This window comes from Dermacentor variabilis, chromosome 7 (genome assembly GCF_050947875.1).
Source record: "Dermacentor variabilis isolate Ectoservices chromosome 7, ASM5094787v1, whole genome shotgun sequence".
NCBI lineage: Eukaryota > Metazoa > Arthropoda > Arachnida > Ixodida > Ixodidae > Dermacentor > Dermacentor variabilis.
Genome location: NC_134574.1, coordinates 66083046 through 66155134, shown reverse-complemented (window position 1 = coordinate 66155134; position 72089 = coordinate 66083046).

The following is a 72089-nucleotide window of genomic DNA, read 5'->3' as shown; positions in this document are numbered from 1 at the left end:
CGTCGGGATTGATTACGCCACCCGATACGCTATCACTCGGGCTCTCCCTACCAGTTGCGCCACTGACGTCGCGGACTTTCCGTTGCGTGACATTATCTTGCTTCATGGCGCCCCGCGACAGCTGCTTACTGACCGTGGTCGAAACTTTCTCTCGAAAGTTATCGCTGACATTGTGCGTTCCTGCTCCATTCAACACAAACTGACTACCTCATACCATCCTCAAACCAATGGCCTGACAGAGCGGTTAAACCGTACTCTTACCGATATGCTGGCCAATTACGTTTCCAAGGACCACCACGACTGGGACATTGCCCTTCCTTACGTAACATTCGCGTACAATTCTTCCCGGCACGACACCGCTGGATTTTTTCGCTTTTATCTACTGTACGGTCGCGAACCGACCTTGCCCTTAGACACGGCACTTCCTCCTGCTGCGGTCTCAACAAGCGAGTATGCGCGCGACGCCATCGCCCTCGCCGACCATGCACCCCAGCTTGCCCGTGCTCGACTGACGGCCTCACAAACCACTCAGCAGTGCCAGTACAACGCCCGCCATCGTGACGTACAGTTTTCGCCTGGTGCGCTCGTGCTCCTGTGGTCGCCCACTCGTCACGTCGGACTTTCCGAGAAGCTCCTTTCGCGATACACAGGGCCCTACCGCGTGCTGCGCCAGGTGACGCCTGTGACTTACGAAATTGCTCCTGTGGGTTCAACCTCGTCCTCTCCTCTGGCATCTAGTGATGTCGTACACGTCAGTAGGCTCAAGGCCTACTACACTGCTTCCGAGTCCGATCTTTAGTCGCTCCGGGACGGCGCTTTTGCCGCCGGGGGTAGTGCTACGGCACAATATGTGCGATCACGAAACGCGAGCAGTGTGAAGACGACGACGACGACGATTAGCAGCTAGCGCGGGCTGTTGCCTCTTGGCCAAGCGCAGCGTATTGCCTTGTAAATATACTTGTAAATAGCTTTTCGTCGGTGTCTTCCTACGTAACAATATATATATATATATATATATATATATATATATATATATATATATATATATATATATATATATATATATATATATATATATATATATATAATGTGCACGCACACACATGGGGTTCGGCAAGCTGGTCGCGCCCGTGCCCACCCGGAAAAATCAAACCTGTCCGCGCATCACTCTATCGTTTACTTCTCGGTGTGGCGTACACTCGTCGACACCGTTCCAAGATTGAAGAGGAGCGGCCGTGTGCAGTGTGTGTCACACTGTCGAAACAATGCACCGCATACTTTGCGTGTGCCCTCAATATGCGGCCGAGCTAAGGACACAAATTTTTGTTTACCGTTTCGACTCCCGGCCCTTTTCGGAGGGGGAGTTTTAAGGCGCATTGAGACAATTTGACCATGACCAAAGCGGCATAATATCCCTGCTGAGAGAGAGAGAGAGAGAGAAAACTTTATTTGGTCCATTAAAGGCTTAGCGTTTGGTCTTCGTCTTCATCGCTGCTGAACTTTCCATGTGAGACGGGTTTTGAGGCTGGGCTCTGGACGATATGTGTGGTGCAAATACTGTGCTAAATGTGTTGGCAAGAGAAGTTATTGTGTGGACACATTACCCTAACGCGTAATGCATCTGTGGTGCAAATCCGCAAATGGGACAACGTCTTTATAATAGCTCATTGTACCATATTTTAGTCCGTCAGCCGCCCCTCCCTTTCTATACATCTCCCATGACCCGTTACGTCTGTGACTCGCAGCAGGCTAAAAGCTCGCTATCCTGGACAACCTCTCCTCCTTTGCCTTTATTAAATTCAACCTCATTTGAATGCATTCCAGGCTGTTGCTTTTGTGAATCAATGATAGTGAATAATCGCGTTGTAACGCCCCTTTGAAGGTTTCAGTCGCTAGATACGCTATAAAAGGCATTGTATCTGCCGTGGAGCATGGGAGGAAATGGGTGAAGTACTGGTAGTGCAAAAGTGGAAAAGATAAATAATATATTATAGGGCAATATATATTTTTATAACGTGCAAGGCTTTGTTGTAGATCTTAATAACGGATGAGAAACGCCGAAGACGATTAAAATAAAAGACTTTGTTGGCATATGCCACTATGCCGCGTCAAAGATGTTGCTCATAATTTACATCTATATGTTGAACAATGTCGGCGTTCGTCCGTCTATTTACCCAATTAACCACCCACACACATCGCCGTTTTTTTTTCAATCCGTCCGTGCAGTCGACCAACTGCTATTGAATAACGCAGTTTACTGATTTGCATGCCTTGAATCCCCTATGGTGAAGATGCGTCAAATAACGGAGTAAATGCACTTCCCTGTACATATCGTGGTACGCACTTTCACTCGTTGCTGTCCCTAGTTAGCTGTACCACTGTTTACTCTATGGATACCCAGAGTGTTTGCACACTACAAAAACGAACGGAACTTTAAAAAAAGTTTTTTTACCAACAAATACACACTTTCGACAACCATAACCTGCACGAACCTATAGATGCGGGAGTATTCCCTAGTTTGGGCATTTAGCGGAGATGTAGGAATGGCGCAGCATGGAATATTTATTATGCTAGATGCGGTCTCGAAATAAGCAGTTATGCATACCTCTTTTCATTTTCGACAACGCAGGTATTCGTGAATTTTCCTCATCATTGCATTTGACGAGCGCGGAAGCACGCTGAAGGAAAAAGATGTGTCTGTGAAGTCCGGAGAAACCGCCATGACTACTAATTGTACTATGCTAAACCATTTTTGAAAATTTAGTTGCATAAATGTAATGCTAAATTTTATTTTAATACTGTACAGAAACATCTATTCCGATACGCGTTAGAGGCAAGCGGCAAATATATTCCGCACGGGCGTTTCGTGCTGACGAAAAACATGGGACAGAAAATGCCACTGTCACAAAATTTCTTTTCCTCCCTATGTATGAACTGTTGCGTTTTTCTTTCCCCTCTCTCACTCTTCTCATGTGTATGCATTTTTTAAAAAGATCTTTCTGTCTCCCCTTACCACTTCCCCAGTGCAGCAAACTGGTTATCTCTATTCCGGTTAACTTCTCTGCCTTTCTCGTCTCATTTATTTCTTTTATTTTTGTGTTTGGACACTACAAAAACGAACGGAACTTTAAAAAAGGTTTTTTACCAACCAATACACACTTTCGACAACCATAACCTGCATGAACCTATAGATTTGCTTGTGCAAAAGCTTCGCTTAGAATTTTGACAGCGCGCTGGAATCGCAATTGCAAATTTTTTTTTTTCTCAGGTGGCGACCAGTGGCGCTTTCTACCAGGTTCGTGTGAACCAACTGGAAGGAGACGGTGGGAGAACAGTGCTCGTTTCTGATCGCCAAACGGGACTCAGCAGGGCGCTGCACCACAAATACGTTTACGTGGATTCTAGGCAAGACCCACATCCTTGTTTGCGCACAGATTTTAGGCTGCCTACCACATCGAACGAAAGCGGAAAGAAAAATAATAGGCAGTGTTGAGAAGTTGTTCTTTAAGTTAGAACTGGATAAAGGCGATCGTCATAAAATTGAAGCGCTGTTACCTGATCCGCTTTTACTGTCTATCTGTTTAGAAACTTAGGCGATTTTCTAAAAAGAATGGAGTAAGAACGTTTCATGTATCACTGAGTAACTTGCTCTTGTTTTATTTAAAAGACTGCTTCTACTTATGTGTTAAGGTGTTTAAGTTCCCGTGTTTGTCTAGGTTCTGTTAAAAAATGACACTCATTGCACTCAATACTCGCATGATTAGCGTAATGTGTTTTTTGTTATTAGCTGTGGAAGATCCGAAAGGCCCGCTATCCCAAAATGTTAGTTCATAGTTAGAAAAATTAACGCAAATAAACCGCAAAACACCGTGCAAACAAATTCATTGCAATGGAAAGGGATTACCCGAACAAATCTATTTAAACCGGAGAAAAATATGAAAACATGAATGGGACACTACAAGAACAACACAAACGGGAACAGGTTGTGCAACATACATAACGTAAAATAAGACAACACTCCAATTATTGTTCATAAAGAATGGATGAATTCACTGCTGCAGAAAGAAATGGTTAAGTGCTTTATAGATATTTGAAATCATATTTAGCACCAGCAAACAAGGACAGAAGGGAGACGACACCACAATGCGCTAACTTCAATAACTTTATTTTCAGGAAACAAATACCTATTTAGGCTCGTACAGTGGCGCCATATCATCCAAATTTTGATCATCCAAAAAAGCTGTCCCCTTATCTAACAATTCGACCGAAGGGGCACTAACATATAAGGAGACAGCATTCTTTTTTGATGGTTAAAATCTGGATGATGTGGCGCCATTGTGCATGGGTAAATAGGTGGTTGTTTCTTCAAAATAAAGTTGTTGAAGTTAGCGCATTGGTGGCGTCATCTCCCTTCTGTTCTTGTTCAATGGCGCTAAATATTCTTTCAAAGTTACTCTAGCTTCACGCCCAACAAATGGCAATGCTGATGGTTAAGAGATAACCTGTGTTTGTTGAATCACGAGAAGGCTCAATGTAGTCTTTGCAAAGCGAAAGGAGGCTAATATAAAGTGCTGAGATTATTGCGGTGGTTGGCTCACTAGGTCGTGTTGTGAGCATTCACTCAGCAGCACAAAAGCTTCCATGGTGCTAGAGTGCGTGCATTCAGATGACCTCACTTTCCTTACATGACGCAAGAACCAAAATATGTAGGACATCTCCAAGCTTAAGTGACGTAACATCGTATCTCCTACCTGAGTCAATTAATACATAAACGGTATTAAAAGACTCTGCTCCAACATTGAAAACCTCTCTTTGAAAACGTTATTTATCAGTGCACTTCTGGTGTTAAATACTGAGAATTCGAGTGTTAGAGAATAGCAGCTCTTCATCGAGAAATAGTAAATGCTAAGGTTTCTAAGAGCGCGCCCAAGACAAGGACAACAGAAGGAATAAAACGACGACACGGCGCTGTCGTGGTTTTATTCCTTCCGTTGTCCTTGTCTTGGGTGCGCTGTTACAAACATTATCATGAACCCCAACCAACTGGCCCAACTTGCCGTTCTGAAATAGTAAATGCATGGTGCCTAATTACCGTTGCATTGCGAAACTAAAGCTGCTCTTTAGAAGTGTCGCAGGTGACGATCTCATTAGACTATGTTCACTCTGTCGTTAAGTGGTGCTGCTCCTGACTGCTGAATGTGGATGAATGGGTCCTGTGATGCACTCTGTGCTTTGCCCACCTTCTGAAATGCGCTTGTACTCACACATTACATATGAAGTTCACTTCCGGGACATCAACGATCCTCAGGTTTAGAGAAATGTGAAGAAAAGCGACAGTGTTATATAACGAAGACTACTGCGGCCGCTCCTCAAACCACGCCGCTTGACATAAACTTGTATCGCAATCATCAAAGGAGATTCTTCGAGTCTGGTACAGGGAGTGCAACTAAAATGGTAATCGTTATCTACTGACCCCATCCCATTGTGAACATCCACTGATCGCTGTAAGTTTGCATGCTGCTGCTATTTAAACCACATATGAACTTGTAAAGAGGCCTTTTAACTGCGTCAAGATTTCACGCGCATAGACCGTACACATGACAACGCGTAACTAGCAAGTCAGACTCGCACAGTCTCTAAGCGGGAAAGTTGCGTCAATATAAGACGGGTCTATATTATGCGTAGGGCACATAATTATGACGAAAAACCTTGCAAGTTTTCTCTAAAAATGAGGTGTTCTGGCCAGCGACTCAGCGACTTCGTTCCAAGAGAGAGAGAGAGAGAGAGAGCTGAAGAAATTCAGGGAAGTCAACCAGACGAGTGCCCCGTTTGCTACCCTACGTTCTGGGTAAGGAAAAGGGTGAGTAGAAAGAGACAGAGAGAGGGAGCGCTGAGTGCACGTGGGAGGATGCACAAGGGCACCATAGACGGTCTCTCAAACCAGTGCACTTCAAGCACTCTATTAGTGCACGAATCGCTCTTTGTGCCAGCGACGAATGTGGCTACGCTCCAAGTCTCAGAAAACGTTATCGAGTCCAGTCGGATAAAATTTGACCGGAGAGACAGGCTTTCCACGTTGTAGCGAGAGGAGATGCGTAATAGGTGATAGATGGTTTCCTCGAACCTACAGGAGTCATAGGTCGGGCTCTTAGCGAGACAAAATGTCAACAATATTGCGGAGGACCTTAACAAAAATTTCACAAAAGGACGTAGACTAGCTAAATAGAAACGAGAGACACGGGCTCTTTTTGCGCAGTTTTTTGTTAAGACGCAACCACACCAACTCTCCCAGATCTCACATTTAATGAACTGTGGAGAAGCACATAACAAAGTCAGACAATAAAGTTGCAGTGGCCGGCGCCTGCTAGGTGTATGCAAAGGACGGTAATATGTTTTGCGCTACCTAGGTGAATCCAGGGAGACCTCTGTGTGTTTATAAGCCTTTTATAGACCGCGAAGTTTGCACTAGATGCGCGGCAGTCTCCAAGGAATTCAAAGACGTGTTTCCATGAGCGGCTTTCACTGTTTGTGATTTGCGCTTTTCATAGGAACGTTTTTGCCTGTTTACCAAATTCAATACCGCAAATATATGCGTTTGTGTACATGTTATGTATTGTTCCGGTCTTTGCGCCACCAGACTGTCCCTGCTGACCGGTCTAGGGCTTGTCGGAGAGGAGGATGCGCATAACCTGCGCGTAGTGAGAGACCACTTGGGCGTCGAGTACTGCGGGTTCGTCTTCCAGAAGGGATGCCCCCTTCGACAGACCTTCACCGCCAGGTATGTTATGTCCAGGAACTCCCGGTATACAGGAAGCTGCATACGTTGTTATTGACAGAGAAAAAATTCGGCTAATTTGTCTTTACAACTGGCCTACTAGCAGTCCGTAGGAACAAGAAAAATTGAATTAAAAAGCCAATATTGTGCCTAGATTTACTACGGCATAAATGCCATAAGGCGTGAAGAGAGTGTCGGAGTGCCATAGCAGACTGGATGATTTGACGTTGATCGTTCAGTGATAAGATCTTGAGTGCAAACATCTTTTTGCTCTTTTTTTGATTTAGTATGACAGATCGGCTTATTTCTTACAAATAAGAGGCAGTGTGGTGATTCATAAGTTAATTTACGTACAATACCTGCAAGGTTAAAGAAAACGCCGCTACCCACACGCCCCTTACCCATTTTGAGGTAATGCCATGACAAAATAACGAAAGGAGAATTGTGCTTCTGATGCCGGTTCTGCGTGTTGTGGGACGGGTCACTGAGGCTTAACCTCCCATTACCGAAATGAGGACAACTCCGGTTGATCGACGGGCCCACAAAGCTTTATTGCGACAAAAGAATGGGAAGTACATAATTGTAAATTAATAAATAAGCTGACTTTAGCAGTAGACAACACATTGAGGCTTGTCCAGAAAGTACACAAACTTAGTAAACTCAAGTACTTGCATTTGCCTACGTTCGAATAGTTACCTTCTGGGTGGACGCACAGAATCCAGCGTTTGTGACGTGAAAGGAGCACTTGATGGAACACTTAGTTTGGATTGCTCCGCAGCTTGGGTCGTGAACTTTCCTTGACGGCATGAAGTGGACTCACAATGCTTTCATTTCAGAGCAGATTCCTGTTAAGGGAACAAAAATACGTCTGCAAGGACTAAGCCAAGTGAATACAGACGTAGAGGAACAAGTGGGGCTGATTTCTTGGCCAAAAACTTTCGATTGAGCCGTGACGTGCGGACGAATGCATTATTCGCATGAAAGATCTAGCACTGTTCCTTGGAAGCATTCGGCTTTTTTCTCTGGCTGCTTCCCGAAGACGTTACAAAACTGTTCTGTATTGACCGTCTTTCTTGTATTAAGGAATTCATGGTGAACGGCACCTTAAGATAAATGAAAACTTTGAGGAAGACCTTCATGTTCGGCCGAACTTGTCGCGCCTTCTTCGCTTGTGGTTAAAATTGTCTAGTCCACTGTGGTGACCGACACGCGGTTTTTGTATCATAACCACAAAACCATGTCTCGTCTTCAGTGATAATGTTTTTCATGAATTTTTTTGTTCAGCATAGGCCGACCCAGGAGCCCTTTGCTTAATTTAAGTAGTGCCTGTTTTTGTTCATCTGACAAGAGCCGCAGCGCAAATTTTGTTGCGAGGCCGCACATTGCTAACATTTCGGTGAGAATCTCATTGCATGAAGTTTTTAAGATGCCAACCTCTTCAGCTATTTCACGAACTGCCAGACGATAGTTCGAACAAATTATTTCGTTCACTTTCGAAGTTTTCATTCACTTTGAAGAGGATCCAGTTTGTTCAAGTTAATGGGCTTCCTGAATAGTCTTCATCATCGATAGAATTACGGCCTTCCATAAAACATACCTAGTGTCTGGGTTGTATCATTCCCTGAAGTCGAAGTACCGGAAATTGTTCGTCTTATCTCATATGTTTCCGTAAAAAGCTTTTCAAAGTTTCTCGCAGAATGTCACGTTGACCTGCAGCTCCCCTGACTTGCTTATTTCGACATTCCGGGAAAATTGCCAGAACTAGTCGACATCAGTTATTCAAAACATGCATAACAAAGCAACTACATGTATAAAAGCTGCTCTTCCCAACAGACACTCCAAATATAATATTTTAGGGCTGTGCAAGCTTTATTAAAACATAATTTCAGGCCGGACAGCAATTAATAAATTCGCGAACTCTCGGCACAGTTCTTATAAGTAGTGATAGGCTAGATACAGTGTAACTTACCGGGTACAATTCGTAAATTGTTGTATTTGTCATATAGGTAATAATTAAGAAGTTAATTAGTGAATTTTGATTGACTAGTTCAATATTGTCGCAGGTCACAAAGCACGGGTGCTTTATTGCGGCAAGTAGTAGCACCGCGTCGTACTCGAAATGGACGCGCAGGATGCAGGCCAGCACAAAAGAACGTCCTTGTTTTTTTTTATCTGGCTCGTAGTCTCGAGTCAAATAAAAAAATCGTCTTTGTCGTCGCTAGGGTGTAGTTGGTAGAAATAGTAACGCGGCATTACCCTCTCATTCGTGAGCATCGTCTCTATGCTCATCGGATGGCGCTCGTGAAATTCGATAAACAGCTTGTCGGTGTCCAAATTATTCAGAAATGTACGGCTTCATGCGCACCACGCGCACTACCTCAGGTACCTGTAGACGGCGTTTGGGAAAGCATGAACCGTCACCCACGACCTCGTAATTCACATCGCTAATATGGCGCGCAACATTGTAGGGTCCGAAGTATCGGCGTAAAAGTCCCTCAGAAAGGCCTTGGCGTCGTACCAGATACTAAACCTAGACCCGTTCCCCGGGTCTATAAGCGAAGAAGTGGTGACGAGATTGTATGGGGCGTCAGGCTCTTGATGTGTAGTTATTCTGACGCGCGCGAGCTGTCGTGCTTCCTCGGCGTGCTCAGAGAATTCTGCAGCGTCTGCGTCTGAATCATTGCAGTCATGAGGTGGCGTAGCATCAAGCATCGTAGTAACTTCAGGACTATAGATCAAACCAAACGGTTTCATTTTGGTTGTTTGCTGGAGTGCGGTACTGTATGCGAATTTGATGTACGGGAAATTTCGTCCCGATTCTTGTGCTCTACAAACACGTACATGCAAAGCATGTCTGCTGTAGTCTTGTTGAAGCCTTCTGTAAACTCATTCGTTTGTGGGTGATAGGCCGTCGTCATCGCATGCGCTGTGCCACTGAGCGTGAGCACAATGCACAAACGCTGAGCTATGAATGCGGTTCCTTTGCCGGTTATGACAATCGTCGGAGCACAGTGTCTCAGGACTATGTTCTCGAAAAAGAATCGGGCTGCTTCCGCTGCAGTGCTGCTCGGAATCGCCTTGGTTTCCGCGTATCGGGTGAGGTAGCCCGTCGCGACTGTCACCCATCCGTTGACAGTGTCAGATATTGGAAAGGGGCCAAGAAGGTGTAACCTAATTTGAGCAAACGGCGTTTCCGGTACTGCAACGGGCTGCAATAGCCCAGCGGGTTAAGTCGGTGGCACTTTGCGTCGCTGGCAGTGAAGGCAAGTTCTAACGTAATATTTCACCTCTACTGCGAGCCTTGGCCAGTAGTAACTTTCTTTGATTAGTGCCAATGTTAGCGTGTAACCAAGGTGACCCGAAGTGGCTTCGTTATGGCAGGCTTGCAAGATTTCCTGGCAGAAGTTTTCGGGAACTGCTAGCAGATGGCTCTTCCCTGTTGAAGAGAAGTTCTTCCTGTATAGACTTCCATTACGCAAACAGAATGAAGGTAGACTCCTTGAAAATAATCTCGACACACTCGTAGCTCGTCCTTCGAAGAACTATATGAATCAGTTGAGCTCCCGATCGCCTTCCTGTTACCGAGAGATGGCGGCCGCATCAACGACTCCTAAAAAACCCGCGTATTCTTCCTCGTCTGCGCTCGGCAGCACTATCGGTGATTTCGAGAGGCAGTCGGCATATAAGTGCTGCCTTCCCGATTTGTAGACCATTTCCATGTCGTATTGTTGCAGCCGAATGCTCCAGCATGCCAAACGGCCAGAAGGATCGTTCAGACTGGTCAACCAACAAAGGGAATGATGGTCGCTTACGACTTGAAAAGCGCGGCCGTATAAGTATGGGCGGAACTTCGCGACAGTCCATATTACAGCCAGACATTCCTTCTCCGTGGTTGAGTAGCTGGACTCACCACGTGACAATGTTCTGCTAACAAAGGCAACTACTCTTTCGGCACGACCTTGCCACTGAACGAGAACAGCGCAAAGGCCCCCGTTGCTTGCATCTGTGTAGATCGCTGTTGATGCATCGTCGTCAAAGTGAGCAAGCACAGGCAGAGTTTGTAGACGCTGCCGCAACTCGTTGAGTGCCGCTTCTTGCTCTGGTCCCCATACGAACGCAACGTCTTCTCTTGTGAGGCGGGTGAGCGGAGAGGCAAGGTGTGCAACATCCGCGATAAATCGCCTGTTATAGGCGCAGAGACCCCCAAAGCGTCTGACTGACTTTAATCCGTAGGCCATGGGAACATTGCGACGGCTCCAATTTATCCGTGTTAGGGCGAGCTAGCACCGCCTTGACTGACGACATCAACTAGGAACTGAAGTTCTTCAAACCCAGTGGCATTTTTTTTGGTTCCAGTCTAAGCCCCTTAGAACTACTGACTTGAAGAACTGAGAGCATCTGTTTTAAAGCTTCTTCAAAAGTGGCAGAAAAGATCAATCACGTCGTCGAGGTGCACTAGGAAAGTCTTCCACCTTAGATTGGATAGGATGATATCCATGAGTCTTTGAAACGTGGATCCTTAAATTCGTAAAACCCATCAGGCGTCACGAAAGCTGTCTTCTCTCGATCGCATTCATTCACCTCTATAAGCCAGTATCCACTTTTAAGGTTCATAGACGAGAAGTAACACGCATGGCGTTGCCTCTTCAAAAAAGTCATCGATGCGGGGTAACGGATAAACATCTTTCTTTGTAACGTGATACAACTTGTGACAATCAACGCAAAACCTCAACATACCATCTTTATTTCTTGCAAGCACTAATGCCCAAGTGCTGTTTTGTGGCTGGATTATATCATCCTGTAGCATCTTCTAGACCTGCTGCTGTATTGCCTCACGTTCATTCCGAGCCACACGATACGGGTTCTGTCGAATGGGTCTTGCTGTCTCCTCGGTTATGATGCCGTGCTTTGTCAGCGGCGTTTAACCTACTCACGACGTAAAGGAGAAGCAGTCCCTAAACTTTTCGAGCAGTGGTGACAACAAAAAGGGCGACCGGGCCTCTCGAGAGTACGAGCACGATAAAAAGAAGACACAGACGTTCTTTTGTGCTGACCTGCATCCAGCACGTCCTTTTCCAGTACGGCGAGGTACTGCGACTTGCTGCGCAATAACGACCCAGTGCTTTGTGACTAGCACATTTTTTGGGGTGCGGCGTACCATCGCCTCATGATCGGTACTCATTCGAGCAGTTCCATAAAAAGGCGTCGTTCTGTAGGCGTTAAGCCCGGACCAATGTTCATAGCGGAGGTACCTAGCGTTGTACGAGCCTTGGGTTCTTCTTGCATGGCACAACAGTCTTGAGCGGTCGATTTGATCTAGGTATGCGACAGTGGTGCCTTTACTGATGTACGGACGTTCGTTCGTGAAATTTGTCACCCGTCGACTAACCTGACGATGCCACGGGCGATGGCAACACCTTGGCGGAATAGAAGGACAGTTACATGTACCGCTACTGCGTCTTCTTTATACTGTGCGCCGCAACTGACGAAAACAAGTCTGCATGATCGCAGCGGTATCGACACGTAGTCGTCAATAAGACATACGGGTCGGCGTTGGGGCTCTGTGCCATGGGTGGTGTCTCTACACAGTGGTCGCCGGTCTACAGCGCGCTATATATTGGTCCTGCTTGAAAGGGGTCGGGAATCCGAAGGTATTGGACCGTTACCTGCACTCTTAAAAATGTTTACATCCGTTGGGGGCTTATCTTGTCCCCCACCAACAATCGCGGTGCGCGTGATACGCTTGACAGTGCTGTGTCAAGCGTATAACGCGCAAACCGTTCGTGACTAGGAAGTGTCGGGCTCGCAGCGTTAAAGAAAACGCGGGCAAGACAGAAGACGAATATGTTGTCGGACCAAATACAGCCCAAAGGGTGTAAACTCTTTTAAGAGTATGTGTTGGGCTGCTTGAAAGTTTCATTTCTGAAGTTTGGGCGGCCGTTGAAAGAACTAATCTTTGCGAGAGACCAAATTCTGGGCTGAAACCTTGCAGGCTGCGGCTCTTGCGGTGTACAGGTGTCTCGACGCGTGGGTGTCTTGTGGGGCTGGATGCAGGGCTCCTCGAAGGGGTGTCACTCATGTGGCGATGGCACCCCACATTTCCACCATTGTCGCAGTCCACACAGCACAGGGGTTTTATCGCGGCAAGTAGCAGTACTGCGTCTTACTCGAAGAGGGCGTGCAGCATGCAGGTCAGCACAACAGAACGTCTTTGTCATTTTTTTATCGTGCTCGGACGTTCGAGCGGCGCGGTCATTGTCTTTGTCGTCGCCTCGGTGCAGCTGGCAGAAATAGTGACACGGCAATATGTATTTAGATTTCTCGTGCTAGCTACCTCTGCCTCTAGGAATATTCGAGCTCAAGGACAGAATTACGCCATCTGCATCGGGTGATTTATTTAAAGTTCCTGAAAGCGTAAAAATGACCACCCCGTATATCGCAGTGAGCTTTTCCGAACACCGACAACTGGTGGAGCGGATGCGGGATATTTCGCAGGTGTTCTCCGCACATCCTCCTTCACACAAGATGGTAGACGTGGCGCTGGAAACCGAAAAGGAGCATGACTCGCCGTGGTGGCTCAGATGATTGAGCCCTCTGATGCTCTGAACCAACTCTGCGAGCTCTGCGGGTTTGAATATCGGTTGCGCGGGCTGCGTTCTGATGGGAGCAGAATTCCGGAACGCTCTTGTACCGAGCTTCAGGGCTGGAATTTTGCACGCGACCTGGATAAATATATTATCCTCGAAAGGAGGCCTGCTTACGGGATTACGCTTCAAAGGGGGCCTAGAAATTGTGGCTGCAATATTGCTTAATTTACCAAGAGACACTCGAAAATAATTTGCTCGATTGGTCGAGCTTCAAGGAAGGATTGTCTCGCTCAGTCATCCTGTCAACAGCAGCTACAACATTTTGCTGCTAAGCACGACATTATGCGCTTGACTTCTGGCCCAACGGTTGCGTTGCGATATGGCCACATGAAAAAAAAAACGCAAGTGGAAATTATTACCACTGGGTGTTGACGCACTGAGGCACGCATATGAAACTCTAAGTGATCGAAGCTCATGCCGAGATTTGTACTTTGGCTTCTTTCACGGCAGCAACTTTCACTGAAATCCTTCCGTTATTGTCAGCACCACGTAATGGGAAAATAAGCGTTGCAAACAGTGTGCCAACTATATAAGTACGCGTTTACTGGAAACATTTTCAATCGCCTCAGCCAAATAAGTGCTAAACAATCAGACGGTAGCATGCCGTGTCCTGAAACGCGGGATTGGTGCGCGCTACATTCTTGCGCGCAGGAGCCGCGCCCTGTTCGAGACGGGCCACACTCTTCGGTGGATGAGTGACGCGCTCCGGTTTACGCTGCCCCCATACCTGGACCCGGACACCTTCGCCAACTACGACGCGGACGTGTGGAAGACGCCAAGTGACCAGGGGGCGCTAAACATCATCGACTTCGTCGGGCCCGCCTGGCTGCTGGCCGTGGGATACGCGCTGGGGCTTGCCGCGCTGCTGCTGGAGCTCGCCTGGGTTCGGACAAGCCGGCTGCGAGGGCCGCGATTGCTGCGTGTCCAGCACGTTCGCTACGGCAGTGCGGTGCAACGACGCCTTAGCGAGCGAACTGCGTCCCGTCTGGCGATACCAATGGCGCGAGCCAAGCCAGAGCTTTCGATGGGAGACAGGCCATAAGCAGGCAATGAATTTCGTATATGCTAGACCTCTTAGCACCCTTGCGGCTGCATAAATGTTGCTTGGTTTCTGGCGTGACTAATAATTCTACCTTCGAGGAAGCACTACCGAACATACCTGCCAGCTCTCCCGTGTTTTACATGCGAAGCATTTCTTGGCGAACATTTCCCACTTTGACAGTATCTATATATCCAGCTGCCTACGTCTTGGTGCTGTCATGATCGTTTCGTTAACTTGGTATGCACCAAAATTGGCGTAGTATGGCAATAGTGCATGCCGAACATAAATGATTGGTCGTGAGATGAATATCGTGGTATCTGTGTCATGTAAGTCATGAAACAGCCGCCTAGGTCCTGTAGGTCTCATGGTCGTTTCACTAAGTTGGTAGGTACCAAAATTGGCATAGTTTCAAGAGTGTACGCCGAACATAAATAATAAGTCATGACATAAATGCCATTATATGCGTGTCATGTGGGTCATGAAACAGTATCCTACGTCTTGGCTCTCTCACGGTCGCTTCGTTAACGTAGTAGGTACGAAAATTGGCATAGTATGATAAGAGTGTGTGATGAACATAAATAATAAGGTCGTGACATGAATGTCATGATATGCATGTCATGTAGGTCATGAAACATCCGCCTACGTCATTATATGCACCAAAATTGACACAGTATGACAAGAGCGTAGGACGAACATAAATGATAGGTCATGACATGAATGTCATGACATGAGTGTCACGTAGGTCATGAACAACAGCAGGTCTTGGGGCTCTCATGGTTGTTTCCTTACCTTGATAGGCTCCCAGCACACTGCTTCGCATAACATCGATTCCCACAGGGCGTAGGATCTGCCGACGTTTTTCGTAATGTTTACGAAATTGATTTTGTTTTACCGTTTTGTGAACTTCCGTCAAGATACAAAAAAATTTGTTTGAAATTGGGAAAAGTTTTTAGGGATGTCGAAAGATGAGGTTGTGCGAGAGAGCACGCACACATAAAAAATAAAGGCAATGCAAGAAAAGAATTGCAGTTTCGCCCGAAAAGCGAAGCATCGATTGCGACAGCAACTTGTAGACAGCTATACGAAGTAAGGATTGTTGTTTTACCGGACACATAAACTTGTAAATATTTGCTTACTAGCTAAATCAACGTGCATGGTGTCACACGCGCACAAGAAGTTATGGACGCATCTCACTCGATAACCGCGAGCATTCGTTGTCGAAAAACGATGGAGTGAGAAAGCGCAGCAGCAGCAGCGAGTGAATTGACGTTCAGCTGCCTCTCGGCTTCAACGCGGACTAGGCGGCAAGAATGCAAGACGCACTCTGTACTCCTCGCAGATCGCTTTCAAGATAAAGCACGCGTGTCCACGCCATACGCAGAAGCCGCTGGAGTAGAGCGCTCTACCCCCCTCCACCGCCTTTCCCGGTGCTCTGCGCGCGTCGAAAGACGGCGCGCTTCCTCCCCGCTTACCACCCTTGCGCGCGCGCACGCTTTCGGTCGCACATACAGCATATGGCGCGCGGCGACGATATTGTCTGCCTTGGAATTTATACGGAAGATCATGGAGACGGCATGAATGCGCCTTTAGTGTCCACATAATAGGTACTGCAATAGAAAGGCCGCAGAAACTATCCTCGGTAATTATTTAGGTTCAATGCAAAACATTTCTACCCTGCACGTGGCGCAAAGCCCGGATAAACTGACGTCCTACCGGGGACACGCTCGCTCGAGGACCCCCAGATGCGCGGGCCGCCGCAAACTGACGACGTACGATCGGTGTTCGCTAGAAGCCTTGCCAAATTCATCTTCGACAAAATTCTTTTGAAAGTAGGAGTTTGCGTCATGCAAGTGAGATGGCAGTTCTCCAATGGGCTCTGCGTGGTCTCGGCGGCATGTTCATAGGCAGGTCGCTTGGCGCGCCGCTGTCGTACGATGGCGCGTCGCTTCTATTCTTGTTTGCGCTCCATCGCCGCTCGTATCTCGTCGTGCTATCACTTCGCATGCTGCCTCACCGCTTTGTTACTCATCGTGTACCTCTGTAGTCTCTGCAGCCTTCTTATGCTCCTATTTCTATTGATCCGTTCAAGGGTCCATAGTCGTAACTGTAAGTCATGGCTAACACGCAACATAGTGCAGCTAGCGCGACCGAGAGAGAGAGAGAGAGAGTGAACTTTAATGAGCACCAGCAGTTCAGTCGGCTGGGCCTAGGCCTAGCCATGTTTTATTTGTGGCGCGCATACCCGTGCCGGCAAGTGGAACACGAAGTCAGTTGTAGCGTGTGAATGGGCGCGTAGAAGAGCGTGCGCATGCACGCGGCGTTGGCGAAGACCGAGCCTATTGCGGCCAGGGAACGGGTTCATGGGAGTGCGCGCATCGGCGACAAACTCTGTGACCTTAGATGGCCTCACGTTTGACCCTTGGCTTCGAGTAGGCGAAGAAATGCTTCGCATTTACAAAATGTGATAGCACTGTGTCGCCCTTGTGTGGGAGCGCTAGTCGTCATGCCAGCGTTACTTGCTTCGGCCAACGATATTCAGAGATGCTCCAGAAGTAGCTGGTATTGGCAACAAGAAAGTTGCCGGAAATGTCAGCGTTATCTATGAATTCTGGCCTACCTGTCAGTCCAAAGGCAAATAATCGTTAATAAAGTGAGTTTCTAAAGCTTTAATGTTTGCTCAGGGGCAAAGCTTAATGAAATGCTCTTTTGCCCCTCCCTGCCGCCCTACGGTTTTCTTATGACTGCGGAATTTTTACGAATTTTGATGCTCACACGTTATCAAGTATGCTCATGAGAAACACTAAATCGGTTGAGACTCATAAGTTATTGTTTTTGAGCTCTATTTCTCTAAATGTTATAGTTACCCTTAGTTTTGTCTTACAATTCTGTCTACGCGAACACGTTTGGTGCATGAAATCATCATTCGGACATCACGAGCGTTGCGTCTAAGTAGAGGTTAATTGCAAGCATTAAAACATCCAAGCTGCATGTTATTAAACATTGTGCACCGAACCCTTTGCACCGGTATGCCATTGTGGCTTCAGGGACTTCATAATATTTTTTCGTAATTTGGCCATTGTTGGTCAGCAAAACATCTGGAACTTTGACAATTTTGCCACCCTTGCCAATTGTTGTCCTAAAATGCGATGCAGTCCATGTTTAACTATAGCTAACTACATTAACTGTATATGTAAGCAGACGAGGTTTAAATCACTGATGCCACGGCCGGCTGGTGCGGTAATTCTAAGCGACGTCGCCACCAGTCCTTCGAATTAGCGCCTTTTTTCTTTGGCCGGTCAACCCTCTTCTCACAATACGGTTGGCTTTCTGGGCAATGCAGAAGTGAAATTTGACAACACGTCTCAAGAATTTTTTCACTTTATTGCCCCTTTACAATATCCTCGATCGAGAGAAATGATTTTTTTTTTCTGTTTTTGGCGACGTTTTGTTAACATGATGACAAGTGACTGAATAAAATATGCACAACAAAATAAAGTTTGCTAGTTATTGCTGTGAAACTGAGATGTCACGTATTGCACTGCGCCCATGGTGGCGCGAATTAATGCAAGGTTTCCAACTGCGGCGTCGCTCATCGTGGGTGTAGCTTGAGCTCCACTGTCGTGTACAAGCGTTGGCGGTTTAAATGGATACCAAGGTTCGGCGGTGCGATCAACCTCCTCGCACAGTGTTCAAACAACACGCGGATGTAATGTAGTGCGACGTATGGCGCGGCGCAGTGGAGGAAGGAAATGGTAGGAGAGGCCCCGGCGAGCACGGACGTGTTGGAGGAAGTGTGGCGGAAGTCACTACTTGTTTTTCGCAAAGGACCACTGGGACTTGTGCGTCAAACGTCAACGTTGCCATAGCAACCGCTCTCCTGAAGTTCTTGCTGGTGCTGCTCTAGGCCTCTGAAAACTGAGCTAGGTTTCTTCGGCCCGTGTCGTTCTCGCAGCACATTATGTTCGCCATACAAGCTGACATTGTAGCGTGGTGTGTAAGCTTGACAGTTCTGTTTTGGGTCTGTGCGTGTTAGCGTCAATCGCCAACGGAGACACTCAAGCAATCACGGCGCGAGTCTACGCCGTCTTCTTCAACGTGTCACGGAAAAACACAGGAGCGTGGCTGCTTCACTATAACTGTTACAGAAGTTACCTAGGCTTTGTTCTCAGGCTCTGGCGCGCGTAGTAATGCACGCTCTTAAGAATGAAAGTTCAAAGCTCGCGCCTATCTGCTCCGTCAAGCTGATTGGAGGCTCAAAGAAAGACGGCACATCAACAGGGCCGAATTTCCGGCTTCGAAAACGTGAAGTCAGGGCCTCTCCTATTTTGTTTCTTTTCTCTATGCGCGGTACCCTCCCGTGCACCAAGAACGTTTCTGAAGCCGGAAGCGCCGCCATCTTTCGAGTTTCCCATCAGTTCGCTGAAGTAGGTGGGCGTGAGTTTCAAACTTCAGTTGCAACGAGCCAAGGACAGTGTACGTTGCTCAGGTGCGTGAGAATGAAATCAAGCTACGAAATTTTGTAAGAGTTTTATAGAAGCAAACGCGTCCCTGTGGTTTTCCGTGGTTTGTAGAAGACGACCATGGGCCGTGCCGTTATCTCGCGAGAGTCTCCATTGCTGGCTGATAATCAGTGTTAACAGGCCTAAAGAACAATTTCATGCTCCCACACCACACCCAAAACAGAGCGTGTCTCGTGAACGGAATGTTTGGAGAAAAACCAGGCCGAAACATCATGTCTCACTTTTTTGAGGTCGAGAGCACTGGGATCTGGAAAGGCACTGGTTACCATTCCCAGTGTTTTTTCTAAAAAAAAAAAGCGTGACTTCCAGCACGTTCTCTCTCCAACACAACTGCGCTTGACGGGGATTTCTCTAAACTTTCGATGCTCCATATGCTATCAGCAAAGATACATGAACGTTCGAGCTCTTTTATCTGATGTATATTTCTATGATAAAACCTAATAGTACCAGGTATTTGTGTGGCGTCCTTTCTTTTCTTTCAAACTCCGGTTTCCTTTCAATGCTTGCGGTGTTGTCGGGCTAGTGTTTCTACACGAAGTGCGCTTACTGCATCAAAACATCATTCAGACGTACCCCACAGATCTCGTTGCATTTGGTCTACTCGAGTCTAAAAGCAGCCGATACAGGCAGTGGGAGTCGTTCTGTCATTGCCGCCGGCGAGTTGAACGGCCCACTTATATTGGTGCAATTAGGCCAATAAAGAGTTCAAAGAAAGCAGGAACAACGACGACCATGAGTTCACCACCACAAGAGCCATCTACTGCTACGACAGCGAACTATAGTTCTTTAATATTGCAGCGACATCACGTACTTCGCGTGGGATTCGAAATTGCGGCGCTGTTAGTCACGCCCCTGTGCCTGTCACCTAAATTTTGGCCCCTTATACACAAAAGGTTCTTACGGTAAAATTCTTCGCAAGAGCTAATTTCAGGCAATCTTGCCGCTGGACCTATTATTACCGCGAAGAAGGCCAATGACGAAGAGCGCTTGTGAACGAAAAGCTTTGTGAATTCGCTGAAAGCTTGTGAAGCGGTGTGAAGTCGCGGAAAAATGATGAGTCCGTATTCGCAAGAAGCCCCTCACGTTAGAGTTGCTGGTAGTACAATGTTTCAGTCAATCCTGAGGCTGGACATAATAGTAGCGAACATGGCTGGCCCTTGGCAGAGAGCACTTACAAACGAAAACCTTTGTGAATTCGGCACCTGGTGTATCTGATGCCTTAGAGAGGGAGGCAGATTTATGGTTGTTATCACTTATTAAATAACAGGGCTGTTTCCCGACAAGGCGTAGCATGCAAAGCGATACCAAGATATAGCACGTCGCTTCAGCCTCTCAGAAAACGCTCCACCAATACGCGGAGGTGACACGGTGCAACGCAGCGACGTGCGTTAACTTCAGCTGCGGAGCAAGAGTTTCGCCCCGGCAGAAACCAGGCGCGTCTTAGCGCTGGCGTGACGGGGAATGCCGGCAGCCGCATTAGCGACCGCGCACGCCGATAGGGCATGCGTTGAGACCGACGAAAATGCGTCGATATTTTTCAGCGCCCACTGAAAGGCCTCGACTGATTTAGCTTGACGCTTCGGCGTCCGTTCCATTTATACCAGAGTCCACATCACGGCCTGGTATATGCATACGGCTGCTCCACAGGGACGCTGATGCCTGTGCGCAGAGCGCTCTTGCCAGGGGCGGGAACCAGAACGCTGTCTCGACTCGGGCAAATCCAAGTGAGCGCAGCGTGAGGGTGGGTCCAGGTGGCCTATTATTTTAAGCCGAAAGCCCTTCTAGCCTCATGGTGAAGTTAGTGTCAGTAGACCTGACCGCCAAAGTTTTCGCTGAAGCGTCATCACGCCATATGAAGACAGATTAAAGAATGAAAAATGATTGATAGTGACAGTGAGTGAATGATAGCGTTATAATAGAGATTGGCAGAGGTTAATAATGACTAGCAATGACTAATAATGACTACTATTCACTTGTAGTGACTACCATTTGCTCCGAAATGACCAATTTGTCTAACGTTAACGACGCCTTGTAATGACCACAATAGATTAGAAATGACTAAAAATGCTTACTAGTGAGCAGTATTGACTAGTACAGATTGAAATGACATGTAATAACCAGTAATGTCTAGTAATGACTATGAAATGACCATTATGTCTGACGACTACCTGTAACGAGTACAATTGATTAGAAATGACTAAAGAAGCTTAGTAATTGCCAGTAATGACTAATAATGACTCAACTGACTTGTAATAACTAATATAGACTATGATATCACCAAAATGTCTAACGACGGCTTGTAATGACCAAAATTGACTAGAAATGACTAAAGATGCTTAGTAGTGAGCAGTACTGACTAAAAGAAAGAAGGGAAAGAGAAGAAGCAAAGACAAAGAGGCGAATGATAAGTGGAGGAAGAGTAAGCTCTCGCCGTTCGCCTCTTAGGAGAGATCTTAAGAGACCATGTAATTTTTGGCAGCCACGCGTCATCAAAAGACCTTGTAACCGTCCAGGCCGTAATATGCCTCGATACCAGGACAATAGGATTAGCGGCGATGCCACAAGCCCTTCAAGTGGGCGTATAATTGCTATGACAATAAAGAAAACAGCGAATTCACGCATACTTCAAAGCGATTACAACGTTTAGCTTCGCACTGAAGCTCCGCTAATTTATTTCTCCTCATTCTTTAAAACCTACATGGTCTTTTTTTTTTGCTTTCATGCGTTGTATTTAATCCAATCTCTCTGTTTCTCGCGCTGCCTTACTGATGACTCCTGATTGTCTGTTTACAGTTGCAATTACGCTGTACTTGCTTGTTTGATATCTTCATCCATTCTGTGTTCACGCTTTTCACGTACGGATATTGTGAACTTTTGCTGCCCATTTATTTTCATCCACACTCCCGAGTCTTCTAAACTAATTTTACTCTGACTTCAACAGAGGTCCTACCCCTATCATTCTGCACTGCCTCATCTGTGGTTTCACCGTGGTCTCCCAAAGCCAACCGGCCTACCCATCTTTAACTTTCTACCCCGACCATATATTCAATTTTAAGCACAGAATGGCATTTGCGAATGTTAGCGCTGGCCTCATGACCTCTTTCCAGATTAACGCCCCGCATGTTACTTACTGCAGCGCAAAAGTGCCCTATGTTTCATTCTTAACACATTCGTTTCCCCTTTATTTTCAGACTATCTTGGTGGAGAAATGAGTACGTCTTTCCTTCCTCTATGTAGACGCCGAGATACTTATATTGCTTAACTATGGGTATGACATGCTGTTGAATTGATACCATACAATTACTCGTCTCCTTATTATAGATCATAATCCCGCAATTCTCTGTGCTAAACTAGAGGCCTAGGTTTGTCACTTTGTTGCCACACATGTGTGCAAGTCTCTGAATCACTTGCTAGTAGCACTATGTCGTCCTTTACGAATGGTAAATAAATCATACCATAATTAACAGTTCTTCAATCGTCTTTCTTTGCCCGAAACATAAAGCGTGAACAAAAATTTATACAGAGGACGTCCTTCCTACAGTCTTTAGTGAATTTCCACAACTGCATTGCATGTCCGGCCTTCCCGTACATATTGTCGGGTGGCCTTTGGCCGAACCTAGGTCGAGGTGAATCGACAGAAAAACCCCGCAATCCGAGTCGTCGGTAGGGGCACTCCATTCTAGTGGATAATAGCCCGCGGCAAGGGGGAGGAATTATACGCTGCGGCTCTACTAGAGATGCGTTGGAAGCTTAAATGATTGTTTAAACGACGCGACGAGCGTTATGGTTGTACTAGAGGCAGCGTTGAATGACTGGCATTAGATACTATCGTGTGAAATAGGCAGATTAGTGGAATGATTCTCCGCGATTGCAATGTAGGAAGAGAGAGCGATGATTTAGTGTTTGATGCGCTCGAATAACGGTCGTAGTTTCTGGAAATGAAACGTGCTGTACGATTTTGAACCATCTCAAAGGAATTTATTAGATAAGCCTGATGGGGGGACCAGGTAGGTGATGCGTATTCGAGCTGCGGGCGAACGAATGTTTGATAGGCGAGCTTAGGGGTTGCGGCTGGAGTTTCATGGAGATTACATTTTAGGTAGCCTATTGTGCGTGACGCTTTGGCTGTTACTTCCTGTACGTGAGTGGACCTGCACGGTTTACTCTTGAAATCAACACCAAGATATTTGTATGAGCACGCACGAGACACTAAAGAATTGTTGAGTAAGTAACTGTAAGAAGAGTTACATTTTTTCCGGCTGAATGTCATAAACTTGCATTTATCAATGTTAAGTGACGTTTTCCATGATGTGCATGAAACCCATGCGTGATCGAGGTCCCTTTGAAGTACTGCATGATCTGCAGTTGAACGTATTTTACGGTAAACAATGCAGTCGTCTGCAAACGAGTGAATGGTTCATTTAATGTTGGATGACAGGTAATTAATGTAAATGAGGAACAGCAACGGACCCAGGACGCTACCTTGAGGTACACCAGAGGTTACATCGCTAAATGGAAAGGATTGACCGTTAACAACTGTTAACTGCTCGCGAGACCACAAAAATTCCTTATGCATGATGTTGTTAACGAGTCGAGGTTAAGGAAAGTCATTTTACTTATTAAACGTGAATGCGCGACGCGATCAAATGCTTTTAGGAAGTCTAAGAATATGCAGTCTGTGTGAAATATCTCGCCCATTCCTTTCCTGCACCCATGCCGGTTAGTAAAAAAGAAATTATTATCTAGATGCTTCGCTACGCCTGATACGAATATATGTTCCAGAATCTTACATGGGACAGATGTCAATGACATTGGGCGATAATTACATGGGTTTGTTTTATCGCCTAATTAGAAGACAGGGATGATTTTTCCAATTTTTGAGTCTTCTGGAATATCTCTAGTTTTTAGCGACTCGCGAAAGATATGAAAGAGAATATTACTTGAGTGCATAACAGTGTTTTTAAGAATTTCTGAACTGACATCATCAAAGCCGGCGGAAGTTAATATCTTGTGATTGTTAATCAGTGTTTCAATACTGGTGACACTAATTTTTATGGGGCTCATGTAGTGGTAACCTGTATCAGGTAATGATGAAATAGGGGAATGGTCTTCCTTCGTGAGCACTAAAGCAAAAGAGTCGTTTAATATATGCGTGGAATCTTCTTGATTGATTGCAGGACCAGTGTAATCGAACAAGTAGATAAAAGCCGTATAGTATCAGTAGGCGATATTCCTTTCCAGAATTTTTGGGGGTCGCACGTCATATGCGATTGCACCCCATGAGAATAGTACTTAAACTTAGCTTTTCGGATGACACTGCAATATTCTTTATCGGTGGTTTTGTTTTTCTGCTATGAAGCAGGCGGGCCAACGTGTTTGGCAGCTTTGAAAAGTTACTTTTTCTTGTTTTCTAGTACACGTAACATCCGGTTAAACCATGGTTTAGACGAGTTCACGTGAACTGAGTGTAGTGGTATATGAAAGTGCAAAAATTCCTGCAAACAGTGTTTAAACAAAAGTCAGTTGTCATTGATGTAACGCTGGGAAAGCATCACAAGGCATGAGTCACAAAAAACGTTGCAAGCCGAGACTAGTCGCATTGAAGTCCGGACAGTTATAGTCAAAAATACGTTTATACGTTAGTGCACTTGTGCATGAGGACGTGGTAATCATGAAATGTAGCAGCACATGATCACTAAATCCTTCAGAAAAAGAAATAGCGCTGATACTGTCTGGGACTGACGCGCGAACGAGGTCCAGCGTGTTGTTCTCTCGGGTAGGCTTATCCACTATTTGTAACAATGAGAAATGGAGAGTTAATTGAAGAAAACTATTACCGTCACGCGTTCCCGAACTTAAGCTAGATCAATCGATTTCAGCGTAGTTGAAGTCTCCAACTTGGCATATATTTGCTTTTGGAAATTTAACTTTTAATTCATCGAGGTTATTCGGCAAATAAGAGGTGAATGATTGAGGACTGTCAGGTATTCTATAGTTTTTTCCAATAAAAGCGTTTCATGCTAAATTTTGGTCTCTCCGGCTTCTCTGTTGTTGCTGGATCTGTTTCACTATCAACTAAGCTTACTTTCGTGCAGAAGTTATCCCTAATAACGTCTGTGATGCATCGCAGCGCTTAGTCTCCTTCTTATATTTACCGTGTTCATCCCTTCTAGCCATTCCCGAAATTTAAATTGGAACTCTGACTGCTCTTATCTAGTTCCAGAAAGTTTTTGGGGCGCCTTTTGTATCTTTTGCGAACGTTATGTACACAACCTTCACTTGCGCATTTATTTTTTTTAGCATGAGCTCACGCACCACTCATTTCCTTTCTCAGTATTTGTTCCATGTAAATCGCCCTTCTTTTTTGCGTAATCCCAACTTTTAGGATTCTCGATTATTCCTATACGCCTGCTTATGCTCTGCTACAGCTTGGTTTTCGTTCCTTGTTCCACCAGTTACGTGGTTCCGCTTTCCAATCCAAGAGCTCATCTTCTACGAGTTCCTTACATCCCCGGATTGCGGTAACAAAAGCTTCCATTACGTTCTCTACGTCTTTTGCGATCTGTTATTTGCTCTTCATTCATTTTTAGAAATTCTGATCTTATCGGTTACAACGCGAAAGCATTATATGCCACATCACGCAAAAATCCGTCGTTGTCGGCGGCGTGACCGAATGATACTACCGAAAATGCCCGACGGCAAAGAGCGAAATCAGACCGAAAAATCCCCAAATAGACGTCAAATTTCTCGTGGAGGTTACTGTAAACAAAGTAAATTAACGTTTTTGAAAATAATATTAGGTAAATTTCGGTGTGGGTGGGAATGGAACCTGGGCCTCCGAAATACGAGGTGCGCACGCTTCCCCGGCGCCAGAGCGGCTCAGAGCGATAATGTCCAACTCAATGCCGCTGAGTGGTCCTACAAGTTTTGAACTGCTCGGGGATAATCGAGCGCGTTGAGACCCTTTGCGTGTTTCCTTTTATCCTTGCCGAGATGCAGTTAAAACGAAGCAGAAAGCATGCGCGGACAACGAACGCGCTGAAAAAAACTCACCAGAGTACCAAAATCTCTCCGGAAGATTTAGTAAAGTTGTTACCAACCAATACGAGTATAATGCGTTTGCGTCCCCACACGCAAGCAGCCTTAAGCGTTTCTGTCGATTTTTTTTCGTTTTAAACATGTATGATCCCTATCCAGACTATTTCATTCAAAGTTCGTGTGTAATAATTGGGCCTATTCGTTAGTCGGCAATGACAATGCTCAACCCTCTCAGAGATTATCAACAATGACACACAACAACGTCCCTAGCAAGCACGTCTTCCTGTGTGTTCCGTGGACTGCGCAGACAAATACCAGTGGTGCGCGCAAGGTAACTTTTAACATCAACTCAACACTGTCGTATTTGACTGAACGCTGGAGAAATTGCACATTCGCCGCCAACACCAAAGCTAATTGTCGTAAATCAAAGCAAACAGCCTGAGTTTCGCTTACGTCGATAGCCACAGGGCGTGGGATCCGCATATTACTCAACCTTATTTGCGCTCTCACATGTCTCAAAGTTCTACTTTGAGACATGCGAGAGAGGCCCAGCATATCAGTTGAGACAGGCCCAGCATATCAGTTGCTGGTTCTTATCGGTTGATGCTTCCGTCTACTTTAAGCACAAGCGCTTCTAGAAGGTATACGTTATCTCCGGGTCTCGCTGGGGGAGCTCTACGCATTCCATTCGGATGTGCCGAGTGGTCTCCGGATTTTTGCTGCAGCATACACATCATTTGTGATCTCGTTGAGAATATTCGCTCCGGTATGTTTTTGTGCTTAGGCAACCCGCTCGAGCCTCAAATAAACGCACCACCGTTTTTTGTAAAGATTTTCTCGTGTAATTTCTTTTTCCCATTTTGGGTAAATCGCCGTGGCCTTTTTTGTCTCCATTTGTGCATCCACTTCGCTATTTGTTTCTCTCACCTTCTTTCTCACGACTCATGGTTGTCTATTTACACTATCTGCGACCCTGTACTTGGTTGCTAACTTTCTTGACCTCTTCCTCTATTATTCTTTTTTATAACCTGTAATCTATAATGAATAAATCAATTTCAATATGTGATCGCTCGTTTCGGGTAGAGTCACTGACGCACTTTGGCCCCCCATTTATTTTGATCCATATTCCTCAGTCGTTCTTCGACACTAATTTGACTGCGCTACTCTCACGTTAAAAGGGGCTCGAACTACGTCACTTTGCACTCCCTCATTTGTGGTTTTATCGTGAACTCCCAAAGCCAACGGTTCTACTGATGTTCATTTACCTTCCATGCCCCGACAAGATATACAATTTTCCTTCGAGGCACCGCAGCGCCGTATCGTGGCTGAGTTTCAGTGGATACGTTATAATTTTCAGAAAAAGAATGCATGACTGATTTTTAACTCTGATGCAAAGGTAATCCAATGTGCCACAACACATGAAAATAAATATTTTACAGAAAAGAGAAAATAGGGTGCCCCAGTGTAAACAGGATACCTAAGTCATCCCAAGAGTAAACATGAACACTTGAACAAAGTCAATTCAAGAAACAAGGCAGCGTCATTTGCATACGTGTTTACCATTTAACCATTGTGAAAATACATTGTCTCATTATTGGGCAGTCCATTCAACTGCATCATTCGTAGAATACAGGACATACGCACTCACTTAATTCACAGGATAAGTACATTCGCTACTACGTATGACACATCTTCGATGCCACCCTTAATATGCCTACATTTGCAAAATGCCGAGGTCGTGGCTGGCAACATTCTTAAGTGCGTGAAAATTGGGACCAAATTTATTTCCAAGGAGCAGCTACATAGCTACACTGATACGTCAAGTCTGAACATATGCAATATAATTTACAATAACCACGAAACGTGGCAGCAGCAGCTTGCCACACACAGACCACAACCGTTTGTGACAGCAAGTAGGGCCTTCCCATGTTCCTGACCTACTCCAGGCTCTGTCGTCACCGCTTGCCTAGGCGCCGCGCTTTTTGTTGTATCGCGTTGAGGCGAAAGTAGTCGTCCTTGCTGCAGGCCTTCCACACGTCACGCTGCGCCTCGAACAGCGCCCAGCCGGTGGAAACATTCGCGTACGTATCCATCTGCGGCCAGAATTAGGAAGGAAATTCTACATCGAAGGCCCCAACCGGACAGCAGCGCTATAGGTACGATCTGGGTGCGTATTAAAAAAGCATTACGTTAAGTATGACAGCGTATCCGCAGTGGCCTGCGTTCAGGTGCCGACCACTAGTATGGTGATCGGCGCGATTGTAGAGACGAACGCCGCGCTACCGAGGCGCCAAGCAAGAATTTCTTAATTTACACCGCGTCAGAAAGAAGCAAAATTTATTCACACTGAACCGAGTGACCTACACAATGTCGTCAACATTAGCCGAGCTGTTCGGCGAAAAACAAGACTTTGCGAAACACTATTCGATCACTATGCGAAATCTGTGCGAAATCTATCCATGATCGAAACACTATGCGAAACGTTTTCGATCGCCGGAGCTCTGAAGGGAGAACAAAGTTTGCCTCATAATTGTACCTTTCACCATATTTTAATGCGATTAGCACTCTTGGGGTACATCACTAGTTTCCGGAATCAATCAATCAATCAATCAATCAATCAATCAATCAATCAATCAATCAATCAATCAATCAATCTCTCGAACTGTCTTCCCGTCAACCAGGGTCAATGTGTATTACAAGGTCGAATAGCTAGAGTATCGGGCTGGCTGTGCAGAGGGAACTGGGTTCAGAACCCACCTTCACACAACTGCGAATGCGCCATTGCTGCAAGAGGCTACGATGAGCAACTCGATGAGCAAGAACAAGGTTGTGTATTGGTGGTTGTTGTGGTTGTGTATAGTATTTATCAAGGAAGTCTGTTTCCTACTTTTTTGTACCTTATCTTGATTTACTTTGCCTTTCAAGTTTTCTTTTCCTCCCTACGATATAATCGCCGTCTTTTTGGCCAGTCCTCCGTAGTGGGTAAGCGCCACGAAAGAACAAGCAAGCAAGCAAGGCATCGCGCGATGCGATTGTACACGCCTCACGCGAAAGACGTGCTTACTGCTGAGAAGTTAAAAATGGAAAGCCGTAGCGCGGCTTCGGCGCGCTTTACTGGCGTATGTTTCACACATTTGTCACTCGAGCTGACCATTCACGTTTACGACACGCTAGTGTGCGTCGCACACGTCTGCATGGGTCACGTTACGTACAATGGTAAAAAAATACCGTTGCCGCCGTCTGCGTTAGTCCCGGGCCACCGCGGATATGGTGCAGGGATTCATGCCAATGCAACTACTAGCTAACAGCAAGACTGCCTTCATACCTTGCTACGACAACGCTCGCGAACTAAGCATGCCGTTCGCCACTTGCAGTGACTTTAACATCGACTTCTGGAAGCCCCAAAACATGTAGTATTTCCGGAGCACACGAGGAAGGCTTTTGGCGCCGAGCAGGCGTCCTTGACATTACGCCCACAGCAACGGTCGGTGGTGTGCTCGATCACAGTTTTGCCCATGGAATGAGACACTTTTGTCCTCACACACATGCATCGTTATTTTATATTCGTCTATATTCTATTACTGTCTACTGGTAGTGCCGAACCGATGGAGATTTTGTATGATACTGTACAGACGCATAGAACATACATATCGTCTGTATATATTCAAATGTACACTATTGCATTGTGATATGTATATAGCAAGCAATTGAACAATCTGCAAATGAATGTATCATACAACTGTGTCCGTCTTGATTACACCATGACAAGAATCCATCCCGTATAATCGCTAATTACACATGGCCGCGAGACAGAACGCTAATCGTATGGAATCTGCAGTCGTCTTCATAGGATTAATGCGCCGCCCATCTCACGATCAATAGTACGATTAGTGTTGAAGCAACGCATCGGCGCACCGTACTGCAACCGCCGAAACGCTGCTGGACTGTTCTGTCATGCTTCCCATGAACGCGCCGCCCCATCTAGTGCTGCCGCAGAGAAGTGCTCGCGTGGAGTGTGTCGATATGTAATTAAACAAGATTTTTTATTTACTGTATATGATGTCGGCTCGATTCCGAGCAACACTGCAGAAATTTAAGTTTTTTTTTCGCGAAACGGCTTGGCCGTGGTTAGCTGGTACCATGTACCGAATACGTACGGTGTAGCCGCACTTATCAATTAAGCTATTTGGCCGGAAGCGATGATGTCGTCAATTTCGGAAACGGTTGCACCGAAATTGTATTTAAAATATATCAGCTAAGTCGATGATAGGCCGTGCTTTCGCCAGCCATGTGGTCATACGCTACGGAATACATCGCAACCTGCTGTAAGTCATCCCTGTACAATTCCTCAGAAAGCCCCATGATTACCTCGTGAAATTGGTCCACTGCTGTTATCCAGAAGATGCGCAGAAGCCGAGAAGTTGGAAGTGCCATTTTTTGCACAACTGACATTACACCATAAGCATAGGATAGAAGCTGTAATTGTTACAAATATTAGAAGGGTGAGTGCAGAGGACGTCGAATGTGCTTTCAAAAGCAAGGATTTAGAGAAAACGGCAATAGTAAAAATTCAATATTTATTCTAGCACAAGCACTCAATGTGAAATTGTGGCAGTACGTTGCATTTGTCATACGAACCCACTTCGGTTGTGCCACTTCTTTTCAGTGCTTATAGCTGTTTTACCGCAGCTATAACTATGTGGTCTTCAAATTCATGCTCGCAACTGTATATCTGTGTGAAGCGTAATTGCAGGCTATGTGTATGGCACTTGTACTCAAGCGAATCACATCGCAACGCCAAGAGGCATGGCCGGCACACCCAAACTTCTACTAAATGGAAGATATTCGCAAAAGTGTATCGGCTACTAAGTGGAACATGTGCGGAACGAACGTGCTAACGCGACGGCTCATCCTCCTATCGAACTTCTTGCCACTGCACATCACTCTTCACAATGTCCCACATATGTTTCACTAATGAAATGGAGCACCTTAGCACTGCCCATGTAGTTTCCACAAAGGAAGGGAAATATAGCAGGCGCATTTTCAGCTGCATCAAATTTTTAAATGATGCCTGTGGAATCAGGGCTAGGGCTGTCAGCTCAAGGCCACGGCTAGTTGGAAAAGGGTGGCCGCCCGCTTTCGGGCATCAGCAGCTTGGCCTCCGAGATAAGGTTTATTCACTTATGTGCCTGGGGCGGATAGCATAATTCTAGCCCTTGACGTAATTTACTCAATGAGACGGCCACTACGTCTAGGAGAAGTCAAAGTGCGTAATTCAATGCGTAACATAATTACACTTTACGGCCCATATATCAATATACGAATTATAGCCGGTGATTTCGCAAGGCCCCGTACGCAGTCGTAGGAAATTCTCATGACTACACCAGTTTCGGGAGATTCATTTCCAGTGTGTTCGACTAAATGCAATGACATTCCATTTACTTTCGTGCTTGAGTGCATAAAAAGGAGTTCTCAAAATACTCGTAGTAAGTGAAACAAGATGCCTTTTTACCGCAAGTTTGGCGCCGCATACATCGAAACTGGTGCTATGCACAAAATTCGCTCCAAGTGGATATGCCTTGCGAACTCACTAGCAAGGTAAATATTCAAAAAAAGATAAATGGTGTTGTTAAGTTAATTATTCAAATAAGTATTTTGATTTCTCGTAGAAGTAATCGCTGCCGTATCGAGTAACTTAACTAGGAGTTACGTATGTGGTACCTACCACGGACAAGTAAAAAAAAATTAGTGCCACTAGAAACAGAAACACTCTATTTCAAACATTGTTCCGCCTTGGCAGAATTTGTGTTAAACAGCGTTCACAGCGTACAGATAGGCGATTGCGAGCGTATCACCTTGTCCTGTAAGGACTGCACTGTCTCGTAGGTGACATAAACACGCCGGTTTCCGTCGGTGTACGCTGCATAGGCGTACTGCTCGGCACGGTTGTAGGACTCCAGTGTGGTGGAGATGTTGCTACTGCAGGGGAAGTCACTGTCCACCATGTAGGAGTACTCGCACCCTTGGTCCGCGGCCGTCGGTGTCCTGGCCCCCGGCTTCCCGACGTACACCATGACGCCAAGAGTGGAGGACAGCATGACGCTAAAGTTGCCACCCCGTAATTGAAGATACGACGAGGCTCGTTCGGCGACCTCCTGAAAGCATCGCATGAAATATAAAACCCGAGGAAAAAGAAATGGGGACGCAAACTATGTGTCTTGCGACGTCTAGTGTACTCTAGTGATAATTTTTTAAGCGTTACCCACCGTGGTTGCATACGGGCTGATGGTATTGGGCTGCCAAGCACGAGGCTGCGGGATCGAACCCCGTCAACGGGCACCACATTTTGATGGGGGACAAAATGTGAAACACCCGTGTACTTCAATTTAGGTGCACGTTAAATAACTCCTGGTGGTCTAAATTATTAAGGAGTCCCCCCTCCCCCCTACGGCGTGCCTCATCATCAAATCGTGCTTTTGGCACATAAACCCTCATAATTTAGGTTTTACAGAATTTTGAATTGTTTCTTGCAGATATCATAATTCTAATCCTTGAGCTGGATTACGAAGTCCACTTTACGAATGGTTGTCGGTGAGTTTTCAAGGCGTATCAACAGATGATTTTCTATAATGAAGCCAGCTTTGAGATATGCGCCATCAACGTCGCCGTAAAAATGTACTGTTGTTTCCTTTATTCTTATTTTAACAAAGCACTATTTCATGCATTGAAGCATCAAAGTAAATGGAACGTGCATGTATTTCGTCCTTCACTTTGGTAAATATTATTTAGAAACTGGTCTCCTCCTGGAAATTCATGTCATGTGGACACGTCTTACAAACAGCCTGGCTACAATTCGTAACTTGCAATACGTGCCATAAAGTAACAATTTAGGAGTTAATTTAGCAGTTCTGTTAATTAGTTAAGCCTGTGTTTCGATTTCTCGTAATGCCCACTGTTACGGTTCACAGTGTGCGGCAATGAATGGAACGGATTCCAAGTGCCTGAGAAACGACGTGCCTGATCGTCTCGCTCGTCAACATGAAAAGAGTTGTCGGTCGAGTTTGTGCGACGGGATTATGCACCAGTGCAAATCCTACTCTCTGTCCTATGTCCTCCACCTCTACGCCAGTGAGCGGCTTCTACCCGTATTCCTCTGTGTGTACTGACCACTCTCTTAAAGAAAGGGAGCGAAAGATGAGGAACCAGCCGCCCTCCTCCTTCTCAGGCCGGAGAGTTCCTCCTTCGCAAGCACATCACATGTCGCGCCCTCTCCCGGCAATCAAAAGGGGAGGAACGTTTCTCCCGCCGGTGACCCGAACATCGACTACAACAAATTCTTTACGAGGGAAAGTAATGCTAAAGAGCGTAACCTGAGGTCTAAATGTTTCACGACAAGCGACCACCAGTGTCAAACCTCTAGCTGAAAGGGGAGCTGCGATACGAGAATAGTTCAACTCGAAAGCAGCGTTCAGCTGCTGACGCACAGCGAGACAAGCCCGTACTCAGGCATATCGGCCTAGACGCCGCAAATATCAGGCAGGCTTTCTTGTTTTAATGCGTGAAATTAGGATGAGGATAAGGTTAAGCTACGTATGCATTTGTGGTGGTTTGAAGCGCTATCCTCGACGGCTTCGAAGCGAAAGCAAAGTACATTTACGAGTGCCATCGCCACGTAGCCGAGCAGTCTAAGCGCATCACCGCCGCAAGCTACGTCTCCAAATCCACAGACGCAACAGAAAGCCTGCCGCCAGAGCAAGGAGGCGCATGAGTGTACTATATACAGCTGAGTGTACCAGATCAGCTGAGTGTACCAGATATACAGCTGTATATGCAGCGTCACTTGCGTGCCGGTTCAGCCGCGTCTCTGCCGGCCAGCGGCGGCTTCTCCGCGATGCATCGTGTAGCGCACACGACATTACAGAGACCGGAAGCGCCGACAACAATAGCAGATATCCTAAAAGGCGCGGTAAAAGAAACGCATCAATAGAATGTTTCCAGAAAATAAATTTGAAAAAAAAGAACACCTTTCACTGACTTTCCCGTGGAAACTTAGGACATACAGCTGTCGGCGTCTGTGAAGAAAACAAGACACTGTCGGAGATAACGTGTAGACTGACAATTGAAACTACTAAGTACGAGAAGCATAATGAAAGGCACAAGGGTACGGGACAAACGGATATGCCGAGGCATCAACGGGAGACCAAGCTAATGGGAGACACATGGTGACGGCCCCATTGTGGACTGTTTCGAGTGCCGGGATTCTAGAAAGCTGCAGGGCACTGTCGATCTCGAAACTCGGTACGGAGCGAAACTATCCTCTCCATAAACAAATTACGGCTAGCATGGCGCAGACGCGGCTTGGCAGTTGATGCGCTCAGTGAGAGACGGAGTACTCCATAGTCGGAGCTATCCCTCCCAGCCACTTGTCGCGACGGTTACGCTTCTGCCATTGTATTTACGCTATGGTTATAGTAGTCGTAGCCTAGTAGACTGTATCGCAACAATCTTCGTTTCCATGATTTTCCTGGAGATGGACGTAACACGACAGATACCAGCAGTTAGCTTCTGATATCGTCAATGATGAGCGGGGCCAGTCACGCCAATCGCGGTCAGTAATGTTTAGTTCTCGTATGAATTAGCACCCTGACAGTCACGGCGAGTAACTTGTGTCATAGCCTCCTTGGAAACTATGCTATTATTTACATTCCGCTCTCATCCAACCATTATATCTTTACAAATCACACGCAGCTGCTCAGCTTGTAGCAGCGAACGGCGCCCTAGACGCAGCCGAATATTTTTGGTCTGTGGCTTCAGCGCCCGGTTAGATTCATCGCTGCACTACAGCCCGGCCTCAAGTCCGGCAGCCAGCGGCACAACGCGCGCCCGCTCGCACGTACCCGCTTTGCATAGGCGTACAGACTTCGCGAATTGCAGATCGTTTGCCATTTCTGTATGAAATTAGGCGACAAAACGTTGAAGCGATCTCAACAGAATGCATTTTGTAAATGTCAGTGCGTCAGTGGTTCTTGAAGCGTCATCAGCTAGTCAAAAGCAGTCAATATAATGCGGTTTGATATTAACAGGTCTGTGTGGATTTGGCATGCATATCAAGTGATTATACCCAAACAAGTATTTTGTCGAAACTTAGTGCTAAATTACGTATAACAGTGAGTCATTCACGGGCACTAAAATGCAGGTCGAAACATTATGGCTATATAGGAAGGTTCCAAGACATGGATGTAGGCAGCCCGCGCAGTGTTTGTGTATGTGCTGTGCATTCGTGTGTTATGGTTGCTCTGTTGTGTTATAGTATGTGGGAAAGTGCTGCGTGTTGCTCTGCAGTGGATAGTATCTGCTTGAAAGTGTTGCGTGTTGGTCTGTCGCGACCAGGGTCGTGACCTTGCCGTATAGATAATGGAAAATAAAACGTTGCATTGTTTTTTTCGTCAGCTTCTAGCGCCACGCAGTAACTCGGGCCGCACATTAACTGTACCGTTTAGTAAGTTGAAGCCTCTTCAGGTAGCGCTAAGCGGGTTGTTCACATAAGTGTGTGTGTATGGGCGCGCGACGCATTGATGTATAGATATCCCTACGTTCACGTAAGTTCAACGCCGCGATGTTCTAGCGATGTCATTCCTTTTCGCGCTTCTACAGTGGTTAGAGCGACGCTCCGCCCATGTTATTAATATGATCAGCCGGCCCTGATCGGCGGGGGATAAGAGTTGCAGACGAGCGGAAGGCATCGTTACAATATCGTGTTGCAGTTGCACCTGGTACCTTGTATACGCCGAAGAAAGGTTAGCGAGATTTGTTTTTCGCAAATATCAGTAACGTACGCTATGATTATGACGCGTACGTTGTTTGCCAGCTGCGAAGCAGTGCGGTTGGTAGGACTAGTCTCATTTATCGCTTTGTTTCGCTTCCTGGAGTCGGCCATGTTGGTTTTGGAAGGGAGAAACCGTTCCTCTCATTAATGAATGAGGGAAGTTGCTCCATTTAAAGACTAACATAGGGGACATCGTCTTTTCTCCCTTAAAGGAGCAAGTGTCACTCCGTTATTTCTTAGAGTGCAGCATGCTGACAAGGCCTTCACCAGGGAGCAAGAGAGAATGAGGTGGTTGCCCGGTTGGTGTAGGGTATAACAAGGCCAGTGAAACGCCACGAACAGATTTTTCTGTCCGTGCGTGCAGGAGTGCGCACGCCGAACGTTTATGCACTCTTTGTCTTGGAGCGCACCGCTCACCCGTAACGATGTATTAAACTTCTGTTATTTGTTTTTACACAATCTCGTCTTCCCTGCCGAACCCTTTACGATGGTCTAGCTGGTGCGAGCTTCAAGCAGAGGCTGTCGATGCCCTAACACCACCTATTCGAATAATCCGGTATAAAAGCAAGAATTGTACTATGTGCCACAGGCGATTTTTAAAACTCCCGGAAAACTAATAAAAATTTGAGGACGCTTCAGCTTCGCCTTCAATAGCGGAACGCGATAGCATTCAAAGATACCCGCTTGCTTCTAGCTCTTCCCACCAACCGCAGCTTATGCAACCGTAACGTCTTCCTGGAAACGTTGGCGGCGATCGCTATGCACGAAGGCGAGCTTTCTGGTTCTTTCTTGTATTTTGAGAACTTGGTACTACCACGATAGTGATTGCAATAACGATCAGTGCGATAGCATTCCCATGCCGCAGTACTGCCACGACATCGATTGTTGCGACAACGATTATTGCGGTACCATTTCCACAATATAGTACTGCCATAATAGGGATAATTGCAATAACGATTCTCGCCCTACCGGTCCCACAACGTTGTACTGCCCCGATAGCAGTTATTGCGACAACCAATTATTACAATAACGTTTCCATAACGTAGTCCTGCCAAGGTAGCGAGTATTGCGATAACATTTCCACATCGTAGTGCCGCCACGATAGTGATTATTGCCATAACGATTGTTGCGATAACTTTCTTAGAATGTAGTACTGCGACAACGATCTGACAACGTAGCACTGCCACGATAGCGATCATTGCGATAACGTTCCCCTTTACAACTTGCGCACGTGTCGATAAAGCATAGCCACGTTTCGCAGTATACGCAGCTGGTTCACTGCTGCACTTATCTCCCCGATTTATCAGAGACACGTGGCGTGCAGCTGCCGCGCAAAACTCTCACGATGTGAACTCGTCTGGCACTGCGTACGGTTCTCTCGAGAACTGGTTCAGAAAGTGCAGCCAAATCGAGGAGATCTATATTAGTAACGGAATACTCATGGACGGAAGCCAATGTTGGGAAACCATGGACGGCATTTTGTAACAGCAATACGAAAGGGGGGGGGGGGAGGCCGCACTTCATTGTACATTGTGCTTTTTTTGTCACCACTCACAATAGCGGAAACGGGAGGTACGCGGCAACGGCAACGAATATCAGCAATAATGGAGGCGCTTTAGGAAACGGATCGCTACAAACTATGGTCCCAGAGTGTCGCGAGGCGACAATTTTTCCCCCGCTTATGTTATTCTTTTGTTGGTGCCTGTAGTGTTTTCTCACGGAAAAAATGGTATGTAGCGTTGTGCATGAGCAAACTGCCCAAGGTTCAAAGGATGGACTGAAAAATCCATGGTTACAAAGTAGCGCTACAAAATGCATATAAATATTGAAGGTAAACGCTGCAAACCGGAAGTTATGTAGAATCAGTCATGAATGAAGGAATTTATCCATGAATATAAATTTGCTTTCAATATACCTGTTTCTTCGATTTTATTTGAGACACTTCACAGGGTATTTTTGCCTGCGTTCTGCTCTGAGCGTCGAGTCAGTTTGTAACTTCTATGCAGTATTTGCCGCTAGATGCGATGATCTATGTACAGCATCTCCACAGTTCAGTCGACTTGATCTCAGTTCATATACCCACAGACAATAGGCGTGATTGCACTAATCATTGCTACTTCCAGCGCTGTCGCCTGAGTGGCACTGTTGAGAAAGGACGCGATTGCGGAGTGTTCAAGATTATAGAACACAAGAATCACAAAGGGGCCCCGCTTGGCCCCGTTTATAAGATACATTCGATAAACGCCATTTTGGACGATACTCGGAAGAATATGCATTGTTATCACTCTTACAGTGGCAGCACTATAATGCACTGCTAAAGTCAAATGTAGCTACTAGTGATCATGGCATGGAACTGTTCCTAAAGATAGTCTTGATCATATTTTAGCTATCCATAATTTCATGGGACCTTGAGCCTTATCAGGAACCGAATGCCACCCATTTGCTAGAGAGAGATAAAAAAATATTTGGATCATCTACTCACGAAGCTTGGAAGTGTGTATGTTTGACCCTTCCTGCATATCGGTTGAGAAGAGCAAAGGTCACCCGCATAGTATAGCTTGGATATGTGGGTCTGCAGGATGATGACATTCAGATGTCTGCGTAAGAAGGAAGAAAACCCAAGAAATGGGTGCTCTGAAAGAGTGGAACTGCTATCTTAACATACAATATTTCCAGCAACTAGCATATTACTAGCAACATGTAAATTCATTAAGATTTATGCCATAAAAGGCTTCGTAGCATTCTTTATGTACAACTGTTACCCCGCTACCGGGCGGTCTTATTGGCATCGCACACAAAGCGCAAATACAAATAAATGTATATTTTTCTTATACGTATACATTTGAGTAACCGTGCCATTGACACACACATGACATTTCGTCAAACTTGTGGGTGCAACATGCTTGTCGCTGTACTAGTAACTTTAGTAAGGATACAGGGTAATAAAGTGGGGCGCTACACCGCTTTACAGCAACACCCCTTCGAGAAACCGACAAGTTTGGCTATTGATGAGGAAATTGTCAAATACTGAGAAGAAAGAAAACCGGCGCAGAAATAATCCTTATGACGTGGGGAATAATTATCTTCGTGCCTCTGAATTTCTTTTAATTACGGCATCAGAACTAGGCTACGAGGCAATTTTGGCCTCGGCGTTGTGTAGGGGTCTTGCCATTGGTGTATATTCTGTTGCTTTTCGTCTGGTTAAAACATGTGGCTCAACTGCTACTGTGATATTCACCGAAGCAGATTTCATCGCGCTGAAATTTGGACACATCTCGGCAGCAGCTGCAGAAATGAAAGGCAACTACAACTGTCCGTGGAAACACGTGGTGTAGGGGCAGACCTCCGCCTATAATGACAGTTTCCACCTGACAGGCCTCCACAGGTCCTGGACAGTTGCCTTCTCCCCTTATCGAGAGAACGCCCGGACGCATTTTACTGCTGTGGATATTGTTCTGACTTCTTTTTTGCGCTTGAAAGCACATTTTTTTTATAGAATAGATTCGCTTGCAATGAGCAAAAGCTGTTTTGTGAAGCCTTATGGTTGACGCTCAGCACTGTCAGTTAATACCTCTACGGTGCATCATTGACTACAGTGCTTTTGTTGAGCGTGAGGTCACAAAGTAACTGCCGGTTACTTCGGTAGTATCGAAATGAGGGTCGAGTGCTAAATACTTCTGTGCTTCTATCGACAGCCCATTCATGCTAACCCCAGTTCGTCCAAGTTTACGTGGAACCACCTGCTGTGATCCTCACCCGTAACGTAGACGCAGCTTCAGCATGGTAAATTGAGCCCAGTTAATATCACGGTGGCGAAGTGTTTGCTTAGCAGAGGTCCAGTACGGTTTCTAGTGGCGGTCGGCCTCTATGGCTAGTTCCGTCATCATAGTTCCGTTCACAATGATATAATGCGTCAGTCTACTATTTGGATGCTGTGCTTCCAAAGATAAATTTTCCTTTGTGAAGTAAACTTTACGTGACCACATCTAACATGGCATTAGCTACGTATTTGTCTAACTGCGACCCCTGTAACTCCCTGAAAGTGCTCCTCGATTCGGGATACATAGCTCAAAGGTACCTTGTAGAAGTTAACGCTTCGTGCCGTACTATGCGATGCTATCCGAAAGATAGGTTAAGTTCATAGATTTAGTGCCCCGTTATATCGATGGAAGGATCACTGAAAGAAAAAGTTGCCAAACCGTTTTATATGTAACTGTACTCACGGTATTGATTCCACCTCAACTGCGAAATCCTCTGACGCCATCGGTTCGTACAGCCACGCACCTATGAATATCATGGGCTGGACTCGACGCTCTGCTCTCAATACATCCGCCATTGCCTGTGGCGATAAAAAATGTCGGCGGCCTTGCAATACAACTTTCTTATTGTAAATACACGAGGCACAACTAATAGCGGTAAGTTAGCTTTTAATTGCGCATGCAGCAGGCAAATGCAAAAAAAAAACGCTCTTCCAATAAAATTACAATAACAGCATTATAGCACTGAATTTATTCAAAAGTTCTATTAAGTTATTTCAGCACTCGTAAATGTGGCGCCTATGCATTCTAACGAGCAGAAACCACGGGATCATTGACCAAGATAAGGACGCTATCTTCAGTACAACCACGAAAAGAATTTCTTCTGAAGAGAAGCATGTTCTTTGGGCGGAAGCTTCGAACGTTGCCTGTGCTGACAGAGATGCAGAATGAATCTCGGAAGGATAAGTGGAGCGTTTCCAAGTTGTTTCTGGAGCTGTAGTGAATGTGCCAAAACGTTGCGGGTATGTGTCTGCTGCGTTTAACGTCAGAAATTAGATGACCATCGTAGGTAGTAATTTTTGTAATTATTGAGGTATGACGTGTGAGCATTGAAGATATTTCTTGAATGATTTGAATGCTTCTGATCTGAAGTATGCCGGAGCATTGCTGTGGCTGTGGGTTCATGTCCTTTCGATAGATGCATCCACGTTTAACTTTTCGAGAGTATTTAATGTTCTTTAATAATGCGGCTTTATTCATCTATTTGGAGCCCCTGCTTGAGCTGACGAACATCATAAGCGTAAATTGGATGGGTTTTATACAGTTGTCCTTTAACTTTAGCGATTAGACTGTTGCAAATCTTAGTGGTTGCGTTATAGTTACACACCGTAAGAACAAACTATATTCAAAACAGTTGCCTTATACGCCGGCACAAGGCTGTTGGTGTTGATGCCTGTGTAACGCGGGAAGTTGAGCACGCCCATGGCTGACAGGTTGGCCTTGCGCACAAGCTCCGCAAGATGGCTGTCCATGTTTGGGAGGGCGCTCAACGTGCTCTCCGGCTGCCCCAGACCGTTGACCGAGAAGCTAACGCCAGCGGTCGAGACCGTGCTTGCCAAAGCACCCTGCGTGCGAGAATGCGTAAGCTGCAGATTGATTCAGGCATTGTTTTTGGTGGCCGAAGGGCCAGGTGAGATCAAAAGGCTCAGGAACCGTGATTTAGAAGCTTCGAGATGTTTTGAAACATACTGTGTGTAACGTGGCTGCAAAGTGGCCTAATTTTATCGGCAGTACAAGTCGTGAAATACAGAATAAATAAAGACATGCAATTTTGCTATAGCGGACGTTGAGCGTAAGCACTCTGCGGAACAATACGGAGCGCGGCCGTTCGAGACTTTTCGTTTACCGTACTAAAGGTGTGGCCTGCTGCGTGCGCCACCGGACACGTGATGGCACAGCGAAAGGGGAGGAGGTGGCACCCCGTCGTAAGTGTACACAATGAGCGCGTTCATGACGCTCTGAGGTCTACGAACAGTGTAGTGCTTTCGCATTGTCTCACGTAAGCAATCTTAAGTGTCTATGCCGAATTTTCATTTTGTTAATAATTTAAAGTTATACTGTACGCATCTTACATACAAAAGCATGGGATACCAGTCGTAGGGGGCCTACCAAAATGCCCTCATCATCCGTGGTAAAGTGGCGCCCTGGGGCGCTGTCTCCCTGCTTTCCAGAAAAATACTCAGACCTCTTCTTTAACTTAGTTTTTGTAGCAAGGCCGTTGATAGACACGGGCCTTTCTCCCAATCGCCTACTCAAAGCAATCAGGCAAGTCGACGCGATCGAACAGGAGCCAGTGTTTAAGCGGCGAGACAGTCTAGGAAACACCGCGGGGGGGGGGGGGGGAGTCTCCAAACTAATCGCGAGCGATCGACAGTAGAGCCGAGCGTAAACCGACCGCGACACGTACACACACTCATCCCCACCCATTTCTGGGTCCCCTCAAGGTCGGCCGTGTGCCGAACAATTGTTGGACGGAGCGCACACAAAGTGTCTATCAGGTACGACTGCGTTGGCCGGACGAGGGCACATTGCCGAGGCGCCGTCGTGGTCAATCCCACGCAAAGGCTCTAGTCGCCCGCGCTGTTCGCTTCCGCGATTCCACGTCTTGGACACCACTCTCTGTCCGGCTCCCCCGCATCAAGGAAGACTCGACAGTCACAAAAAGAAAAGGAGATACCTGCGGCATACGTGCTTCGCGACACTAGTATACTACTCCGTAGAGTGCAGCAAGTTAGCGCGAACTTAAGGGCCGATGTTCGTCACAAGCTGCCCATCACATTTCCTAGCTGAAAAGATATCCCCCCAAAAATTACCGACGATTACGTTACTTCCTAATGCGAAATTTGAGCGCAGCAAATAAGCTGTTTCACCTTTTGGATAGATTGAGGCAAAGAAATCGAGCAACACATGTATTCGCTATCACATAATTTTTTTTTTATTTTTCACACGTATTCCTTTAACAAAGTCTCTACTAACAGTTCTTGACAGTCATGAAGGAAGCTTTGTGGTCGGAGAAATAGACTGATATATGTTCGACTTGGTACACCAATGCTTGATTCTCAAAGACGAGATCTATACAAGTGCCTCGCGAGGTTGTCACAGCCGTGGGGGAAGCAGAGGCTAAGCGCCGCCGCCGAGAAGACCCTGCCGTTCGCGCCGCCGCAGCGGAGGCTCATCGCCGCCGTCGAGAGCAACCAGCAGTAAGCGAGGCTGAAGCAGAAGCTCATCGCCGCCGCCGAGAAGACCCTGCAGTTCGCGCCGCCGAAGCGGAGGCTCATCGCCGCCGTCGAGAGCAACCAGCAGTAAGCGGAAGCGGAGGGGGGCGGCGTGTACACCCAGCGGCAAACGATGGGGGCAGAAGCGCGCGCAGCAAGCGGACAACACGATAAAGGGAGGAGGGAAGAGATAGCAGCGACTGACTGATGCCGCTGACGGCGATAGTGAGTCAACCCCAGCTATCCGCCACACAAGAACAGGGGGGGGGGACCCTTTCCTCCTCTTTCTGCATGGCGGCGACGGTGTTCTATGCAGTCACGTTATCTTGACTCTCTAGCGGCGTCAGCGGCATCCAGCGGTATCAGTCGGTCGCTGCTAGCGCTGGGGGGATGAAAGGGGGGCGGAGCTGGTTACGAGGCCGACGACGACGCCGACGACGACGCCGACGCCGACGACGACGCGAAACCCAGGAACGGACGCCAAAGAGCTGCCCTCTAAAAAGGTTTTCATGCTGCATACATGCCCCTACTTAGGTAAGCGTACATGCGAGGTAGGGACGCTTCGCTTTCCCGTCATCAAAGTAGCAAAGAGCCTGTTGGAGAAGAGTGGAGCCTGTTCAGGCAGGAAAACAATATCCGCACATTTTACGTTAGTTTAAACATAGTAATAGATGTGCCCCGTGACGCAATTTTAAAGAAATAAATGCGGTCCCGCAGCGATTATGCGATTGAGAGCGCACTAGAGCACACCGTTAGGTCTGAACTACGCATAAGCATCCCTTCACGGCTGCGTATACGTTAAGCAAGCATTTCCCTGGGAAGGCAAGCCGCCAGACACCCTGTTTATTCAATTTCCTATAGCAAAACTTCAGTAGCTCGTTAATTTTACTGCCGCTAGACAACCGCGAGATCCATTTAGTGCACTTGCAGTAGCTGAGGTCGAAGTCCTTCACTGCGTGCAGCAGTGAGAAAGGCGTAAATAATGACCTCTATAGAATTCCCTCTTTCGCTGTTTTTTTTTTCTGATGCCTGTCTTAAAGGAGGTTGTCTAAACAGGTTACTTTAAATGTGGCTTTCTTGTATTTTGCAGTTGGAACTGACAAAATATACTCAACCAAATGCAAAGAACATGTCATATTGTACCGCGTCTACTGGTGTCCTTGTAAACCATGCTGCGCATTGGGATACCGTTATTGATATCATACGTCAATAACGAAACTGAAGATTTAACTGACTCGTGTGAAGACATCCCAGGAGCTGGGTCCGTGGAGGGGTGCGAATCCGTCCGCGTAGGGGGATGTAGCCACAATGTCAGCGTAGACAATGTAGTCACAAAGCTGCCGCTGAAACAACTCCGGGGTAGTGAGGGAATCGCCGACTACGCAGAAGATCAAGCCGCTTCGTCGGGTGGTGACCGCTGCGAATGGTGACCGCGAATGCAAAATTGCTATTGCGAAATGGTGTAACAACGAGTCCAAGTCTAGGTATCTGACTCGCAATGTACGTCAGTACCACAAAGTCTACTGTTTGCAAGTCAAGTTGATGATCATGTTAAGCCCAAATAAATATACAAGTGCGTCTAGTCACGGATTCGACGGAAATGATCTGTTCGAGAAATACTGGTCTCACACGGCACATTTTCGGTCGCGATCGATAGCGATGGACAACACGACAAGGATGTCGGAATCACGGTGTCGGCGTGGCCGTGATGTACCGTGGAAAGTCCATGTGCGATAGCACCGCGGCAGTGAGGTGGACGCTGCGGGTGCGAGTGAAAGCGTACAAGCGTGTCCCAAAATGGGCGGTGTCTCGATCTCTCGCGTACAAAGTAGGAAGGCGGGGAGGAAGTACGCAGTCTCCCATCGCGCGCAAAGCGGCAGAAAGGGGTGATGGGGGGGGGGGGGGGTGTTTTACTCCGGCGGCGGCCGCGAACGGCGTGGCTGAGCACAGGCGTGTGAATCACATGTTGAAAAGCGATCTGCGGTTTGTACAGTGTCTAAGTGTGCCGAGGGCTAATGGCTTCGTGTGCGCTGTGTTCTCGACGCTTAGTTCGCTCTGGCTCCGCTGGATCACTGCTGCCGCTCTTCCTAACGCCAGCGTTTAGACATCGAGTGTCTGTGGTCATAGGGTCAGTTGTGTTATTATTTGCGTGTTCGCGCGTGACACCATGCTTGTTATTTTAGTCAGTAAGGGAACGTTCACGAATTTATAACTGCCGATCAATATACCATCCTTACTTCGTGTATGAGTCTAACAATTTGCTATCTCTGGGGGCTTCTCGGAGAAAATGTGACATTTCTTTGTGAATACGGGCGCTGATGACCAGGCTTTTTCTGGGATCCTTCCTTTTGTTTCGCTTGTTTCTTCGTTTTTTTATTGCCATTGTCATTATTTTTCAAGACATATGGCCACTTTTTCACTCTTCTTATTCAATAGCTTCCGACTTGGCTGCGCCTTCGGTAAGGAACGGCTTTAGGTGAGGTAATGATTGAAGGGTACGAATAAGTTTCTGCTAGCAAGTGCACACATGTTACGTTCTTTTACTTGCCACTTCATTATTGGAAGAAGTATAGCTTATTCGACTCGATATTTGAAATAATTTTGCTCAAGTAGTCATAATAAATTGACTTAATTTCGCTTGTTAAGAGCCCTAGTAACCACCGAAACCATAACACTTGGCCAATTTTTTCATGCTACATACATCACTACTCTACTGCAAGAAAAAACTGGCTGTAGTTAGATATGATGATGTCTGACTGAAGAAATCTTGAGAACAACCGGCCCTCGATTGGCTCAGTAGTTTTCACCACGTTCACGACCCTTATGAGCTGTGCCGGCTACGCCGCTCTATGTGCTGTAAAAACAGATTTGTCAATGCACCATCCTGACTTTGGCATTTCAGGTTTCAAGTTTGCTTGATTTTCACAAACACTGAATACAAGTACAGAATACATAAAGGAGAGTCCCAAGGTGAGGACTCTCTATACATAAATGACGAAGCAAATTAGGAGCAAGCAGAAAAATGAAGAAAATTCAAAGACAACATGCAGGAAGCCAAAGTGACGGTGGAAATATACAAAGTTGCAGGCTAGCGGTGAAAATATATAAGTGCAGTTATCGAAAACAAGTCCGGGCACCATTATCCATTTAAAACGACTAGAAAAGACTCTTAGCGTATAGAAACGAAATACCTGCTTTAGGCGAAAGCACATCTTGTAAAGTTATGAAATATGTTTTCAGTGACTTTTTGAACATAGAAGGGGCGCCAGTTCTCCTGATGGGTCAACGAGCAAAAATTTCAAATAGCTAAAAACGAAGCCGTCAGTTTATCGTAGTCAGCTGAACCTATGAAAAAACAAAGATATTTCTCTCAGCAAAGTGACCAGAGGCCGTCCATATTGACTGTGACTCGGCAGGCGAGCAAACAGATTGCACCTTATAGTAGGCTTACGCGAAGTTGGAGCCGTGGGAGAAGTCGCAGCAGTTGCAGGCATCCGCGCTGTCATTGGGATCACAATCAGTGGAGGCACGCTTAGTGTTGTAGCTGGGTCGCCGTTGCCTGTTGTAGTACTGCCAGCACTTTTGGTGCTGCTGTTTCCATCATTACCTTGACGAAGGTCACGGTAAAGAATTTGATGCGACATCAGTACAGTGTTAGTGAACTGCTTAAGTGAAAAGTGCATTGGGGCTCAATTGAGGCATGCAGCTCAAGCGTGTGGGTGCCAGGTCGCAGAAGGCGCAAGGTAAATACGAAAAACAGTGTCGGTTTGTTGATGAGCCACTTGTTTCTGGATCACGACGTAAATTGGTCTTCGAACATGGTGGATGTTTTAAAGCGCCAGAATACGTTGACACTCACATGCAGTCATGCCCTTGAAAGTGTAGCGTTGAAACACATTGAACATAATATCCTTTGGCTGCTTTCCTATTACTTAAGTTTGGAGTTTCTTAACCATAACAGAAATTGTAATTTCTTGTCTCTGAAGGACATTTCTATTGTAGCACTCGTCGCCTGTGTGGTTATCAATGTTTACATAGCCGCAGAAATTATTTTAACTCAGTTTTAACAGACATGAACAGTTAATTTACGTTTAAGATAGAAATTACGTTTTAAAAAGAAAACTTTGGTTAAAAAAAGCATGGCCCAAAAACTATTGTCTCGAAATGATTTCATGTTAAGGTAACTTGCTCGAAGTTACGCCTGCGGCGTATCATTCATTCATGGTGTCCTTGAGAACCAGTGAGCAGTTAGAGACTTGTCCGCAAACGTATTAAATACCATGTTTCTGGAGCAGTGCGTGACATTAGCAATGCTCGTTAGTCCCATTTTGTGACGCTTTACCACAACTTGTTAGAGAAGTTGTAGGGCTGCGTGGGTGTTGCATCAAAAAAAAAACTATATAATGGACTTTATGTTAATGACTGTATCATTGCCGACACTTTAAGCAAACACTTTAGCAGAATTCGGTTGGTCTCTACAATAATAGCTGTGTCCCTTTCTAGTGAAACTGTTCACCCCAAGATGGGGCTACCAGCGTTGCCACTGCCGTCCCCGTCTTCGCTTATCTGGCGCTCCTCAAGGGGTAATGCGTTCACGCGCAAACTGAAATGATCTAACAGACATTTGTTTTGACGGACATCTTTAATGGATAACAGGCCGCAGGCAGAAGTTCCAGTGAGTTAAACATTAACATTAAATCATATAGAGGCCCACGTTCTCCGAACAAGTTTATTCACTGCGTTTGCTGACAAGATAAATTTCCAATTCCTCACTTGCTTAGAAAAAAAAAGGTCATAAGAAATGTTGTATCAATCATGGTTTGTTAGGTGCAGTGGTTTCAACAAAATGTTTAAAGAGGTCACGGGGCAGGCCCTGCGATTAAGAGCCACACGCCCGCGGAAGCTTGCATGTGGCCGAATTCACAAAAACTTTAGTTCATGAGAACTAGTATCTGAGGACTCGCTTTACCCTCTAACTAGTGCACTAACACAATTACCTGCACCGTCTCTTGAGTTTTCAGCAATTGCTACGAACGGGTGGATGTTTGATTTTCCATTTGTTAGTTAACTTCTCTTATCAACTACTCCTGCTGGCGAGTTGCTTGATAAATATGAATTCAGGTTCTAAAATAGCCACGGCCCAATACTGTTCTATTGTTTGTAGCGAGTGAGCCGTCCGGGTAGAAATATACGACCATGTTTCTTATCTGAGTCGCCTACTTTAAACAGAAAAGCAAAAATAAATACATTTCGAACCTTGAAATTGTAAATTCTTTCAGGTTTGGTCACGTGAAGGTATGTACACCGCATATAAGCTGCTTTAGCTCAGAACTATGTTGAAGTTATAAACCACGCCTGAAAACGCCGTTAGTGTGGTACGTTCTTTCTATTTATCATTATATAAACTACATCAGTACTTATAAGGGCTGCCTTTTTTAAACACTGTGCAGAAGTCTTATAGAACGGCTAATCACATCACACACGTGTAGTTTTTACAGAGGAGTTGCAGGGTAGGTGGGCATATTTTGCCGCTAATAACAAAAGTTTGTGAACACTTTTAGAGCGCAGCCCTTAGGTGCCCGGTCCTGTAAGTCGTAACCGAGCAAACGTATACAGCGAAGGATGAAAGCGAATACCGAGCGCAACGGGGGATGAAACGCGGTGACATCGAAGAGAGCGCGAGGAGGAAAGCGGAGAAGGGTGAAGCAGTACCATGAGGCGGAAATTGGAGGAGAAGGGTATGGCGAAAGCGCCAGAAGAAAAGCGTAGTGCCGCGCACGACGGGCTTTGTGGAGACGATGGCTACGAGATGGTGCCAGTGTAGCGCGCGTCGTCTGTATGGCACCGAAGCTCTGCATGAGTGGAGGTCTGTCTGCGGCGGTACTGTGAATCGCGACCATGCTTCACCCAAGTGCGTCTCTAGTGATCTGCCGATTAGCGAGGCAGTCGCGCCACTCTTAACTTCGTTTGCAACGTGCCGCACGAGACAGATTGCCCGCGCCAGTGTATCGGGAAATGAAAACACGCCCACAACTATGCTCAAATTGCGCATTAGGGAGTAGCGTAACTGCGCGTGATTTTTTTAATTAACAAAACTCCCTAACCTTCATGTTGAAACCTTGTGTGCAGTTGTTTATATGTCAAATAGAATGGTTGCTTAACCAAGCTCACATTACATATATAAAGTTCGGTTACCTTCGGTGGGGCTCTTGGTATCACCTGAAAGGAAAATTTTATACATACGTGCGAATGTTGAAGCATAGCATAAAGAAGAATAGTTCGCACAATTCCTAGTAATAAACTTTAGGGAAATATTGCTCTGCTTTAGTGCCTTTATGTTCATGTAAGCGTAGTGCATTTTATTGCTATCGCGCGATATAACGTGTTCTGCTGTGCACGATGAATCCTAAGTGGTGACGAATCAAATTATTCCCAGCAGTCATCATTGTGCTCAACAAAATTTATGTGCTGTACCTATCAGGGACAAAGACAGAACTGATAATCCCACTTTGGTTACCTTGCCCCTATAGCTAGATTTCTATCTGTAGACGTTTATTTGTACGTACTTTACATAATTTAATATTAAATTACATTTAGCAGCTTGCCTACTCCCTGCACTGTTCTAATTAACGATTGAATCATACAGAGGGGTAAGACATTTCCTGTTGACATGTATTGGACTGACGACTTCTCGCATAAATTCATTCAGGGTGTCCTAATTAAAGAATGGAGCCGTCCGGGTAAATTAAGGAGGGTCTTCTGCGAAATGGAATCAACCACTCTTTTCTGCATGTAGACTCACCGAGGGTGAAAGCCAACAGGATTCCGATGAGCGTGATGAAGATGATCAAGAACGTAGCCAGCATTGCGAGCGACGTGACGCTCCGGTCGCTGAAGCAGCGGAGTGAATAAGAGAGCATAAGCGGGCTAATATATTCATGAATGCTCATATACCCAGAAAAATTATTTCCTGTAGAACCCATCTCACGATGATTACCGACGGTAATACGATCAGTATTCGGTCAATGTAGCGACGCGCCGTATTGCCACCACAGAAACCTGTAATGTATGAGCGGGCAATTGCAGCCTGGATCCTGTTTCGCTTCTCCCTTTCGTCCCGCTACGCCATGTAGCGGTGCCGCCGCGAAGTGTCGCTGCTGTTGCATGATCTCTGATGCCCATGCTGAGAATTTATCTCTCAATTTCCGTTGGAATCACTGCACCTTTACTGCACCAATTAGTGCACCATGACATCAGACCTTTGTTCTTAAGGAACTCGCGTGACACAGCTGCAATACCACCCAGCAACGCGGAAATGTCAAAGCATTTCGTTTTTTGAAAGAGTGGCGTAAAGTGGGGGGGGGGGGGGGGCATATGGATACACTCACAGGGGCTATAGTTGGCTAAGAATGCTGTTCGCATTAAAAAGCTGGCAGAGTAGCGACGAAATTTTCCCGTTAGGCTGAAAGACTACGTTGACTCTGTTTCGGAGCTTAGTGCCTCAAACTGTAAATAAATGCTCTCGCTTTCAGTTACCTTCCAGCACCGTGTTTATTAGCCTCTATGATAGAATTGGAGCCGCAGAAGGGTGGTGGCCACGCTGTACGTTCAAAAAACCAGGGAAACTTATTTATGTGTGGAAAGCAAAGCTTGGTACTAGACACTCTAGTCTCAAGGATTAGCCCCAAGATAGCGAGATATTGCGGCCATATTGAGGTGGTGATCCTATGCAGTGGTAGACTTACGCTTCATCGACTATAAGGAAAGAAAGTAGACGGTGTTAATGAAAGCATTCAAAGAGGTTGGCGGCAGGTTAACCCTGTTTTCCATATTCCCGCGTAAGAACAACTGCAAAAAAGAACTCGTCATAGTCCGCCGTAACATAGTACTGGGATGCACCTAACTGTAACATGCACTTTATTGTTAATGAGGAAACAGAACACACTAGAATACATATGTATTGATAAATTTCGGATGATTTTCTTTTGCTCAGGTTGCATCGCATTCAATTGCTTGTAAGAGAGGGAAGTGAGAGATCTGTGAAGTTAATAATACAGTTAAATGCAGTAAGGCATGCCGCACAATGTCACATAACCAGAAAATCTACACCGTCAAATCGCCTTCAATCTGAAGAGCAGGACGAGGTTTCGGATGAGCTACACCAACACCTATGGCACTGCCTCTCAATTTTTAGCTTTTCCTTTTGTTGAACGTGTCTTAAATGCTCGCCCGGATAACATGGATTTTGAGTCCAACCAGGACATATTCCGCAATGGACTGCGGCTGGTCGAAGATTTCGCAGTATCAACCATCTAACCTTCTCATGCCTTAGATTTTTTTCTTCAGGTTTCGATATTTCTGTTAGGCTACTTCATTCGTTTTGTCGTATATAGTCGCTTTGTATTTTCTCTACATTCACATATTTTTTATATACGTCTTGTGCGGGCACACATTTGGTTCACAATTTGTCAGCCTATAGCTTGCCGTATATGGAACAGTTCAGTTATCGTCTGTGTTAATTTCTTTTTGCACTTTATTTCGAGGTTATACATAAATCGATATGGTTCGTACTGCTTTTGTAGGGCTATCTTATAGCATAGTGATTTTAATGTTTTCATAATCTCTTCCCATGTGCATTTTTAGTTTTGGTTCTAATTGTACTTTTTGAATTGGCTGTTTTGATGTTGTGCCCTTACAGGTTGTGCAAATAAGTATTTTATTCCGTTGATGCTTTCTTGCTTATTTATTTTCCCCTGCTTTACGCTGACGTAGACATATCATTACCCTCACTGCAATGCTTTCCCAGAAGCTTCTAATGCATTTGTAATTAAATAAAAAGTTAGCCTATACTCCAAATATATGCATTAAAGCCAATGGGCACAAATCAGAAGGAAAAGTAAAATGCAAGTGGGATAAGAACAGAAGAAATAGAGACATGCATGAATGCCCATGCTCTAGTTTGAAGAGCCTGGCACGACATTAAATTTTAATTTTAGGAAGTGAATCACTGTGCGGGTTCAACCATAATTTCTTGACTTTTGGATTAAAAGTACTTATTTACAAAAAGTTCTAAAAACGTTAGCTATCACCTAGGGAGCTTTCGCGTGTTTAAAAAATTGTGTCGCACTCAATTTAATGTTTCAAATTGCATTGGCATATATATCGTTATTAGCAACTGGAGCAAGATCAATCTGCTTACATGGTCTTTCCTCTGCGCTAAGTGGGGCGATGTGGTGATAGTGGAACAGTGTTCGCGCTCAAATATTTTCCTTTTGACTAAAAAAAGAAAATAGCAAATGGTTCGATGGTTCATTACACATTTAGGTGTTGCGGTTCCCAAGATCTGGGCCTCCATTTTTTTCGCTGAAACTTCACTCCCACCGCCAATGTTAGTGTCAATGCTGGCAACAAATTTAATATTTAAAGAGATGAATTCTATAAACATATCTAATAACTCATTAGAAATCGAAACACAATCGAATGGCTGCCAGCAAATAATCGAGAGAAAGTGTACGGGTGTCTGCATGCGCATGTGTCAGTACGAGAAAAGTTTGCCCACACACTATTATATCGCATACACTGGCTCTCTGTCACGCATACACGTGACAGAGAGCCGTGACACATTTCACCTGTTCTGAAAAAAAAGTGCCATACGGTTTCGCAGAAACGTTTATTCAAACGTGTTTTATTCAAACGATGCAAATTTTTTGTCCGCAAAAGAGCACTTTCACTCGAGTATGAAACTGATCTTTGAGAACTTATTTGACACCTATATTTCGAAGTTACAATAACCAGAAAAGCAGCACGCCACAATAAAACACGCGAAATAATCACTAGCGTTTTCTTATAGCAAGAATTACAAACCGCCAACCGTTTTAAAGCAAACAGTACTCACAAATTTTTCTTGATGTGGGCGCAATCCCGCTATCTGCGACAAGAAAGATAACATATGATATGATACATATGGCAAGCAAGAAAAGTTGCTCTCTTTTATTGCGCAGTGTGTGCCGACCAATAAAATTCTCAACGGCTACTCAGTCGCTTTTTACTAAAGCTAGACAATGGCAGACACTAAGACACGCTGCCTGTGCCCGTCTTTAACACGCCACCTTACGCCAGCGCGAAAATGTCTAGTGTTCAAAAACCTCTTTAGGAAAAGGCAACAACGCTTCCACAACATAATTTTCTTTTTACTATACTGTGAAGCATTTATTCGTTTTACACAAAATTTGACTAAGTGTATTATTAAATGATCTGCACCTCGTCAACTACAGTGACATTTTGTACAGGTTTATGTGGGGGATGGGGCGCATGGTGCAGCTTAACCTAAACCAGGCAGGCGTGGTAACCCTTTCATTCTTGGAAGGCATTACTTCCCACTCCATTGTTGTTGAACGTACAAGCAAGAAAGAAAGACATAAATCAAGCCATGGCAAAGTATGGCTTTATATTCTGGCGCTATTTCTTGCAGTAAGCGGAGGGCATTCAAGGCACCTGCGTTCTCATCCAATCCAGTGTTCACCACAAAATAAAGCAATGGCTTTGGTGCGTGTTGGGGAAGAGACGCAAAAGAAAGCTAGCGAGACGGATATGGGACGTCGAAAGACATCAGCGTTGAGTGTGAGGAGGCTATACGAGTGGCTCTTTTGAAGCGTGTCCTGATATTATTTCGTATACGAAAGCTAGAAATCGCAACTGATGGTGTTTTTATGAAGAAAACGTAGAATACATTACATGGGGAATAGGGTCCCTCGCGTGGAAACTAATGTTTCATTCTTAGTGTCGTCTAATGTGTCACAGCGCGTTTATATTGGATGAAACCTATGTCTGCGAATTAGCCACAAAAGGCTGTTAAAATGGAAAGGCAATGCGGGTACGCCTTACCATAGTAGAGGGGCGCCTCCTGGTTTGCATAATAGTCATACACTGCGAAACAAAGCAACAGTAGATATATTACTGAGAATGACTGTTTCCAGGCTGCTCAAGTAATGGCAATCACACAGTAACATGGCAACAGTACGGTGTTCATTTGCACCAGTGATTTTAGCTATCAGGACAAAAGACATATTCGTACAAGTGAGCGTCCCCTGCGGGTCTGTATGCCTCGTATCCTGCAAAACGAAGTAATTAAAGAACGCACCCATGGGGTGCTTATTATTTATGCTTGAGTTACAATAATTCCATGCGCTGAAACATGTTTGTACGGGTTGTTTATATGCATCACTTTCTGAGTATAGTGGCAGTGGAAAAGGATAGGTTAGACTTTCTTACTTTTATTAAAAAAATGAAGGACAGGGCACAGTTATTATTTGGAATTCTTACCTTACTATAACGGCTGAGGCTCTCATCATTCCTTAACGAATAATAAAATGACGCCTTCAAACTGCTCACGCTTGTAATTGTCGTGCAGTCGTGTATATAATGGTTGCAAAAAAGGGACCTACACGTTCCCACCCACCGAGTATAGCACTGGCCCCACAAGTTGTTCAAATACCAGAAATATAAACACGTAGGCCCGCATGTAACTTCAAGGATCTATACGAGGATATTTTTAGCTCTTAGAGTTTCTCAAACATTAGGGAGCCCGTAATAAAGTGCATCATACCAGTTATTCGTGCGTAGTTTAATCTTAGCGAGAATCATTAATCATGAACCGCACTGTCCCCTAAACACACACAAAAAAAGAACGTCAGGCGTGCACAAAGAGTGCGCTCCACAATTCGCGTGGGAATCGTAACTCTATGCAATGGTCTTATTTTCTGGCAACCAAAGATTGTCATCTGACCACATACTGGTGTCACTTTGCGAAGTCATCGTTCCCTATCTCCGCTCACATTCAAAGAGGGAACAACAACGGGAACAAAAAGGTCACACCGCGCTTCGCGATGTTGTGGTAAGCTAAAACTACTAGCCTCAACCAAAAATCTGACAACGCTTGACAAGTATTTCGCAGGTATTCTGTGTTAGGTACTACATCATGAGATGACTCGTCACCTATTACTCATAGCACCTGCGTGTCTAACGTGGCTAGTCACGAAAGGACGCGAAAATTAGGCAAGTCTTGTCAAGAACGTTTACGCACGGTTTACGAGGTTCACGGCTGCGTGTGGGCTTTTCGGTGAGACATTCTGTATTCATATCGCGCCCTGCTAAATATTACGCCCACTTTTCCTTTTGTATTCCTTTTATAATCATCATAAAAGAGTGGAGATTGCGGGAAACGTTTTGGGGTTAAATAAATGAAAACTAAATCGAAACCACAATTAAATGTGCAAAAAAAGTCGGTCTGACTGCGAGGCCCGTCGTAGTGGGTGAGCCTGCATTAAGTTTAAATGCCCGGAAGTCTTTAATATGGGTACGCCAACCTACGCACACGAACGTTGTGCAGGGATGCTTGCACGCGAGACCCGAGGATATCCGCAAGGGTACAGCGAATAGCCTGAACTGTCTGGCGGCGGTTAAGTTAAGGCGTAGGAATTTGCATACGCTTTCAAAGACCTTATCGCAAAGCAAAGCTACTCAAATGAAAAAGAGTTATTACAAAGTTGCTAATAACAGTTGTTTGAGCGTGCAACGAGGCACTGTAACTGAGAAGGGCAATCAACTTACCAGGAGCACCGTATGCCTCAGCCCCATAATCTGAAAAGTTTTTATAGAGAAGCAGAACGAGATTTAATCCTTTATGTAGTTATATAAAATTCGCCTTGCAGATACAGCGCGAATGTTAGCGCCAGTAAATTGACCAAAAATAATCGTCTTACAAACAGCAGGGGTGACCTGACGTTCATAGCTTGCAAAAACATAGAAATGGAGCAAAATTTTGCTTGTTCGGGTAGCGTACAGAGCCACGTTTGAGGTACTGTCACATAAGCGGCTGAAATCTATGACTATCCAAACAACTGCACACGCTTAATTGAAACGTTGTCAGTCTCCCGCCAACATACGCAAGACACCTGAACCGAATATTGACGCGGATTTAAACTGAAGATTTCGGGCCTGTCAGTTACGTGAAGAAGACTTCCGTGTGGAGGCCGAAATGTTTAAGAATGTGGAGACAACCCTACTACGGTCGGCGTTCTGCTTTTCTTCCTGTTATGCCGTTACTTCCCGACAAGACAAGATTTCGTGAAACTGTTGATTCCTAATCGGCCTCCAAACAAAATGTTTCGCGCAAAGTACCAGTGGACGCAGCACGAAAGGTTTGCGAAAAGAGACGCATTCAATACTGCAAAAAAAAAGAGAAAGCAAAAGAAAAATCCCCCGCCACCATTAGCACTCGACGTAAGGGACGTGCGTGACCTAGATCACACGGCTCCTTGGCACGATGTCTAACATAAGTCGGCTTGCCTGTAATTGCCTGTGTGACGCTGAATACAGCTGAGGTGAATTGTTGGAACTTACATCATGCCTGGAAACTAGGCACACGCACTTCGGTTTAGGCGTTACTTAAAGGATGTTAATAAGAAAATTACACAGTTAACATCCGTAGCAGCTTTCCTAAGATCACCTTAGTACATTTCGTTGCACTTGGCACAACATGCTTCCATAAGATTTGACGCGTGGTAGCACTGTAACCGAGAACGACAATCATCTTACCAGGAACAGCGGATGCCTCAGCCCCGTAACCTGCAAAAGTTTATGTACAGAAGCTGAACGAGATTTGCCCGTTTTAGTAGTTCTATAAAATTTGACCTCCATATAACGAAAGTATTGACGCTTGCCAATTGACGAACAACAATAAGCTTACCAAGAATAGGGATGGTTTGAGCTTCATTATTTGCAAAAGTATAGGAATAGAACAACATTTTGGCTGTTCAGGTGGCATCAAAACCCTAGTTGGCGATACCGTCTCATAATCTGACTTCAAGGAAGATGTTTTGCTTGAAGTACCAGTGAACGTGTGAGAAAAGGCTTCCGAAAATAGACATATTTTATACTAAAAATAAAGAAAGTCGAAAAATAAACGCAACCACTAGGAATCCCCGGAAGGGACTCACGACCCAGAACGCATAGCTTCATGGCACAATCTCGAAAATTAGCTACCGCGCCTGCAGTTGCCTCTATCACGCTGAACATATTTGAGGTGAATTGGAACTTGCGTCATACTTGTCAACCAGCAGGTGTAAGCGCGTTGGGCTAGGTGTTGCTTAAAGGCTGATAATCAGAAAATTACAGCTAACAGCCATAGCAGTTTTAACAAGATTGCTTAGGCAGGTTCCGCTGCAGTTGGAATACAAATACTTTCATAAGATATGACGCGTGGTAGAACAAATGTCGGCGCTTCACAATAGAGGATAAACAACATTGCCGAGAGGATCAGGGGCCTGAGCCCCATAACCTGCAGAAGGTATCAAAGCGGAACAAGATATTGTTCATTTAAGTCCTTCAGCATAGCACCAATAATGACACATACAAACAGACGAACAGCGTTTGTTGAGGAAATACGACAGCTACTGTTTACTTGAACATTAGCACAGGTGCGAAACTAATTTATGTGGTAGCAAATTGAGATTAGCTCGAAGAAATGTTTGTGGCATTCTCTGGTTGCAATGTCAGCTCAAGATTTGGAACTTAGTCTTGCAGATCATGATTTTACACCAAACGTTTTGTGAGACAACAATATATTCATCGTACATGTTTTAGCTCTCGATTGCAGAGTTTCCGTTTATCGTCAGGCGCTGTGGCGTGTAAGAAGGGAACAAAACAATTTTGGATGAACATATGGGGCGGGGTCAGCGGCACAGATTTGACCACGGGTCAAGAAGAAAACTGTGACGATCAGGTAGTCTAGCTATGCTGAGTGCCTGTGCGAACACTGTAATTCCAAGGAGCCTAAGTGTTTCATTGTTTTTTGAACTGCTGACTAATTTCCGCAAATTTTGACAAACTGGCAGTACTGAAACGAGATGACCAAATGCATTGTGCACATGAGCGTCCACTGTGAATAAATGTTTTTCCTGTACAAATGCCTCAATACTCTCCCAGCCGACTTGCTTTTTTCCGTATTCCTCAGTCGTTCTTTATAATTAATTGTTATGCAAAAAAGGTGAGGCGTGCAGACCGGACACAAGAGAAGTGGACAACACGAACGCATAATGAATTTTTTGCGTAATGAATCCTTACCATCTAGCTCAGCTTTCTGTCGTTCTAATTATTTTACTGCGAGCTTCTCTCACTTCAAGACTTGTCCAGGCCATATCACCTCGCCCCAGCTTCATTTGTAGTATTCCCGTGACCAGCCGATGCAAGGCGTCCCACTGCTATCGAGTCCTGATTATACCAGTGATTTCAAGCAAACAGCCTAATTTCCTAATGCGAGTCCTGAAAGCATTGCACCTTTGTACACACCCCACAGCACCTCGTACCTACTGTATCTCCATAGCGCTCAGTGTTTCATTATGGCTGCATTTCTCTTCCTCTCTACTGTTAATGGTTTTCCTGTTTCCATATAACCATTGACTTCATTTATTCCCATGCCAAGGTATATATATATTCTTTTAGGCGAGATATTTTCTGGCCCTATAATGACACTGTCTGTTGACTGTTCTCATTGAATACCATAACAACTGATTTTCTAACGCTAAATTTCAGACCTACCTTACCGCCTTCCTGCAGACAGGTATTAGCCAGACATTGCATATCACTTTCCTTGTTAGCTAGCAACACAATGTCGTGCGCATCAAAGAAACCTGGATGTGGTTGCTCTACTACTGTACCCGCCTGTTTGTATGAGAGATTAAACCCGATATTATTTCCTTCTAGCGCCCTCTCCATCCTCACCATGTACATCATAAACAGCAGTGTTGATAAAGGACACCCCTGCTTGAGTCCCTTGTTGATATCAGCTTTCTCCTCGCTCCTGATTCCTTCCCATTCAACGTAAAGGGTATTTTATAGTTAAATACGTCTCAAAAGCTGCAGACAACAGTAACCGAAGTCTCCCGCTTCCAGAATATCCCATAAAATGTTGCGGTATACGTTGTCATATGCTCCTGCAATGTCTAAAAAGGCAACATATACCAATCTCCTTTCTAGTCTTGTTATTTCAAGACATTGAGTAAGGACAAATATGTTATCACCCAGAAACCTACCTATCCTGAAGATATTATGAAGCTCTCCCGATATGACATTATTCTCTGGCTTTAATTTACTTGCTTGCATTGCTAACTTGTATATTACCGATTTATTGGTAAGTGGTCTACACGAGTGAATTCTATCTTTGTCCCCCTTACTCTTATAAATTAAATTCATTCTATTTTGCTGCCAACTGACTGGTATTCTTCCATCGTTTAAAGTTTATTCTACTGCTTTGAACAGAGCTTCCTTAATTTTTGGTCCTAGTTCATTAATCAGCCTGACGGGAACCTCTTCTAGCTCTGTGGCTGTGTACTCAGGAATTTTCTCCTAGGCTTTCTTCCAGTTGAAATTTTTCATCACCAGCTCGTTTTCCATCTGGTTCTCTTTCATGCTCTTTTTTTACTCAGGTACAAACTCTTCATTGCCTTGGAAAAACTCGGCTGTTATTTTTCAGATAAAATTTAATGCCGCGTCCCCTTCCAGTTTGTTTCCACCTTCGTCTGGGATATGTTGTTGTATTGTTCCAGACTTGCTGCCTGATAGTTTTATGTGGTTGCAAAATTTTCTAGGTGCGGCCTTCTTTTTCTCACGTGTTTCTGACAACCAACATTCACTTTCCCCTTTTAACTTTGCTTGCACCAGTATTTGAACCGTGGATTTTTTCTCCCCATATATTTCTAATTTTCTGGCTGCCTCAACCTGCGGTAACCGCTTTTTTGTCTGCCTGTGTTCTCGGGATGGCTTCTGCCGTTCGGCAATGGCTCCCCGTATCTCCCGGTTGCGTGAGCTTTTGGGTTTTTCCCCACCAGAGGCGAGCGTCATCTGGTGGTGTGGCGAGAAACCTAGCAGCACGTGTCGCCAGACCATCACAGCAGCGCCCGGAAAGTCGGGAAATGTGGCAAAGAAAGCTTCGCTTTCAAATTGACGCATGTATATTTCTCGCATCTCAGACGTATATAATGTAGCGTGAGTGAAATGCAATGGTAAAATTGTAGTTCCTTGCAGAAATAACACAGGCATTCCGTTTGCGGTTGCAGTGCCTGCATTGGGAACGAATGCAAGCGATATTGACCTGCACAAAAGACAAACTATAAATGTGCGGGGCTAGTGCGGTCGGCTCGCTGAAGCTTATCCTGCAACATGTGAGCATTAAAACATTGAAAGTGCGAACACCCCGACTCAACGCACCCCATCATAGGTTACCTGGAAAGGATGTTGGGGAGGGGCTGATGGGGGGGGGGTATGTCGGAGCTTTGTCGACTTTGTCGTGTGACGTATTGCATTATCCAGGTGCGAATCAGTCGAATAAAAAAACTTTGTCTCTTTGCAGTTTGTTATTCCTTGGCGCTTTCCCAGTTTCCCCAGTGAGATTACCTCACACACACGCACGAAAAACACGCGACTGCCCAATTAGGACAGGTTCAAAATCGCCCCCGAGCAAATTTCCGAGCAATGTCCTTGCCCGAGCAATGTCCTTGCCAAAGCGAGCCAAACAGACCTTTCGCTCGTGATGACTAGGTTTGCAAGAGTTAAACCTCAGCCACTCTTTTTGTTTCGGAGTAGTTGCGTGACATTGTGAGCGACAAGTATAAGAAATGTGTCATACCAAGAGGCGCGACTTCTGGCTGTGCAGGTTGCGCACGAGCTGAAAAAGTAAGCCCGCAATGAAATGAATGACAGACTCAACAACACTTCCCAATGATTGTGTCAGGAGCGAAAGCGAAAGGAAGTTGACATATATGCCGTGGTGCATCACACACAACAACTTGTGAATGAAACAGTCGATTCCCGTCAATTTCGTGTACGTAATTTTTTTTTTTTGCGGTTCTCGAAATTCGAACGCACTAAACGGTACCGGCGAGAAACTACAGGTTAACATGGAAGCAAAACTTGTTTTATTTCAAAGGCGAAATTACGCAGATTCGGTTAATTCTACCTCCATCAGTGCTCCCTCGTGCACGCAACGGTTACTAAAACAGGAAAGTACCAAAAAGAATCCAAGGAAATCTAAGCAATACTTAAGAGTTGTAAATGCGAAGGCAGTAATGTCCATTGAAATGCCGCTGAGCGGTCCCTCTAGTTATGAACGGCACGCGGGAAAGGGAACACGTTGACAGGCTTGATACGTTTTGTTTGGCCTTACCGAAGCGCATTTAGAACGCAGGCGAGAGTTTGCGCAGACAAGGAACACGTGTTTAACACAGGCTTCATATAGCGAGGGTGACGCGGCGTCGCGGCGATGCCCTCTCTCCTCACGCAACACCTGGCGCGCTATCGCGGTAGCAGGTGTTCCCTTTCGCCCGCTCCGCAGCGTCGTGGCGCGTTTGTGGCGTCGCAGCAAATGAGCGTTTCGCTGCTACAGAGAACAGACGTCAGTCTTTTCGCCCAATGAACCATTTGACACTTTTAAATCGATACATTCAGCAAACAGCGCTAATGAATCTCTAGGCCTGAAGGTGTGTCGTTTTTATGTTTTATGGGCTGACATTTCTTCCGCCCTTGGAGCCACCCATTCCCTATAGTTTTGTGTCGCGTCAAACTCCCCTACGGGCTCATGGAGATGCGACTGCATCTCTTGGTCGCTGCATGCTGTTCAAGCCACGCATGAAGAGCTGGAAGCAAAAGGATAGTGCAGACTACTTCGAGTTAAAAGAAAAATTGAAATCGTTCGTTCTGTTTCAGGTCTATATTTGAGGATTTCAGATAATTCGACCCAATATTTCGTTCTCGCCAGAATTCAGTTCAGGGAGTGGATTCTATAGAAGAGGAATAGGAGAGTGCAAATTGGTTGTGAGACCTCCTCTGAATGTTTACAAACAGCATTAAAAGGCTAGTAAGCCTATTGTGCAACAAGGAAATCAACCAAAAAGAAGAAAGATTCATCTGCATGTAATGAACAATATTCGAAAAGGGCAGATGTAAAATTTATTTAACAAGTAAAACAACGGATGTATATTTAATAGAAATCTGGCAGAGCGCTCCCGATAGATGAGCAGGAAGATATGCGGAAATAGGAGAAACATTTACGTGCATAAAGGAGAAAGAATGTGATAACTTGACGTAGGGCCTTTGGTTCTGCGGACTGGTAATTTACTGCAGGTTAAGCATGAAAACGGTAGTAACGTTAGTTATGTGGCAAGGAATAAATAAACTGAGAAAAAGATCAAACATGAAAACCACAAACAATAAACAATGCTTTAAAAGGAACAGTGTGAAGCAACAAGTAGCATCGAGTTTTGTTTAAGAATTCCAGCGATCAACAGAGTTCAGTATATATGGTATGGAATGTGGTGAAAACGGTACCAAACTTAGTAATATTTCAACAAAAAAAATCAAAGCAGAAAAATTTTCAGAATATAAAAACGGGAAACAACGAATACCCGGGAAGGAGCAACGTAATATTGTATCCAAAAAGTAGAACAATGTTTTTTTCTAAATAGGAATTTTTTGCTGAAAAGTGTCTATAGATGAAGCGTGAAGATGTGCGGAAAGCTGGAGAATATATACCTGAATAAAAACAAAACGCATCATACTTCGAGGAGTGGGCCTTGGCTCACGAGACGGTTTAAGAGCTGCGGGGTTCAACGTGAAAGCGGTTGCAAAATGAGTTACATGCCAATAAGGAAATCGGCGCAGACAAAGCTATGAAAACAGCAAACAACAAGTAATCTAAATGAGCAATTGCGAAATTAATGTTATCAAGCATAACAAGAGCACATTTCTTTAATACGACATAACTGATTACCAGTATTTATGTATAGAGCACGAAAATGCGCTCTGAGCAAAAAATTATTTGCAAAAAAAAAATGGAAACCATATCACACCTTTACGTGCGACTTTCTCTAATTTTGCAGATTGTAAATCAACTGCAACGTTAAACGGAACAACGGAAGTAAACTTAATTATATTGCGGCAGGGAACTATAGGTAACGAAACATAACAAAAATGTAATACACTGCAAGCTCCCCGCTTCGTTAGCAACTAAGTGAGTCGACTACAAAACCTGCCATTTATTGCCGCTCCCGGAGTTAGTGCACGCACGCACGCACGCACGCACACACGCACACACACACACACACAACACACACACACACACACACACAACACACACACACACACACACACACACACACACACACACACACACACACACACACACACACACACACACACACGCGCGCGCGCGCGCGCGCACACACGCGCACGCACACACACACACACACACACACACACACACACACACACACACACACACACGCACGCACGCACGCACGCACGCACGCACGCACGCACGCACGCACGCGCGCGCGCGCGCGCGCAGAGTCTGATGCCAGGCCCTAATGAAGGAGTTATCGTTAATGTGTTTATGTATCAATCCTACAACTCATATCTTGGTCATCGTGAGTTGGGCTGATAGTATTCATAATAAGCTGTTCTTAACGACAGGTGCGAGTCAACCGTTGCGTCGCACAATATCTTAGCGAACATTACCAGCTAATAGCAAACAGCACTTACGAACGAAACGCGTTGGGACTTCAGGCCCATATTTTCGACGCGTGCACATACGCAAAATGCTATTGCTTTGGTTCACCCTCTTGAAACGTGTGTAGAAGACCGCGCAGTGAGGTTTTTATTACGGTAGCGCCCATGCGTTCTCTTACACTGCTCCGGTCATCCACCACCTGTGCCGTTATGAAGCTCGTGAGACTGCGTTTCGTACCAGCCCTTTCCCAATGCCCAGAAGGTGAAACCCTGAGATTATAACTAGTTTCACAAAACGAGGTCGACAGCTGCTTAAGGGCGCCTACACAGTCAAAGCAAGAAAGTCGCAGTATTTGCTACACACGAGGGGGACGGCTGTCCATGAAGGTCACACTCTGTCCAATACCTGAAAATGAAATACAATGAAAAATTAACAAGTATAACAATAACCAATGAAGGGAACACACGGGAAAGGCGAGAGATGGAAATTCAAGACGATGAGCAAAACTAAAACAAGGTAAATGTGGGAGCCAACGTTTGCACACGTGTACTTCTCTTTTTTAAGGCGACATATGCTTTCCTTTGCACAGTAAATACTTACCGAGATACCTTGTTCTCGTTTTGCTCATCGCATTAAGAAACAAAACAAATTATGCAGGTGCAACTTATATCTTGGAGTCTACGTGAAGCAAAGCCTTCGTCAAGCGGATAATGACAAGCTGTAAGTTTGCCCATTTTATTCCTGCGTCTTTGGCGTAAAAGAAACTAGCGCGCGGGCATGTTTTCCCGCGCACCCGTGTCACGCCATGCGACACCAGCGGACATCATCCCAAGGAGCTACAGTTGGCGTTGGCGCGAGAGAAGTGTGCGTAGATGCGACTGTGGCCTCATGCAATAAAAACAATTGTGGCCTAATGGTTAGAGCATCGGGATACTGTGGTGCGGGACCTAGGTTCCGCCCCACCATTGGACACGTTATTCAGTTTTATTGCGATAACATCTATAAGGGCATTCCCGGCGCATTTCTGCCACAGCCGTGAGCTTCCGTACAAAGTCCAAGGGCGATAAGGTAGTCGCAGCACTCTGTGTGCTGCATGTACGCGTGAAAGCGTACGAGGCGGGCCGACGATCGTGGCTCAGTCTCGCGCACGCGTGACTGCGCGCCAACGACATAGAGCGCGTATAGCTACATGGTATTCCCAACGTGAAAACTCCTAAGTGTCCTACTTCGACACGCACAGGCCCGTACTGAGTCCCTACTGGTACAAAACACCTACAAGAGGAAGCACATAAGCGGGAAAGGAAAGAATGTTAAGTGCATGGAATATGAAATGCAAGAACACGTTAGTGTGTGTGTGTATATATATATATATACTCTCGCCGTGGTTGCTGAGTGGCTATGGTGTTGGGCTGCTGAGCGCGAGGTCGCGAGATCGAATCCTGGGCACGGCGGCCGCATTTCGATGGGGGGGCGAAATGCGAAAACGCCCGTGTACTTAGATTCAGGTGCACCTTAAAGAACCCCAGGTGGTAGCAATTTCCGGAGTCCGCCACTATGGCTTGCCTCATAATCAGAAAGTGGTTCTGGCCCGTAAAACCCCATAATTTATTTTATATATATATATATATATATATATATATATATATATATATATATATACACGTTGTCTTTAATTGTAGACACCTACGGAAATATTACTCTTTCCACAACACTTGTAAAATCCGGCTGCAACAGCAGCAAGCCGAAGCTAAATATAACGCTACGCATATCTTGGACAATGCCTTTTCAGACACGTTCCGTAATTGTTTTTCTACGTGTACTATTGTTGTCAGGACAGCAGCAGCATTCAGCCGCACCCACTGTTCACGGTCAGGAAAGGGCGCACGCGTCCGCAAGAAAAGATTCGCTTTAAAAAAGTGCCCCGCTATAAGGTTACTTCCTAATGCGAAATTTGAGTGCAGCTCGACACCTGTTTGCATTTCGCGATGTATGGAGGCATTGAAATTGAGGCCGAATTCACCGCACAGACTAGCAGTGGACCATTGCCGTCAACGCCTAGTTAGAGGGAGGGGCAGTATTGGAACGCTAACAAGGTGAACGGCATCGGTGCCGGCTGCGGAAGAAGTCGACGACCAACGCGCGAACAGGGGCGCGAGCGCGTTCGCGTGGTTACGCCGAGGGACGCCTGCGCCCAGCCAAGGAACGGGCACGTAAGAGCTGCGCTGAGAAAGAGCGAGCCCGTCTCATTCGAAAGAACGCGCTGCAAAAGCAGTCCACAAACGTTATCGTACACGCCTGTTTTCAATAATAATGTGCAACAATTAGGTAAAAACTAGCAGGTATTTTTCATTTCGGTAGCTGCTAGCGAAACAGGAATGATGCGTCAGAGGAAGAATGATTACGATCCAGTTACGATAGACTCAAACGCTTTGGTGGCGCAAGGAGTCCGTCGTTGGATTTGGCAAGGCCGTCCGTGTGCACGCAACGTTCCAATGAGTATGGCTTTCCCAGCGTTGTCATTCTTTTCAAAGATACGCCCATCCCTGAAGATGCATCTCATGTATTCATTATTAAAACCGTACTCAATTTATATGAGAACATTACGCTGTTTATATTATTTATAAAGGCAAAGTTAGTCATTAAATGTTAGAGGAAATCTAAAATGCATAACTTGGCTACGTGCGCGTGGCCTCAAGTGTTCACAGCAAAAAAATTAGCCAATTCTTTTTTTCACAATTGCATCATAGTTTAGGCAAACAATCCGGTCATGGTTTACGCAAAGTAGATGCGGCAGCTTTGAATTTGAAGGCCGAACGCGTTGGCCAATAAAAAGCGTTATTGTTTGAAGGATCCAGCATTCCAAAACGTCTTGTGGTTGGGTGTCGGTGAGCAGTTCAAGACTATAGTTATCGGAAGAGAAGACGCTGCACCTCGGGTGCTGTAATGAAAATTTCGGACTTACCATAAGCTGAGAGACAGAAAGATGTAAAAAAGGTGAAACAGATTTGATGACAGATTCAGTCAATGCAGTCTCCTTGATTTCGATTATTGTCGATTTCACTGCACATCGCGTATTGGTGCTCATGAACTACGTTCAATATTCATCATACATTAGCCTCACGTCATAAAACTTTGAGCACAAATGTTCTTACACTCAAGAAACTTCCTCAAACGAATATTCACTGTGACATCAAACGAGTTCCCGGAGGCTGCGAAGTGAATAATGGATTCCTAACAAAACATTATATCATGTTTACGCCGTCTGTCAATGCCGTCTATTGAATCTGCTTTCTTATCATTCTGGTTATTATGGCTGCCGTCTGTGGCGGTCACCTTAATGCCGCATATTGTTAAAACACTCTTGCTTATCAGACACTATGCCAGTGTGGGCCCAGATAGTCCATTCAGGAGCATATTCATGGTCAAAAAGTGCACCCTGTTTTCCAAGGCTCGCTTTCACACGCCGAGCTGATGAAATTACCAGTTACCACATTCTAAGGTGTGATATTCAAATATCCAGTCAAAGTTTGTCTTTATTTCCAGGGGACAGTTGGCGTTATGTTACACGCCATGCACATTAGAGTGACACTGGAATTGAAGTTGTACAAGGCGTTTTATAGTTGTTAAGACAGCGCTCATGATTGTGCTCAAGAGTGAACACTGTCTCGGCAGCGCAGTGACATACAGGTACTCGCGATGCAGCGATGAATGCGTGAGCGTGATCACGATCTGGACTAGCTGACGTGAATTAGAGCTTCGATTCCAGTGTCGATGGCTATTTGACATAGTAGCCACGGCGCGTCGGTACTAACAGAACACGTCTTCTTACCGTCAGCCATGTTGCCTGAGAAAGAGCTCCAATACGCTTACAACCGGAAAGAACGTGGAGAGACACCGGTGCGCAGTGTCAAGCAGGAAGCAAGCATGCACCAAAGGGGCGCGTGGGACACTTCTTCTTCACCACGATTCATAAATGCGGACAGTGCCTCCTTCAGCAGCTGCATATTTGTGTTTTTTTGCAAGAGGGCTGCCTTGTGGTATATTACGCACACAGAAAAAAGGCTTGAGAAATATTGGCAGAACTAAAGATGATTCGATGTCTTGTATGGGTCGTTGTAAGCGATAGCTTCCGAATTACGACAAGAGACGAAATGCAGATTTCATTGGTGAACTGGTCCCTCAACCACCATGGCGAAACTTGCAGAAAAACCAGAACATTTATTCAACATCGAAGATATTGCAGTGAGGATATTTAAGTAGCAAGTCTTCAGTGAGGATATTCTGGTAGCTGTTTTAACCTTGATGCGAATGCAGCACATCATTCTCGTGCAGCCGTCTACATAGTTGTAGCAGCCTTCGACTAGGTGAGGCGCACCTTGTAGTGAGACCTTACGCCGCTCCATCCGTACCAGCGCATCGCGACCAGCATGAGCCATGACAAGAGCGAGAAAGGGTTGGCGTTCAAATCGTTATTTCTTTACGGGGCAGCTTTTATACTACGTTCTAGAGTGCACAAGAACGTCTGAAGACCAATAAGGTGACAAAAGGAGTAAAAGAAGAATAAGAGGAAGAAGAGCAGTAAACAATTGTCGGTGGTTTAGCTCTGATTAACCCTAGTTGAATTGCGAAAGCAAGAGCTGCATGGCTACGCTTGTGGTGTTCGCTTGTGGTTAAGCGTTTGGTTTAGCTCTATTGTATAGATAAGGCAATACACACTGTTCAGGTAAAGACTAGGATTTTACGACGCTTCTCGAGTCGTGCGGCGCGTTCTTCTGGCGTCTCTTGAGCGCGTTGTCTCTTCCTCGTTTCGTTCTGTCGTCGTTGCGTTTCTTGCGCACACTCCAAAACGACGAAATACGCTGAGGCGAAGCGCATATATATATACCCCCCCCCCCGCGAGGCGACATCTCCTCTCCCTCTACCCCAGCGGAGCACATCTGGTGGAGCGAGCGGCGACGGCAGCGGCGTCGCCGGCGGCGCCATCTGTTGGAGGGCGGCTGCGGCGTTGCTGGCCAACGGTGGCTCAAGGTCGTTCGTCGGCCACGGCATATGGCAGACGGCATACAGCTGCCTGCATACGGCATACGACGCGACGAGCGGAAATGGCTCGCTGGCTGGCGTAGTAAAGCTTTGGCTTTAATAGTTATGTTTTAACTGCCTTCAATCATGTTGGATACCCCAGTGCGGGTTGCACCATTTCATTGGGCAACAGCAGCAATAACAGCTTATTCTTCTTCTGCTAGTTCTACTCATCTTGTGTGAATCGACCAATTCTTGGCCGAGCCCCCACGGTGGGTGTGTGCCTGTTGTGCAGAGGAAACAACACCGACATATGTTAGAAGTGAGAACAACAAGTTGCAATGAAGCGTAGGCCAGCATACTACGCTTATTTGGATGCTGGTGTAATCACCTGTACGTTTTACTCCAAGCTGGCTATAACAGTTGTTCGCTTCCACGATTGAAGCTTCCGCATGTCGTTCTAAATTCTCGTAGGTTGGATAGTGTGGCTAGTCGGTGTTTCATCATTCTGAATGTAGTGTAGCGAAGTGACGCAGCCGTGAGATATCAGACGCATCAACTCACCAGGGAGACGGAAGATGAATGGGGATGAGCTCTGGCAGGGGCAAGTCCAAATCCGCAGGTACGACGACGAGAGTAGCATTTGAACAACTAGATTTATTCTCTTGGTATTTACCTTAAGTTTAAACTGTACAAAATATCTACAAGCAAAACGATGTCATACCCGTCGTCGTCGGCCTGCCTGACCGGCCTGGTCTCCCCTGGTGAAGATGCGCCGTCTGCTGCTGTCTACTTGCTCACCCTAAACTACCCCAAACTATTCCTTAAATAAGTTTCCCCAGCATCCAGGAGACACTTTTCTCCACCAATGGGCTACTTCGTTACTCCGACCAATCAGGCAAGCCGACATCATCCAATAAGCGGCAGAGTTCAAGCGGTCAAGAAATGGTCGCGTCAACACTCCGTACACAAAAGCACTCTGACCATAACTAATTGGCCTTTGACAGCCGAGCGTGAGAAGACGACGCGACATGTGCAGGTGTGACGTCAGGTGCGGCGGGGGCGGCGGCCGCGCGGCAGCACTGTCCGCGGCGCCGTCGAGGTCATTTGTGTACAAAGGTTTGCCCCGCGTCAAGGACCCCACAAAATTCCCCGAAAGACAGCAAAGAAGGCCGCGTTACATTGTCTTCGCGACACCTCCCCCCTACGAAAAAGAGTGTCCCACTCGTTACAAATCATTACTACAAAATAAAACATGGCTCAAGAAGTTAAACGCGCACATTAGGGATTCATATAAAGAACTGAAGTATCCGTAAGGAAGATTTAGCATCACGTAAAACAAAACAAAGAAGTTTTGACAAAATGGAAACAAAATGCACAAGACAAGAAACAAAGTTCATTCGCGCGCGCTACACAATAAAATTAACAATGAAGGTTATACGCTTGCGCTGTGATACACATCAGTGTCCGTGTCGTAAGCAGTGATAGTTCTCGGATCGGCCTCGTTGTGGAATGTCTTCCAGTCGGAGTAAAGTTCAGTCCCATCATCCGAGTCTTCTACGACGCGCACTCTTTCACAAGTCTCTGTCTTGTACACACAATCACTACGCGAACCGCACTCGCGCACACCACCATTCAAATCGCACTCGCGCACAGCACCACTTGGATCACACACCTCCTCTCGATGTCCGTCAACAGACTCGTCGTCCGCGTCGTCATTATCCGAGCACTGTCTGACGTGGCACGGTTTTAAGCGCGCAACATTAACAACGTCGCGTTTTTTGCCAGTTCTATCCACTACCTCCCAGTTGTTCTCGCCGATTCGCCTAACAAGACGGAAAGGCCCGTGGTATCGGTGAAGGAGTTTTGTTGTCTTTCCCCGAGCTCTGAAGGGAGTCCACAAATACACCAAGTCCCCCGCATGGTAGACTGCACTACGTCGTTTAGCGTCGTAACTACGTTTGTTCTTTACTTGCTGACGCCTCTCCCGTTCGGTCACTAGCTCGCGAGCACGCTGCAGCCGGAGGGCCACTTTCCTGGCGTCCAGTGTGCAGTCGAAACCGCGTTCCGCGCCTAGCGCTACATCTATAGGAAGTGTAGGCTCATGTCCGTGAAGAAGAAAGAACGGGGTGAACCCGGTGGTCTCGTGGGTAGAAGAATTGTATGCAAAGAGCACGTACGGAAGAAATTCGTCCCAGTCGCGATGGTGCGAAGAAACGTACATACTGAGCATATCGGCCAACGTGCGGTTGAAGCGCTCGCACAAGCCGTTCGCTTGAGGATGGTACGCTGTTGTAGTGGCATGCTCGCTACCTACAAGTCGGAAAATTTCTTCAGTCAGGTTGGCGACAAAATGCTGCCCCCGATCTGTTATCACTTTTTCTGGTGCCCCATGGCGTAAGACAATTTGCTCGACGAAGGCTTTAGCAGCTTCTGCCGCAGTGGCCGCTGTACACGCGACAGCCTCGACCCATTTCGTGTGGTAGTCAGTAACCACGAGGATGTAGCGGTTTCCTGCTTTGCTTTTAGTGAAAGGGCCAAGAAAATCCATGCCCACTTGTTGGAAAGGGCGACCTGCAGGTGGGATCGGCTGGAGAAAACCGGTCGGCTTTCCGGGTGGTAGCTTTCGCGTCTGACAGTCAGGGCAGGAGAGGACATACTTGGTGACGTGGCAAAACATCTTTGGCCAGAAATAGCGGCTGCGAATTTTCTCCCATGTGCGCTTGACACCGAGGTGGCCTGCCGTGATGTCGTCATGGCAGTGCCTCAGAACCTCTGATCTCAAACACTTGGGGACAACGAGTGCTGCGCGATCTTCCTGAAAGCCTTTCGCTCTTCTGTACAATACACCGTCGACCAGCCGAAAGCTCCGTGCCGTTCTTTTCGTTTTTCTGACAACGGGCGCACTCGGCTGCTCTAGGTGCTGTATGATTTCTTGCATCCAGGAATCCTCTCTCTGCCTTTTCCTGATGTCCACATGATCCAGCACGAGCAACGGTAATGGGTTTTCTTCGCTTGCTGGTGCGGAATCATGAGGAATGCGAGAAAGCGTGTCCGCATTTCCATTCTTCAGGCCAGGGCGATGTCGCAACGTTATGTCGAACTCCTGAAGCAACAGAGACCATCTCATAAGGCGACCATTCGGATTTCTCACTTTCATTAGCCAGGCCAGGCTAGCTTGGTCGGTCACGACTGTGAACTTAGACCCAAAAATGTACGGACGAAACTGTCCGCACGCGTACACGACAGCGAGACATTCTTTCTCAGTTGTGCTGTAGTTCATCTCAGCCTTATTAAGGTGTCGGCTAGCATAGGCAATTACTTTCTGTTCGGATCCGATTTTCTGAACTAGTACAGCACCAATTCCATAATCACAGGCATCAGTGTGCACCTCTATCGGCTTCCCGGGCTCAAACTGACGCAAAATGGGCGCCGTGATCAGCTTCTCTTTGAGGGATTGCATAGCCGCTTCGCAAGCTGCATCCCAGACGAAAGGGACATCCTTTCTAGTGAGGTTAGTGAGCGGCCGAGAAATACGAGAAAAATCCTTGATAAATCGCCGATAGTAGTTGCAGATTCCGAGAAAGCTCTGCACACCTTTCTTGTTTTTTGGTGGGGAAAACTTTTCA